Source organism: Entelurus aequoreus, linkage group LG14, assembly GCF_033978785.1.
Source record: "Entelurus aequoreus isolate RoL-2023_Sb linkage group LG14, RoL_Eaeq_v1.1, whole genome shotgun sequence".
Taxonomy (NCBI): Eukaryota; Metazoa; Chordata; class Actinopteri; order Syngnathiformes; family Syngnathidae; genus Entelurus; species Entelurus aequoreus.
The window spans coordinates 8,032,427-8,104,515 of record NC_084744.1 but is presented as its reverse complement, the minus strand read 5'-3'; the positions used below and the strand labels follow the sequence as shown (position 1 = coordinate 8,104,515).

The 72,089-nt window shown below is 37.3% G+C and overlaps 2 protein-coding genes across 2 annotated transcripts in view; one reads left to right on the top strand and one right to left on the bottom strand.

Annotated features, from left to right (window-relative positions):
• sowahca (sosondowah ankyrin repeat domain family Ca) overlaps positions 1 to 7,790 on the bottom strand; it is a 10,113-nt gene extending 2,323 nt beyond the window's left edge. Inside the window, exons 1-2 of the mRNA XM_062070498.1 lie at positions 7,348 to 7,790; positions 464 to 825 (exon numbers count right to left, since the gene is read on the bottom strand). Coding sequence (XP_061926482.1) covers positions 464 to 825; positions 7,348 to 7,660 — 675 coding nt within the window. The 5' untranslated portion in view covers positions 7,661 to 7,790. The remainder of the gene's footprint in view (positions 1 to 463; positions 826 to 7,347) is intronic.
• Positions 7,791 to 13,932: 6,142 nt separating this feature from the next.
• septin10 (septin 10) lies at positions 13,933 to 54,609 on the top strand. Its single transcript, XM_062068848.1, has 10 exons — positions 13,933 to 14,096; positions 18,985 to 19,099; positions 24,395 to 24,590; positions 24,667 to 24,853; positions 33,997 to 34,158; positions 34,225 to 34,321; positions 40,127 to 40,295; positions 44,022 to 44,154; positions 44,231 to 44,409; positions 54,053 to 54,609. The coding sequence occupies exons 1-10, from the start codon at positions 14,067 to 14,069 to the stop codon at positions 54,066 to 54,068; spliced, it is 1,284 nt and encodes a 427-aa protein (XP_061924832.1). The 5' UTR covers positions 13,933 to 14,066; the 3' UTR covers positions 54,069 to 54,609.
• Positions 54,610 to 72,089: the final 17,480 nt, after the last annotated feature.

Genomic DNA, 72,089 nt, shown 5'->3' with positions numbered 1-72,089 from the left:
GCTCTGACACCAATCATACAGACTCCGAGGTACTTGAACTCCTCCACCTGGGGCACCTTTTCCGGGCGAGAACCATGGACTCGGAGTTGGAGGTGCTGATTCCCATCCCAGTCGCTTCACACTCGGCTGCGAACCGGTCCAGTGAGAGCTGAAGATCCTGGACAGATGAAGCCATCAGGACCACATCATCTGCAAAAAGGTCTTCAAGCTGCTTTTGTCTGATCCCTCACCCTGGACCTGTTTGTCTTGGGAGACCCTACCAGGGGGCATAGAAGCCCCCGGACAACATTGCTCCTTGGACCATTGGGACGCGCAAACTCCTCTACCACGGTAAGGTGGCAGCTCAGAAAGGAGTAATAATATAATAAGTAATAGTAACAATGGTGTCTTATATTCACGGTGTCTTATATACATGGTGTCTTATATTGTCTGTGTCTTACATGTGTTACAAACAACATCTGACCTGAGGAGAACTATTCATCATCAGCTCGATGAAGTTCCTGCGACTCCCCTTGGGGGTGTTGACGTCCAGTCGGAGGTCCAGACCCTCCATGGAGCTGTCCTCAGACAGGCAGCTGGTCAGCATGGCTCGCTGGGACCCTCTGGACACGCGGCGGGCTCCTCGGACTTGTTGTCCGTGGGAGCCTGTAGCGTGGTGGTCCGGGTCCGAGACCCCGATAACCGGGGCGGACTCTCGCCTCCTCCTCTCTCTCAGCTTCACCTCACCTGCTCCCAGGGAAGTCGTGATGGTCTTGGTCAGGTGGGCGGGGTCTGCAGGTGGCCTGATGACATCATCCACGTTGGAGGCAGGCGGACTGGAAGCTTCTGTAAAAAACATATACATTCTAAAAATACTTTTACAAAAACATACTTTTACTAAAAGAGCAAACATGTGAAAAGTAACGGGGGGAAAGTTGCAATGTTGACTCTAATAACACAAAACTGCCATATTTTTTTTCTTTTAACCAAAAAGAGCATAAAACATTAAAAAATATACTTTATATCGACAAATAAATCTGAAGTTTATCAAAAGATTTAAGTATTTAAAAAAATACTTATTTTTACCACTTTTATGAGTGGGACCCTTTTGGGTCTCAAATGATTTTAGTGGGTATTTTTTAAACTGTCATTGCTCCAAAAATAATAATGACGTAAAATCAATGTTATGAATTATTGACATATTCAAGGATCCCATTACTTCACATCAAATATTCCACTTTGAAATATTTTTGGTGGAAAATATTGCATATTTTGTGTTTTTGCCAAAAAACAGGGTTGATGTTTTTTAACCAAAAAGAGCATAAAACATAAACAAATATACTTTTTTTATTGACAGATAGATCTGATATTGATCAACAGATTCAAGCATTAAAAATATAATATACTTATTTTTACCACTTTTATGAGATGGACCCTTTTGGGTCCCGAAGAATTTTAGTGGCTATTTTTTAAACTGTCATTGCTCAGAACATAATAATGAATCAAAATCAATATTACAAATGATTGACATATTCAAGACTCCCATTACTTCACATCAAATATTCCACTTTGAAATATTTTTGGTGGAAAATATTGCATATTTTGTGTTTCTTCCCCCCCCCCCCCCCCCAAAAAGAGGGTTTGTTTTTTAACCAAAAAGAACATAAAACATTAAAAAAATATACTTTATATTGACAAATAAATCTGAAGTTGACCCTTTTGGGTCCCGAAGAATGTTAGTGGGATTTTTTTTTCTTTACACTGTCATTGCTCAAAAAAATAATAATGAATCAAAATCAATGTTATGAATTATTGACATATTCAAGGCTCCCATTACTTCACATCAAATATTCCACTTTGAAATATTTTTGGTGGAAAATATTGCATATTTTTTTGTTTTTGTCAAAAAACAGGGTTGTTGTTTTTTTAACCAAAAAGGGCATAAAACATAAAAAATATATACTTTTTTATCGACAGATAGATCTGAAGTTGATGAAGAGATTTAAGTATTTTTAAAAATACTTATTTTTACCACTTTTACGAGTGGACCCTTTTGGGTCCCGAAGAATTTTAGTGGGATTTTTTTTCTTTAACCTGTCATTGCTCAAAAAATAATAATGAATCAAAATCAAGGTTATGAATTATTGACATATTCAAGGCTCACATTACTTCACATCAAATATTCCACTTGGTGGAAAATATTGCTAATTTGGTGTTTTTGCCCCAAAAAACAGGGTTTCTTTTTTCACCCAAAAAGGGCACAAAACATTAAAAATATATACTTTATATCGACCGATAGATCTGAAGTTGATCAAGAGATTTAAGTATTAAAAATAAAAAAAATTATTACCACTGTTATGAGTGGGACCCTTTTGGGTCCCCGAATAATTTTAGTGGGTATTTTTTAAACTGTCATTGCTCAGAAAATAATAATGAATCAAAATCAATGTTATGAATTATTGTCATATTCAAGGCTCCCATTACTTCACATCAAATATTCCACTTAAAAATATTTTGGGTGGAAAATATTGCATATTTTGTGTTCCCCCCCCCAAAAAAAATAAATATGTGCATATATTGTCTATATTGTACAAATTTGCATATATTGTACGTATTTGCATATATTGTACATATTTGTACATAAGTATATATATATATCTTTATATTGTACATATTTGCTGCATATATTGTCTGTATTGGCATATATTTGTACATACAGTATGTGCATAAATGGTTTATATTGTACATATTTGTGTATATTGTCGACATTAGCGTATATTTGTATGTATTGTGCATATGTGCATATATTGTCTATATTGTACATATTTGCATATATTGTCTATATTGTACATATTTGCATATATTGTACATATTTGCATATATTGTCTATATTGTACTTATTTGCATATATGTTTACATATTTGCATATATTGTCTCTATTGTATATATGTGCATACATTTTAACATATTTGCATATATTGTCTATATCATACATACTTGCATACATAGTATGTATTGTACATGTTTGCATATATTGTTTATATTGTACATATTTGCATATAATGTCTATAGTGTCCATATTTGCATATATTGTCTTTATTGCACACATTTGTATATATTGTAAATATTTGCATATATTGTCGATATTGTACATATTTGCATACAGTATATTGTCAATATTGTACATATTTGCAAATAATGTCTGTATTGTACATATTTGCATATATTGTCTATATTGTACTTATTAGCATATATTGTACATATGTGCATATATTGTCTACATTGTACATATTTCCACATATAGTCTATATTGTAAATAGTGCACATATTTGCATATATTGTCTACTATGTACATATATTTTATTTATTTGCATATGTAGCCTATATTGTACAAATTTGCATGTATTGTTTATATTGTACATATTTGCATATAATTTTTGTATTGTACATATTTGCATATATTGTCTATATTGTACATATGTGCATATATTGTACACATTTGCATATCATGTCTATATTAGCATACATTTATACATATGTTTGCATATATTGGCTATATGGTACATATGTGCTGCATATATTGTACATATAATGTCTATATTGTACATATTTTCATATATTGTCTATATTGTACATATTTGCATATAATGTCTATATTGTGCATATTTGCATATATTGTCTACATTGTACATATTAACATATAATGTACATATTTACATATAGTGTCTATAATGTACATATTTGCATATATTGTCTATATTGTACATATTAGCATATCATGTACATATTTACATATATTGTCTAAAATGTACATATTTGCATATATTGTTTATATTGTATATAAGAGCATATATTGTACATATTTGCATATAATGTCTATATTGTACATATTTTCATATAGTGTCTATATTGTACATATTAGCATATATTGTACATATTTGCATATAATGTCTATATTGTGCATATTTGCATATATTGTCTACATTGTACATATTAGCATATAATGTACATATTTACATGTATTGTCTATAATGTACATATTTGCATATATTGTCTACATTGTACATATTAGCATATCATGTACATATTTATGTATATTGTCTATAATGTACATATTTGCATATATTGTACATATTAGCATATATTGTACATATTTGCATATGTCTATATTGTACATATTTGCATATATTGTACATAATAGCATATACTGTACATATTTACATATATTGTCTATAATGTACATAGTTGCATGTATTGTCTATATTGTACATATTAGCATATATTGTTCATATTTGCATATAATGTCTATATTGTACATATTTGCATATATTGTCTGTATTGTACATGTTAGCATATATTGTACATATTTGCATATATTGTCTATATTGTACATATTAGCATATATTGTCTATATTGTACATATTAGCAGATATTTTACACATTTGCATATATTGTCTATATTGTACATATTAGCATATATTGTACACATTTGCATATATTGTCTATATTGTACATCCATCCATCCATTTTGTACAGCTTATTCCCTTCGGGGTCGTATATTGTCTATATTGTACATATTAGCATATATTGTCTATATTGTACATATTAGCATACATTGTACACATTTGCATATATTGTCCATATTGTACATATTTGCATATATTGTCTATATTGTACATATTTGCATATATTGTACACATTTGCATATATGGTCTATATTGTACATATTAGCATATATTGTACATATTTGCATATATTGTCTATATTGTACATATTAGCATATATTGTCTATATTGTACATCCATCCATCCATTTTGTACCGCTTATTCCCTTCGGGGTCGTATATTGTCTATATTGTACATTTTAGCATATATTGTCTATATTGTACATATTAGCATACATTGTACACATTTGCATATATTGTCTATATTGTACATATTAGCATACATGGTACACATTTGCATATATTGTCTATATTGTACATATTTGCATATATTGTACACATTTGCATATATTGTCTATATTGTACATATTAGCATATAATGTACACATTTGCATATATTGTCTATATTTTACATATTAGCATATATTGAACATATTTGCATATATTGTCTATATTGTACATATTAGCATATATATTTTTATATTGCACATATTAGCATACATTTGGCATATGTGCATATATTGTACATATTAGCATATATTTGCACATATTTGCATATATGGTCTTTATTGTACATATTAGCATATATTGTACATATTAGCATATATTGTCTATATTGTACATATTAGCATATATTGTCTATATTGTACATCCATCCATCCATTTTGTACCGCTTATTCCCTTCGGGGTCGTATATTGTCTATATTGTACATATTAGCATATATTGTCTATATTGTACATTTTAGCATAAATTGTACACATTTGCATATATTGTCTATATTGTACATATTAGCATATGTTGTCTATATTGTACATATTAGCATACATTGTACACATTTGCATATATTGTTTATATTGAAACATATTTGCATATATTGTACACATTTGCATATATTGTCTATATTGTACATATTTGCATATATTGTCTATATTGTACATATTAGCATATAATGTACACATTTGCATATATTGTCTATATTTCACATATTAGCATATATTGTACATATTTGCATATATTGTCTATATTGTACATATTAGCATATATTTTTTATATTGCACATATTAGCATACATTTGGCATATGTGCATATATTGTACATATTAGCATATATTTGTACATATTTGCATATATTGTCTTTATTGTACATATTAGCATATATTGTACATATTAGCATATATTGTCTATATTGTACATATTAGCATATATTGTCTATATTGTACATCCATCCATCCATTTTGTACCGCTTATTCCCTTCGGGGTCGTATATTGTCTATATTGTACATATTAGCATATATTGTCAAAATTGTACATTTTAGCATACATTGTACAAATTTGCATATATTGTCTATATTGTACATATTAGCATATGTTGTCTATATTGTACATATTTGCATATATTGTACACATTTGCATATATTGTCTATATTGTACATATTAGCATATATTGTACACATTTGCATATATTGTCTATATTGTACATATTAGCATATATTGTACACATTTGCATATATTGTCTATATTGAACATATAAGCATATGTTGTCCATACTGTACATATTAGCATACATTGTACACATTTGCATATATTGTCTTTATTGTACACATTTGCATATATTGTCTATATTGTACATATTAGCATATATTGTACACATTTGCATATATTGTCTATATTGTACATATTAGCATATGTTGTGTATATTGTACATATTAGTATACATTGTACACATTTGCATATATTGTCTATATTGTACATATTTGCATATATTGTCTATATTGTACACATTTGCATATATTGTCTATATTGTACATATTTGCATATATTTTCTATATTGTACATATTTGCATATATTGTACACATTTGCATATATAATCTATACTGTACATATTAGCATATATTATACACATTTGCATATATTGTCTATATTGTACATATCAGCATATATTGTACATATTTGCATATATTGTCTATATTGTACAAATTAGCATATATTTTTTATATTGCACATATTAGCATACATTTGGCATATGTGCATATATTGTACATATTAGCATATATTGTCTATATTGTACATATTAGCATATATTGTACACATTTGCATATATTGTCTATATTGTACATATTAGCATATATTGTACATATTAGCATATAGTATATATTGTACATATTAGCATATATTTTACATATTTGCATATATTGTCTATATTAGCATATAGTATATATTGTACATATTAGCATATATTTTACATATTTGCATATATTGTCTATATTGTACATTTTAGCATATATTGTATACATTTGCATATATTGTACATATTAGCATATATTTTTTATATTGCACATATTAGCATACATTTGGCATATGTGCATATATTGTACATATGAGCATATATTTGTACATATTTGCATAAATTGTCTTTATTGTACATATTAGCATATATTTTTTATATTGCACATATTAGCATACATTTGGCATATGTGCATATATTGTACATATGAGCATATATTTGTACATATTTGCATAAATTGTCTTTATTGTACATATTAGCATACATTGTACATATTGGCATATGTTGTACATGTTAGCATATACTGTACATATTAGCATATATTTGTACATATTAGCACATAGATTGTAAATGAGATATTGCCTGACACCTGTGCAACGTGACGTACGCGCAAACATCAATAAAAAAAAAAACACGCACCTGTTTGCGGTCCGTCGTCACGGTTGACTCGGGTGTCGTTGTCCGGTGTCTGGTGCGCGTGCCCGTTGCACGCGGCGTGACCGTGGCCCTCGGCGTGCACGCGCACGGGCGTCGGCGACGTTTGGCTGCGATCCACGTTGAGACTGACAAATTCCACGCCGCCTTCCGCTCCCACGACGCCGAGCGCGTCCACGATGCGCCTCAGGTCCGCCGCCGTGGCCGCGAAGTGATCGGTGAGCTCGGACTGGCGGACCCTCCCTCCCCGCTCCGTGAGGAACTCCCGCACGGCCTCAAGCGTGCACCGGGACGCCATCAATATCTCTTCTGACCACCGAATAAATGAATCACATGACGCCGGAACGTTTACAAATCATTTGCTTGTCATTTTGCTGTCACAAGCCCGTGACAGCATCTTCATCCTCAGCTGCTGTCCTCCGTGGGCGTAATCAGCATGGATGGGTCGTTCGCGAGTGAAGCGGCTCTTACAACCGGATCTTTGAAATCTCCATTGAGAAGGGAACCTTTTTCCAACGTGTGATTATTAAAAACACGTGTTCGTCTTTTTATACATTGAAAATAGAAGGAAGAGAGTGTTTTACACAAACTAACAGTCCTGAGAGTGTGGTAGCCAAGAGAGCCGACTCTCTTCAACAAACCGAGTTAAAAAGGACAACTCTCAAAAGGAGCTGAACTTCCCATCACTGGTAATCAGTGTATAGCGATGGCCAGCAACCAATCGCGCGTCATCGTGCTGCACTCATGAACTTCACGTAAATTCAGCTTTTCACGACTACGTCATCCATTTGAACTCTTTGTATAACGCTAACGGCAATTACGTCACACGTGTATATCATCTTATATGTTTGTGTAATCATTAGAAGCAGGGAAATCAACTTATACATTTCTTGTTTGGATGTAGGTGGTAGAATGTGTTGTTTTTACCGGCACTTGTGAGAGATCGTTAGCGAAAGAATGAAAAAGCCGATCATCCCCAACATAATGTTAGTGAAATACGTGTAACAATGTCAAAAGGGACAAGCGGTAGAAAATGGATGGATGGATGAATGTCACGTCTTCTCACGGGGTCCAATTCTGTACGTCGACCTGTGTGCTCTACAAAAGTCCCACTCACTTTGAGTACCCTGAATGCGACAGTGGACTGTACCAACTTCTAACGACGAGGAACGCTTTAAAAAATAACAAAAAAAAAACGCTTATTTTTAACCAAAAAGGGCATAAAACATAAAAAAATATACTTTATATCGACAGATAGATCTGAAGTTGATGAAGAGATTCAAGCATTTAAAAAAAGACTTATTTGTAATACTTTTATGAGTGGGAACCTTTTGATTTTTTGTGGATTTTTTTTCTTTAAACTGTCATTGCTCAAAAAATAATAATGAATCAAAATCACTGTTAGGAATTATGGACATATTAAAGGCTCCCATTACTTCCAATTTTGTATTTCATACATACAAATGAATAGAACTGTGAAAATAAGGAGTGAAAGAAGACTTTTCAACATATTCTTGTCTCAATGTGCCACACATTAGAACAATATGCAATCATTTACTTTAAAACATATTTATGGAGACAGACTAAGAGCTTTTGTCGACATTATGCTTTTAAACTGCAGAAATAACTATACTGTGTTTATAATGTATTTATAATATGTAATAATACAAGTAATGTTTTTTAAAAACATGTATATTCATGTATTTAAGCCCGAAACCACAAAAAAAATGAACAACTTTCCCCAAGTGGAATATTTTATGTGAACTAATTGGAGCCTTAAATATGTTAATAATTCATAACAACATTGATTTATTTCATTATTATTTTTGGAGCAATGACAGTTAAAAAAATAAATAAAAATCAGACTCAAATTATTGGGCATCCAAAAGGGTCTCACTCATAAAAGTGTTAAAAATAAGTCACACTTTTTTTTTTTTACTTTCAACACTTAAGATCAACTTAATGCAAATCCATCCGTCTATGATACATTTTTTAAATCATTTTTTTTGTTTTTTAATTTGTGTTATGTTTTTTTTATAGTCCAAAAAACTATTTTATATGGCAAAGACACAAAATATGCAATATTTTGCTCCAAAAATATTTCATATTGGAATGTTTGATTTAATTGAAGCCTTAAATAGGTCAATCAATGTTATGAATTATTGACATATTCAAGGCTCCCATTACTTCACATCAAATATTCCACTTTGAAATATTTTTGGTGGAAAATATTGCATATTTTGTGTTTTTGCCAAAAAAAAAACGTTTATTTTTTTAACCAAAAAGAGCATAAAACATAAAAAAAATAGACTTTGTATCGACAGATAGATCTGAAGTTGATCAAGAGATTTAAGTATTTAAAAAAATATGTCATCAATTTTCGACTTATTTAAGGCTGCCATTACTTCCAATTTTGTATTTTATACATAAAAATTAATAGAACTGCAAAAACAAGGAGTGACTGAAGACAAGTTACTTTTAGACTGTCAATCAACATATTCTTATCTTAATGTGCCACACATTAGAACAATATGCAATCATTTACTTTAAAACATATTTATGGGGACAGACTAAGAGCTTTTGTCAACATTATGCTTTTAAACTGCAGAAATAACCCAGAAAAACTATACCGTGTTTGTAATGTATTTATAATAAGTAATAATACAAGTAATATTTAAAAAAACAAACAAACATGTATCTTAATGTATTTAAGCCCAAAATCACAAAAAAATAAACAACTTTCCCCAAGTGGAATATTTTATGTGAACTAATTGGAGCCTTAAATATGCTAATAATTCATAACAACATTGATTTTATTTCATTATTATTTTTGGAGCAATGACAGTTAAAAAAATAAATAAAAATCAGACTCAAATTATTGGGCATCCAAAAGGGTCTCACTCATAAAAGTGTTAAAAATAAGTCACACTTTTTTTTAATTTACTTTCAACACTTAAGATCAACTTAATGCAAATCCATCCGTCTATGATACATTTTTTAAATCATTTTTTTTTTGTTTTTTAATTTGTGTTATGTTTTTTTTTGGTCCAAAAAACAATTTTATATGGCAAAGACACAAAATATGAAATATTTTGCTCCAAAAATATTTCATATTGGAATGTTTGATTTGAATAGAGCCTTAAATAGGTCAATAATTGTTATGAATTATTGACATATTCAGCGCTCCAATTACTTCACATCACATATTCCACTTTGAAATATTCTTGGTGGAAAATATTGCATATTTTGTGTTTTTGCCAAAAAAAAAACAGAGTTTCTTTTTTTAACCAAAAAGAGCATGAAACATAAAAAAAATAGACTTTGTATCGACAGATAGATCTGAAGTTGATCAAGAGATTTAAGTATTTAAAAAAATATGTCATCAATTATCGACTTATTTAAGGCTGCCATTACTTCCAATTTTGTATTTTATACATAAAAATGAATAGAACTGCAAAAACAAGGAGTGACTGAAGACAAGTTACTTTTAGACTGTCAATCAACATATTCTTATCTTAATGTGCCACACATTAGAACAATATGCAATCATTTACTTTAAAACATATTTATGGGGACAGACTAAGAGCTTTTGTCAACATTATGCTTTTAAACTGCAGAAATAACCCATTAAAACTATACCGTGTTTGTAATGTATTTATAATAAGTAATAATACAAGTAATATTTAAAAAAAAACATGTATCTTAATGTATTTAAGCCCAAAATCACAAAAAAATAAACAACTTTCCCCAAGTGGAATATTTTATGTGAACTAATTGGAGCCTTAAATATGCTAATAATTCATAACAACATTGATTTTATTTCATTATTTTTGGAGCAATGACAGTTAAAAAAAAAATAAAAATCAGACTCAAATTATTGGGCATCCAAAAGGGTCTCACTCATAAAAGTGTTAAAAATAAGTCACACTTTTTTTCTTTTTCTTTAAGCTTTCAACACTTAAGATCAACTTAATACAAATCTATCCGTCAATTATACATTTTTATATTTTTTTTGTTTTTTAATTTGTGTTATGTTTTTTTTATAGTCCAAAAAACTATTTTATATGGCAAAGACACAAAATATGCAATATTTTGCTCCAAAAATATTTCATATTGGAATGTTTGATTTAATTGAAGCCTTAAATAGGTCAATCAATGTTATGAATTATTGACATATTCACGGCTCCCATTACTTCACATCAAATATTGCACTTTGAAATATTTTTGGTGGAAAATATTGCATATTTTGTGTTTTTGCCAAAAAAAAACAGAGTTTCTTTTTTTTTAACCAAAAAGAGCATGAAACATAAAAAAAATAGACTTTGTATCGACAGATAGATCTGAAGTTGATCAAGAGATTTAAGTATTTAAAAAAATATGTAATCAATTATCGACTTATTTAAGGCTGCCATTACTTCCAATTTTGTATTTTATACATAAAAATTAATAGAACTGCAAAAACAAGGAGTGACTGAAGACAAATTACTTTTAGACTGTCAATCAACATATTCTTATGTTAATGTGCCACACATTAGAACAATATGCAATCATTTACTTTAAAACATATTTATGGGGACAGACTAAGAGCTTTTGTCAACATTATGCTTTTAAACTGCAGAAATAACCCATAAAAACTATACCGTGTTTGTAATGTATTTATAATAAGTAATAATACAGGTAATATTTTAAAAGCAAACAAACATGTATCTTAATGTATTTAAGCCCAAAATCACAAAAAAATAAACAACTTTCCCCAAGTGGAATATATAATGTGAACTAATTGGAGCCTTAAATATGCTAATAATTCATAACAACATTGATTTTATTTCATTATTATTTTTGGAGCAATGACAGTTAAAAAAATAAATACAAATTTAGACTCAAATTATTGGGCATCCAAAAGGGTCTCACTCATAAAAGTGTTAAAAATAAGTCACACTTTTTTTTTATTTTTACTTTCAACACTTAAGATGAACTTAATATAATAGCAAATCCATCCGTCTATGATACATTTTTTAAATAATTTTTTTTGTTTTTTAATTTGTGTTATGTTTTTTTTGGGTCCAAAAAACAATTTTATATGGCAAAGACACAAAATATGAAATATTTTGCTCCAAAAATATTTCATATTGGAATGTTTGATTTGAATAGAGCCTTAAATAGGTCAATAATTGTTATGAATTATTGACATATTCAGCGCTCCAATTACTTCACATCAAATATTCCACTTTGAAATATTTTTGGTGGAAAATATTGCATATTTTGTGTTTTTGCCAAAAAAAAAAAGAGTTTATTTTTTTAACCAAAAAGAGCATGAAACATAAAAAAATGTACTTTGTATCGACAGATAGATCTGAAGTTGATCAAGACATTTAAAAAAATATGTTATCAGTTATCGACTTATTTAAGGCTGCCATTACTTCCAATTTTGTATTTTATACATAAAAATGAATAGAACTGCGAAAACAAGGAGTGACTGAAGACAAGTTACTTTTAGACTGTCAATCAACATATTCTTGTCTCAACACATTAGAAGAATATGCAATAATTTACTTTAAAACATATTTATGGAGACAGACTCAGAGCTTTTGTCAACATTATGCTTTAAAACTGCAGAAATAACCCATAAAAACTATACTGTGTTTATAATGTATTTATAATATGTAATAATACAAGTAAGATTTTTTCAAAACCTGTATCTTAATGTATTTAAGCCTGAAACCACAAAAAATTAACAACTTTCCCCAAGTGGAATATTTTATGTGACGTCATTGGAACCTTAAATATGCCAATAATTCATAACAACATTAATTTTATTTCATTATTGTTTTAGTTTAAAAAAAAATTATACTAAAATTATTGGGCATCCAAAAGAGTCCCACTCATAAAAGTGTTAAAAATAACTCACACTTTTTCATGCAAATCTACCCGTCAATTATACATTTTTTGTTTTGTTTTTTTGTCAACAAAAACTATTTTATATGGCAAAGACACAAAATATGCAATATTTTGCTCCAAAAATATTTCATATCGGAATTTTTGATTTAATTGGAGCCTTAAATAGGTCAATAATTCCTAACACCATTGATTTTGATTCATTATTATTTTTTGAGCAATGCCAAAAACAAGCCTGTTGTGTTTTTAGAGTTATCTTTGCAACTTTTTCTCGTTACATTTCACCTGGTTGCTCTTTAATGCCACTTTTTTTTTTTTAATTACTGCTGTAAAAATGGTAAAAAAAAGCCGATCACCCCCAACATAATGTTAATGAAATACGTGCAACAATGTCACGTCTTCTCACGGCGTCCAATTCTGTACGTCGACCTGTCTGTTCTACAAAGTCCCACTCACTTTGAGTACCCTGAATGCGACAGTAGACTGTACCAACTTCTAACGACGAGGGACGCTTTAAAAAACAAAAACGCTAGTAACTATTTATATATTTAGCATATCGGAATCTTAGTTGTTGTTTTAGGAATAGAAAATATTTGCTAATGGTCAAATTAAAGTGAAAATATTATTATGTTTAATCTGAACAAGATTCATAAGGAAAATACTAAAGCCAAATCCCTTCTCCTTAAGTGGTGTAGTCCGTCCACGACGAGGCGGTCTCACTCGGGAATCTTCGGGAAGAAATTTTTCACTTTAACTGTTGCTTTAATTAGTCTTTACTCTACCGGGAATTGTACATTTCGTCGAAAAGCATGTCTTCACCCGATGTTGCTCGGCAACCGGTTTGTATTTTCTGTGTTTGTGGTGAACTTTTATGACATTTGTGTTCGGGCAAGGGAGTGTCTGAGGCGACAATGAAGTTTGCTACTAAGCTAGCATAACTTCTCCCTTAAAACTCAACACACTCGTTTAAATTCACTTCCTACAATCTTAACGAGTTTGCCAAGTATAATAATGTTAACATAACGATGCTCATTTGCGTCTAAATGTGTTTTTAAATGTGTTTCCGTTCAATTAAACGTGTATAGTCAGAGGGGCGTTAGCTGTCTGACGCATGACGTCATCAAACTGGCTTGGAAGTCAGCAAAAAAACACAAACAATGTGCTAAAAATCCATCCGTCCATTTCTACCGCTTGTCCTTGTGCTATAAATACCATTTGAAAATATTTTGACTTCTACAGCTCAGTAGTTGCCATTGTGTTTTGCACAATTGTAGAAGTAGGTCACCTAAAATGGGTTAATTAAATTTGTATGAATTGTTTTTCATCCAGGATAACAAAGTATGCTATTGTTGCAAGTACTAGTAGTAGATTATTCCCACAGTAAATCTGTTCTATTTTGAGAAGAAACCTAACTGCGATTTTACTCTGCAAAGATGCAATCGCACTTCCCAATTTTGTATTTCATATATAAAAATGAATAGAACTGCGAAAACAAGGAGTGACTGAAGACAAGTTAATTTTAGACTGTCAATCAACATATCCCTGTCTCAACACATTAGAACAATAGGCAATAATTTACTTTAATAACACATTCATGCAGACAGACTAAGAGCTTTTGTCAACATTATGCTTTTAAACCGCAGAAATAACCCATCAAAACTATACCGTGTTTATAATGTAATGTAATTATAATATGTAATAATATAAGTAAGATTTAAAAAAAAAACCTGAATCTTAATGTATTTAAGCCCGAAACCACAAATTTTTTTTACAATTTTCCCCAAGTGCATTAAAAACATTAAAAAATATTATTTGTATCGACAGAGATCTGAATAATAATAATAATAGCAATAACAATAATATGTAGTAATACAAGTAAGATTTTTAAATACCTAAATCTTAATGTATTTAAGCCTGAAACCACAACATTTTTTTACAATTTTCCCCAAATGGAATATTTTATGTGAATTGGAACCTTAAATATGCCAATAATTCATAATATTGATTTTATTTCATAATTATTTTTGGAGCAATGACAGTTAAAAAAAAAAAAATCCAACTAAAATTATTGGGCATCATAAAAGTGTTAAAAATAAGTCATACTTTTTTTTTTGGTGGAAAATATTGCATATTTTGTATTTTTTGCCAAAAAACAAGGTTTCTTTTTTTAACCAAAAAGGCATAAAACATTAAAAAATATTACTTATATATCGACAGATAGATCTGAATAATAATAATAACAATAACAATAATATGTAATAATACAAGTAAGATTTTTAAAAACCTCAATCTTAATGTATTTAAGCCTGAAACCACAAAAATGTTTACAATTTTCCCCAAGTGGAATATTTTATGTGAATTGGAACCTTAAATATGCCAATAATTCATAACATTGATTTTATTTCATTATTATTTTTGGAGCAATGACAGTTAAAAAAAAAAAAAAAAATCTGACTAAAAATATTGGGCATCATAAAAGTGTTAAAAATAAGTCATACTTTATTTTTTTCGTGGAAAATATATCATATTTTGTATTTTTTGCCAAAAAACAAGGTTTATTTTTTAACCAAAAAAGGCATAAAACATAAAAAAAATACTTTATATCGACAGAGATCTGAATAGTAATAATAATAACAATCATATGTAATAATACAAGTAAGATTTTTAAAAACCTCAATCTTAATGTATTTAAGCCTGAAACCACAAAAAAATGTACAATTTTCCCCAAGTGGAATATTTTACGTGAATTGGGACCTTAAATATGCCAATAATTCATAACATTGATTTTATTTCATTATTATTTTTGGAGCAATGACAGTAAAAAAAAAAAAAAAATCCAACTAAAATTATTGGGCATCATAAAAGTGTTAAAAATAAGTCTTACTTTTTTTTTGGTGGAAAATATTGTATATTTTGTATTTGTCAAAAAACAAGGTTACTTTTTTAACCAAAAAGGGCATAAAACATTAAAAAATATACTTTATATCGACAGATAGATCTGAAGTTGATCAAGAGATTTAAGTATTTACATTTTTTTTAATCAATTATCGACGTATTTAAGGCTGCCTTTACTTCCAGTTTTGTATTTTATACATAAAAATGAATAGAACTGCGAAAACAAGGAGTGACTGAAGACAAGTTACTTTTAGACTGCCAATCAACATATTCTTGTCTCAAGGTGCCACACATTAGAACAATGTGCAATAATTTACTTTAAAACACATTTATGGAGACAGACTAAGAGCTTTTGTCAACATTATGCTTTAAAACTGCAGAAATAACCCATAAAAACTATACCGTGTTTATAATGTAATGTAATTATAATATGTAATAATACATGTAAGATTTTAAAAAGCCCGAAACCACAACATTTTTTACAATGTTCCCCAAGTGGAATATTTTATGTGAATTGGAACCTTAAATATGCCAATAATTCATAACATTGATTTTATTTCATCATTATTTTTTGGAGCAATGACAGTTAAAAAAAATAATACTCCAACCAAAATTATTGGGCATCCAAAAGGGTCCCACTCATAAAAGTGTTAAAAATAAGTCATCCTTTTTTTTTTTTTGGGCGGAAAATATCGCATATTTTGTATTTTTTGCCAAAAAATAAGGTTTCTTTTTTAACCGAAAAATGCATAAAACATTAAAAAATATTTTTTATATCGACAGATAGATCTGAAGTTGATCAAGAGATTTAAGCATTAAAAAAAGTACTTATTTTTACCACTTTGACGAGTGTCCCTAAGATTTTTAGTGGGATTTTTTTTCTAAACGGTCATTGCCCAAAAATAATAATGAATTAAAATCAATGTTATGAATTATTGACATATTCAAGGCTCACATTACTTCACATCAAATATTCCACTTTGAAATATTTTTAGTGGAAAATATTGCATATTTTGTGTTTTTGCCAAAAAGCAGGGTTTTTTTTTTTTTAACCAAAAAGAGCATAAAACATAAAAAAATATACTTACCACAATTACCACAGTTTTAGATTGAGATTCACTTCAATTTGTTTGTTCTAATGGCACACACCCAACCAGGGGTGTCCAAAGTGCGGCCCCTAGCTAATGTTTAATAGCCCGCAGCACAACAATTAGCATTCTAATATTAGCATGTTGGCTTTTTTGCTAACTGGGCATGTACTCTGCGTCATTATTTGTTACTTGGAGAATGATACCTGTTAGCATGCTAATTTTAGTATGCAAGCTCATTGTGTAGGTTAGCGTTTTTCAACCACTGTGCCGTGGCACACTAGTGTGGCGTGAGATACAGTCTGGTGTGCCGTGGGAGATTGTCTAATTTCACATATTTGGGTGAAAAATATTTTTTGCAAACCAGTAATTGTAGTCTGCAAATGATGTGTTGTTGTTGAGTGTCGGTGTTGTCCAGAGCTCGGCAGAGTAACCGTGTAATACTCTTCCATATCAGTAGGTGGCAGCAGGTAGCTAATTGCTTTGTAGACGTCGGAAACAGCGGTAGGCATGGTGCAGGTAAAATTGTGTCTAATGCTTAAACCAAAAATAAACAAAAGGTGAGTGCCCTTAAGAAAAGGCATTGAAGCTTAGGGAAGGCTATGCGGAACGAAACTAAAACTGAATTGGCTACAAAGTAAACAAAAACAGAATGCTGGACGACAGCAAAGACTTACTGCGGAGCAAAGACGGCGTCCACAGTGTACAACCGAACATGACGTGACAATCAACAATGTCCCCACAGAGAAGGATAAAAACAACTGAAATATTCTTGATTGCTAAAACAAAGTAGATGCGGGAAATATCGCTCAAAGGAAGACATGAAACTGCTACAGGAAAATACCAAAAAAGAGAAAAAGCCACCAAAATAGGAGCGCAAGACAAGAACTAAAACACTACACACAGGAAAACAGCAAAAAAGTCCAAATAAGTCAGGGTGTGATGTGACAGTTGGTGACAGTACACCTACTTTGAGACAAGAGCTACAGTATATTGATGCATGCTTTGTTATGGTTTAAAGTCATATCCAACAATTGCGACAACAACTTTTTACTGTCAACTGAGTTTCGTTTTTAATGATTTCTGCTGGTGGTGTGCCTCCGCATTTTTTCCAACGCAAAAAATGTGCCTCAGCTCAAAAAAGGTTGAAAAACAGTGGTGTAGGTATACAACTGAGTCGTTGATGCATGCCGACGTTAGCGTGCTAGCATTTCAACACATTTTTCAGGTACACACGTCAATGTAGTATATTTTAGTACTTGACGCATAACTTTGTTTGCAATATTTGCAGGTATACACTTCAGCGTCATATAGTTTGGTATTTCCCTAATTTTAACTGTAAGCACGCTATATATTAGCCTAGTACTGTTAGCACGCTAGCCTTTTTAGCTAATTTTACAGATTTTTTCTGTTATTTGATGCTATCTGGCCAGCATGCTAACTGTTAGCCTTTCAGTTTGGCTCCGGCTCTTGAGCACTCGCCAAATTTCCACCGACATTACATTTTTTAGTTCTTTAAAAAACAAACTATTTCTTTTACTGGCCCCCGCATCTATGGATTTGTCAGGCTGTGTCCCTCCGTGGGAAAAGTTTGGGCACCCCTGCAGTTAACAAAAGGATTTATTATGCACTTTTTTGTTTAAATTTCACAAGTGTGCTGTTGTTTGATTGATAACTTGAAAAGAAGTGCTACTGTGTTATGAAGTGGGTGTGATGTCTTTTGTGTGTGTGTTGTGTTCTTTAGGACACGGGAGTCCGGCCTCTCTCCCTGGCAGGCCACGTGGGCTTCGACAGCCTCCCAGACCAGCTAGTCAACAAGTCCACCAGTCAGGGGTTCTGCTTCAACATCCTCTGCATTGGTATGGCGTCATACATACAAACATATATATATATATATATATATATATATATATATATATATATATATATATATATATATATATATATATACGTTAAATACTATAAATATTTGTTATATATTTGTTATTTATTGAGCAGCACCTCTTTGTACGTGTTTGTGTGTGTATTGTGTATATATATATATATATATATATATATATATATATATATATATATATATATATATATATATATATATATATATATATATATATATATATATATATAATATTACAGCACAGAGACAAGCCTCAAAACTTCTGGAACAAAGTAAGTTGGAGTGATGGCTTTCTTATGGCGACTCGACCATGCAGCCCATTTTTCTTCAAGTGCCTCCTTATTGTGCATCTTGAAACAGCCACACCACAATTTTCCAGAGAGTCCTGTATTTCAGCTGAAGTTATTTGTGGACTTTTCTTTGCATCTCAAACAATTTTCCTGGCAGTTGTGGCAGAAATCTTTGCTGGTCGACCTGAATCCCTCATTTCCCACTTCTTAATCAGCGTTTGAACACTGCTGATTGGCATTCTCAATTCCTTGGATATCTTTTTATACCCCTTTCCTGTTTTATGCAGTTCAATTACCCTTTCTCGCAGATCCTTTGACAATTATTTTGCCTCCCCCATGACTCAGAATCCAGAAACATGTGTGCAGCACTGGATGAAAGATGCAATGGTCTGTCAGAAGCCCAGAAACTCACTGACCTTTTAGACACACACATTAATTACAAACAAACATGTCACAGGTGAGGATTGGAACCTTGATTAGCCATTCAATCAATCAATCAATGTTTATTTATATAGCCCTAAATCACAAGTGTCTCAAAGGGCTGTACAAGCCACAACGACATCCTCGGTGTCGAGTGGGTCTGACATAATATTGTGAAAGTCCAACACATCAGTGAAAGTCCAGTCCATGGTGGGGCCAGCGGGAACCATCCCGAGCAGAGACGGGTCAGCAGCGTAGAGATGTCCCCATCTGATGGACAGGCTAGCGGTCCACCCCGGAGCAGAGTAGAAAAGAAAAGAAAAGAAACGGCAGATCAACTGGTCTAAAAAGGGAGTCTATTTAAAGGCTAGAGTATACAAATGAGTTTTAAGATGAGACTTAAATGCTTCTACTGAGGTAGCATCTCTAACTTTTACCGGGAGGGCATTCCATAGTATTGGAGCCCGAATAGAAAACGCTCTATAGCCCGCAGACTTTTTTTGGGCTCTGGGAATCACTAATAAGCCGGAGTTCTTTGAACGCATATTTCTTGCCGGGACATATGGTACAATACAATCGGCAAGATAGGCAGGAGCTTGACCGTGTAGTATTTTATACGTAAGTAGTAAAACCTTAAAGTCGCATCTTAGGTGCACAGGAAGCCAGTGCAAGTGAGCCAGTATAGGCGTAATATGATCAAACTTTCTTGTTTTTGTCAAAAGTCTAGCAGCCGCATTTTGTACCATCTGTAATCTTTTAATGCTAGACATAGGGAGGCCCGAAAATAAAACGTTACAGTAATCGAGACGAGACGTAACGAACGCATGAATAATGATCTCAGCATCGCTTGTGGACAAAATGGAACGAATTTTAGCGATATTACGGAGATGAAAGAAGGCCGTTTTAGTAACACTCTTAATGTGTGACTCAAACGAGAGAGTTGGGTCGAAGATAATACCCAGATTCTTTACAGAGTCTCCTTGTTTAATTGTTTGGTTGTCAAATGTTAAGGTGGTATTATTAAATAGATGTCGGTGTTGAGCAGGACCGATAATCAGCATTTCCGTTTTCTTAGCGTTGAGTTGCAAAAAGTTAGCGGACATCCATTGTTTAATTTCATTAAGACACGCCTCCAGCTGACTACAATCCGGCGTGTTGGTCAGCTTTAGGGGCATGTAGAGTTGAGTGTCATCAGCATAACAGTGAAAGCTAACACCGTATTTGCGTATAATGTCACCTAGCGGCAGCATGTAAATGCTAAAGAGTGCAGGGCCAAGAACCGAACCCTGGGGAACTCCGCACGTTACCTTAACATAGTCCGAGGTCACATTGTTATGGGAGACACACTGCATCCTGTCAGTAAGATAAGAGTTAAACCAAGACAAGGCTAAGTCTGACATACCAATACGTGTTTTGATACGCTCTAATAAAATATTATGATCAACAGTATCGAAAGCGGCGCCAAGATCAAGAAGCAGCAACATAGATGACGCATCAGAATCCATCGTTAGCAATAGATCATTAGTCATTTTTGCGAGGGCTGTCTCCGTAGAGTGATTTGCCCTGAAACCGGATTGAAAAGGTTCACAGAGATTGTTAGACGCTAAGTGTTCATTTAGCTGCTGTGCGACAATTTTTTCGAGAATTTTCGAGATAAACGGTAGGTGGGACACCGGCCGGTAGTTCACCATGAGGTCAGGATCGAGGTTAGGTCTTTTGAGTAGAGGATGAATAACCGCTTTTTTGAATGCTAGAGGAACAGTACCAGAGGAAAGTGATAAGTTTATAATATTTAACACTGATGGACCTAATAAAACAAAAAGCTCCTTGATAAGTTTCCCAGGAATTGGGTCAAGTAGACATGTTGTTTGTTTTGTCCCATTTACACATTTTAACAATTCCTCCAATGTTATTTCATCAAAGAGAGAGAAACTATTTTGGAGGGCAATGTCCGTCGTATATACCGTCGTATTTGTGTTAATAGAACCCAGTTGTAGCTGAGATGCATTGTCTTTAATCTCTTTTCTAATGACTTCAATTTTCTTATTAAAGAAATTCATAAAGTCATCTGCTGAGTGGGTGGAGCTACTGGGAGGAGTCCCTTGTTGGGTTAGCGATGCTACTGTACTAAACAAAAATTTAGGATCATTTTTGTTGAGGTGGATGAGATTTGAGTAATATTTAGCTTTAGCTGAGGTAAGCATGCGTTTATAAGTTATTAAACTATCACTCCATGCTTGATGGAAAACCTCAAGTTTAGTCGCACGCCATTTGCGTTCCAGCTTTCTACATGATAATTTCTGGGCTTTAGTTTCTTCTGTAAACCATGGGGTACGCCTTTTAGGGGCCCTTTTTAGCTTTAGCGGTGCTACACTATCAATGGTGTCGCGCAGGGCATCATCAAAGTTGTTAGTGAGGTTATCAATAGAGCCCACATAATTTGGGAAAGGTGCCATTACTGAAGGCAGTAGGTCAGTAAGAGTCGTCGTTGTGGCAGTATTAATGTTGCGGCTGCTATAGTAGTTATTATTATTATTATTAGTTTGTTGACAATGAGTCAGAACTTCGAATTTTATAAGGTAATGATCGGACATTACTTTAGTGTACGGGAGTATCGTAACTTTAGAGGTGGTGACACCCCTGACAAGCACTAGATCTATCGTATTACCGTTGCGATGCGTGGGTTCATTTATTATTTGTGTAAGACCACAGCTATCAATTATAGTCTGGAGCGCCACGCATGGAGGGTCCGATGGGGTATTCATATGGATGTTAAAGTCTCCCATTATGATTATATTGTCGGCGTGCGTCACTAGATCAGCAACGAACTCTGAAAATTCATTGATAAAGTCCGAATAGGGCCCTGGGGGGCGGTAGATGACAGCCAGGTGCAGAGGCAGCGGTGTGACAAACCTCACAGTAAGCACCTCAAACGAGTTATATTTATTATTTAGGTCCGAGGTAAGGCTAAAGTTTTTGTTGTATATTAGTGCAACACCCCCACCCCTTTTAATGGGGCGGGCAATATGCGTTCCCGTATAGCCAGGAGGAGACGCCTCACCCAGCGCAAAAAAATCGTCTGGTTTGAGCCAGGTCTCGGCTAGACCAACGACATCAAGATTGTTGTCTCTGATGACTTCATTAACTAATAACGTTTTGGAAGACAATGACCTTATGTTTAAAAAGCCCATATTATAGGTAGTGGGCTGTTTTGAGGAGTTTTTGTTGAAAGTATCCGTAGTAGCAATATTAATAATGTTACGTTTATTATGCATAGTGCACTTTAAATAATTTCGACCATATCTAGGAATTGATATGACAGGAATTTTTAGATTGTTTGCCACCTCAGTAAAATGCATGTCCACCTCTGACGCAGAAAAAACATTATGTGAGTTGTATATTATTCTAGAAGAATTGCTATGTGTGCAGGGATTATCCAGCCTGGCGCTGGCTAGTTCTAGCTTAACAGACTCCTTATTAGCGCTTCTTTGTGGATTAGCATTTAGCTTTTTCGTTAGCCCCGCTAACAACAACGCATTTAGCTTTGTTGTTAGCCCCGCCCGACACCCCCGCTTCTGCTTCCGAGCGCATCGCTTACGTCTCTTTCGCTGACGGTCTCCGCTGGTAGTGGACGCCGCTGCTTCAAAGGCCACTGCTGGATGTAGCTCGCGAAGAATTCCCAAGCTAGCGAGCAGGTCCACCGTACACGCATCTTTCAGCCCAAAATGGCCCGATCTCTCCACATCCAGAATCGTAAGTCGGTCGTAAGTGATCACGGAGTGAACACGCTGTGAGCCAGCCATGAAATTGACTGAATTGAGGGGTATTTTTGCCAAATCGGTCTACACTTCCAGGAGCGCTCGCACGAAGCCGCTGCTCTGAAGCGCAGCCATCTTGACATCTTCATTCAAACCTGTTTGTGTCAACTTTTGTGCATGTTATCAGATCAAAGTCACTGGGGTATGTCAACTTTTGATCCGGGTCATTTGGGTACTTTCTTTTGTCGTTTTGATTTAAAAAGAGTGAACACAATTGTTTGCCAATAAATAGCTTCACACAACCATTAAGCATGAGTGGAAGAAAGGTTTTTGTGTTATCATTCATATTCTCTGAAGAATGTCCAACAAATCATAAATTCTCCCAGGGTATGTAAACTTTTGAGCACAACTATATATATGTGTATATATAATTATATATATATATATATATATATATATATATATATATATATATATATATATATATATTTCAAATTTCATGAGTATTTGATAATGCAAGATGAAACATGAATAATATAAATTAAAAAGTTAAACTATGTAATTGTGATGATTTGAGATAAATCCACAGCAACACTGTCATTAATCTGATGACATTTAAATGCTCGTTTGGCAGCAAGAAAGGTCTTCTCTAACAGGCGTCTGCTAGTCCTGGCATTGACTGATAAAATGCGTGACTACGTATATGAAGAAATGTGTACTTGCCTCCCCACAGTAAAAAACACCAAATGCTCACTCTGCCATAACCTTGATCTTATTTTCCCGCTTCAGGTGAGACGGGGATTGGCAAGTCCACTCTGATGGACACTCTGTTTAACACCAACTTTGAAAGCTTTGAGTCGTCGCATTTTGAGCCTCAAGTCAAGCTGCGCGCTCAAACCTACGACCTGCAGGAAAGTAACGTGAGTCTACGCCTCACCGTGGTCAACACGGTGGGATTTGGCGACCAGATGAACAAACAGGAAAGGTGAGCACTTGACGGTGGTAGATTGATGTGGGATGAGGGATGTGGTCGCCCACCAGCCTGTTGCTTTGTCTTGCAGCTACCAGCCGGTGGTGGACTACATCGACAGGCAGTTTGAGAGTTACCTGCAGGAGGAGCTCAAAATCAAGCGCTCCCTTTTCAACTACCACGACTCGCGAGTCCACGCCTGTTTGTACTTCATCTCTCCCTCGGGCCACTCGCTCAAGTCCCTGGACCTGGTCACCATGAAGAAACTAGACAGCAAGGTAGGAGCACTTCTTTACTTTAAACCTTGTTTTCATTTGGAATTTCACAGCCACCAAGGAAGAGACAACCAACTAAAACAACTACACGCTCTGGCTTTTCGGGAATAATCGATTATTTCCACTACTTATATTTACTGGGTTTTTCGCTCCTCTCTTCCTCTTGTGTTGGTCTCACTCGGACCAAGTTGATTTTATTTCATTATTATTTTTGGAGCAATGACAGTTAAAAAAAAAAAAAAAAAAAAAAAAAAATCTGACTAAAAATATTGGGCATCATAAAAGTGTTAAAAATAAGTCATACTTTATTTTTTTGGTGGAAAATATATCATATTTTGTATTTTTTGCCAAAAAACAAGGTTTATTTTTTAACCAAAAAAGGCATAAAACATAAAAAAAATACTTTATATCGACAGAGATCTGAATAGTAATAATAATAACAATCATATGTAATAATACAAGTAAGATTTTTAAAAACCTCAATCTTAATGTATTTAAGCCTGAAACCAATGTACAATTTTCCCCAAGTGGAATATTTTATGTGAATTGGGACCTTAAATATGCCAATAATTCATAACATTGATTTTATTTCATTATTATTTTTGGAGCAATGACAGTAAAAAAAAAAAAAATCCAACTAAAATTATTGGGCATCATAAAAGTGTTAAAAATAAGTCTTACTTTTTTTTTGGTGGAAAATATTGTATATTTTGTTTTTGTCAAAAAACAAGGTTACTTTTTTAACCAAAAAGGGCATACAACATTCCTCTTGTGTTGGTCTCACTCGGACCAAGTTGGGCTTCACTTGGTCACCGCTGCACCAGGAATCTGTCCAGAGTGCCTTGTTTTTGGCGGCGCTTTAAAATGTGTCTGTAGTTGTCGCTATGGGGTACTCCTCACAAATAAATGAAGTGTTTTGCACACAGAGGCATATTTGGCCCAATGTAAACATTTGTCAACCGAAAAGGTTGCAAAAGGAGGTGTTTGAAATCGAGGTTGCACTGTATATAGTAATAGCTTAAAACAGGGGTGTCCAAACATTTTCCAGTGAGGGCCGCACACGGAAAAATTAAAGAATGTGGGGGTCATTTTGATATTTTTCATTTTCAAACCATAACAAAATATATGCATTTTTTAAAATTTATTTTACCTTTAGGGGTCCCGGGGACCATAAAGGGTATCAGTCATTAAAATGTTAAAAATAAGTCAGATTATTATTTTTTAAAAATTATTTAACGCTTACAGTAAATCTCTATATCAACTTTAAGTTGATATAAAGTAATACAAATTAAAAAAAATGTTTTATGGCTTTTCTGTCAAAAACAACTTAGTATTTATTTATTTATAGTAAAACTGAAATATGCAGTATTTAGTAATTACAGCCCTAAAAGATCAATAATGCAGGACACCATTGATTTTAATTATTTCATATTTTTGAGTAATCACAGTGAAAAGATAAATAAAAAAAATCACTAAATATATTTGGGATCCAAAAGGTGCCCCACTCATAAAGTGATACATTTTTATTAGGTTTTTCTTTTACTTTCAACACTTAAGTTACGAGATCAACTTCAGATATATCTGTCCATTTTATGCTGGAACTATTATTTTGTTTGTTTTATGCGCTTTTGTCAAAGAAAACTTTGATGTTTTTATATGGCTACTACACAATATATGCAATATTTACCACATAAAACATTTTAAAGTGAAATATTTGAAGTAATTGGAGCCCTGAAAATAATTCATTATAACATGGATTTTTTGTCATTATTTTTTTTTTTGAGCAATGGCAAAAAAAGAAAAATGAAAAAAGACAAAAGAAAAAAAAAAACAGCCTGCATGGCAGCTTTTGTGTCAACATTGCAACTTTTTCTCATTGGATTTCACCTCATTCCACTTTTTTTAATGTTCTTTTTTATTTTTACAATAGTATTTCCATAATGTGTGGCGGGCCGGTAAACAATTAGCTGCGGGCCGCAAATGGCCCCTTGGCCGCACTTTGGACACCCCTGGCCTAAAAGAACCCCAACATACACTATAATGCCAAAAGTATTTGGCCACCCATGCAAATGATGAGAATCAGGTGTCTTAATCACTTGGCCCGGCCACAGGTGTATAAAATCAAGCACTTAGGCATGGAGACTGTTTCTACAAACATTTGTGAAAGAATGGGCCGCTCTCAGTGATTTCCAGCGTGGAACTGTCATAGGATACCACCTGTGCAACAAATCCAGTCGTGAAATTTCCTCGCTCCTAAATATTCCAAAGTCAACTGTTTGCTTTATTATAAGAAAAGTGAAGAGTTTGGGAACAACAGCAACTCAGCCACCAAGTGGTAGGCCAGGTAAACTGACAGAGAGGGGTCAGCGCATGATGAAGTGCATAGTGCAAAGACTTTCTGCACAGTCAGTTGCTTCAGAGCTCCAGACTTCATGTGACCTTCCAATTAGCCCACGTACAGTACGCAGAGAGCTTCATGGAATGGGTTTCCATGGCCGAGCAGCTGCATCTAAGGCATACAACACCAAGTCCAATGCAAAGCGTGGGATGCAGTGGTGTAAAGCACGTCACCACTGGACTCTAGAGCAGTGGAGACGCCTTCTCTGGACTGATGAATCACGCTTTTTCATCTGGCAATCTGATGGATGAGTCTGGGTTTGGAGGTTGCCAGGAGAACGGTACATTTCGGACTGCATTGTGCAGAGTGTGAAATTTGGCGGAGGAGGAATTATGGTGTGGGGTTGTTTTTCCAGGAGTTGGGCTCGGCCCCTTAGTTCCAGTGAAAGGAACTTTGAATGCTCCGGGATACCAAAACATTTTGTACAATTCCATGCTACCAACCTTGTGGGAACAGTTTGGAGCGGGCCCCTTCCTCTTCCTACATGACTGTGCACCAGTGCACAAAGCAAGGTCCATAAAGAGATGGATGACAGAGTCTGGTGTGGATGAACTTGACTGGCCTGCACAGAGTCCTGACCTGAACCCGATAGAACACCTTTGGGATTAATTAGAACGGAGACTGAGAGCCAGGCCTTCTCCACCAACACTAGTGTGTGACCTCACCAATGCGCTTTTGGAAGAATGGTGGAAATTTCCTATGAACACACTCCGCAACGTTGTGGACAGCCTTCCCAGAAGAGTTGAAGCTGTAATAGCTGCAAAAGGTGGACCCACATCATATTGAACCCTATGGGTTAGGAATGGGATGGCACTTCAATTTCATATGTGAGTCAAGGCAAGTGGCCAAATACTTTTGGCAAGATAGTGTATCCCTTCCAAACTTTCGGGACGGCGTGGCTCAGATGGTAGCGCCAACAGAATATCTTTCTGAGTGATACATTGACCTACAAATTATTGTAATTTTTTTTTTTTGAGAGCAAATTAACTATTGATGTAATGATAATACATACTAATAATGCATGTATATCCTTTCAAATGCTTTGTTCTATATTTCAACATTGTCATTGGAATGTAGACCTTTAAATCTCCAAGTTCAATAAAACAAACAAATAATAACAATAAACTATACTTTGTTAGGAAGATTTTGCACTTGAATAGAAATCACAACCAAAAGCAATAAAATATGTTAAGGAGGCGGTGGGGAGCCCTCAAATATACACAACCAAAACAATAAATAAAATGGCTAATTAATGTATTGACAAAGTTGCACTTCAATTGCGAACATGTAGACAGTTACAGTTGTACTTTTACTTAACTGACAATAATTGTCAGGTTCAAACACTGATGACATCTATTCAACAGACAAGAAGCAAGGAATTAAACAGAGACAATTCAATGTAGCTCAATGAGGAGAGACACCTGGGCTGTACTTCCAGTCTTCCACCACGCTCTGACGAAAGGTTGCACGCATCCTCTTTTATTTGGACTTTCCCTGATTACATGGCAACAGCTGTCTCTAAGGGGAGAGGGGGGTCGTAAACAGCCGTTGCCCTCGGTCACAAAACAGTTCAAAGAAAAGATGCCTGGAGCTTGCGTCAGGTCCTGCTTCCTCTCCGCTTTGTAGATCTTGGGTCAAGACAAGATCTTCCTGTGGATCACAGTAGATCAAAGAAACCGACACCTTCATGTCGCTTCCCATCGTACACATTGGAGTTTTACAAGCCTTTTGATTGGTAAGATCAAAGACAGCTTTTGTCCTCTCGCCGGGAACTCATGGACACACCAAGTTTTGTGATAACTTGGATACAATTATTCTGACAATAATGTCAGGACCTTTCTTAAACAAAAGTATAAGCGGATGTATTAACAGATCACATGCAACAAAAACTTAAGTCGGGCAGATTCCGAGTGAGAAACACCGACATGACACGTCAACATGACAAATGTCTGTCAAACGTTTGCGACATTTTTGGAAATGCTAGTTTTCAACAGTATTAAATGTCAGCATGTCTTTGGCGATGTATCGCACCGCACTTTGTGTGAGCGCGCACCATTTTGCGCTGTTTCGTTTGCACTGAGCTTGTTCACCAAATGCGAAGTGAGCCAGCCTGCCAGGTGGATTCGAGCACTTAGGCTCATCTTGTTCCAAAGTTTTCAACCGAAATACTCCCACACTGGCAAGCAAATGGCGATTGACGATCCACGCGTTTGTTATTGTTTTGCTTTCCAGGCAGTCGTTCGCTATGTTGTGACTGTCCATGTAACTATAACATGACAAAGCAGCCTGTGTCCCGAAGACAGTCGGCTGCTCTGTCAGCCTCGATCAGATTAAACACGCTCAGGAAGGTGATTGCAGTGCAACTGGTTCAGTAGCTCCTACCATCAGTCTGGAGGTGGCCAGAGCTTTCCCAGGCTCTGTGTGTCACGGCCGGCAAGTGCCAGTAACCCAGGATTTGCCTGTGAAAAAGAGTCACACACAAAAAGCGCCGGAATGTCGTATTCGCCTCGCCCACGCACACACCAGAGTTGTCCTTTTGTGTCACTGTACAGACGGAAAGATGGAGAGGCAGACAGGCGCAAAAAGAGACATTTGTTGGTAAGGGCTCTCTGCCAGCCTTTGGAACAAATCTCATTGTGTTGTTTTGTAAGCTGCCTTCACTCTGCGTTTTTTTTTCTACGTGTGGTCTGACCCAGAAGCCCCAGCAGAAAAAACATTCTTCAGCGCCACCAAATGACTCAGACACACACACACACACACAACAAAACAGGAATTTGGGGTGGCTGTGACACTGCGGGGCCACAATAAGATGACAAGCGATGGTTTAGGTTCATGTGTTTAAGTATTCTTAAAGACACTTAGCTGTGCCTCCTTGATGGAATGTTGAGCAGCAACAAACTTAAATGTTGCTCTAAGTTAGCTTCACTGGCTGAAGATTGCATACTTCTGGGAATGACGCAGGAAGGAAAATGGCACAAACCCAAGCTTTCAACACAGCTTAAATTAGGGCTTTTTATATTTTATACATACAATTGCATTAAAGTGCAAGAATGTGATTTTTCCTTCTATAGTCGGAAATCCGTCTTTTTTTTAAATCTCTGTAAATATATAAAAAGTAATTTTTTGTTTTGCTTCGTTTTTCCGACCTACAATGTGTGTTAAAATCTTTGCCATACCTGCCAACAACTACGGTTTTCCCGTAATGAGTATGGTTTTTGATAATAGATAATGGATCTACTCTCTATTTTATACTGACCTTTTTTTTTTTTTGCTGCAGCTGTTACATGTACTGTAATATTGTACATGGTAATTGGGATTTGTTATATATTGTATATATTATATAAAAATATAATATATAAGTATGTATGTGGGGGGGCGTGGCCTGCGGACCTGCAGCGAAGCAGGGTGTGCCAGGACCGGCTTCGAGATCAGCGACAGGTGCGTAGATGGCCCACCTGGGCGTGCTTATGTAATCACCTGTCGCTCTGTTAAAGGCAGCAGCCGGGTAGGAGAGGGGGAGTTGGAGCGCGAGCGAGAGCGAGACTGACACAAGAGACGATGGCTGAAAAGCACCAAAAGAAAATCCTATTGAAAAATAAATCATTGTTCAGAACCATGCACACGGCTGTCATGTCAGTGATTGGTGGTCCGAGGAACCCGGAGGAGAGAGTCCTCCACAATTTGGCGCCCATTGTGGCTTTTCAGTCATCGTCTCTTGTGTCAGTCTCGCTCTCGCTCCAACTCCCACTCTCCTTCCCGGCTGCTGCCTTTAACAGAGCGACAGGTGATTAGATAAGCACGCCCAGGTGGGCCATCTGCACGCCCAGGTGGGCCATCTACACACCTGTCGCTGATCTCGAAGCCGGTCCTGGCACACTCCGCTTCGCTGCAGGTCCGCAGGCCCCCCCCCACCCCCACAATATATTATATACTGTATATATAATATGTAAACATTACATATTTTATATTTTATATTGCTACTTTGATTCATTTTTAGTCTACTTTTATACCTTTTGTTTTCGCCCTCTTTTTGTGCACTTGTGTGCATTATCCTTTCCATCCTTATCCTTTCCATCCTTTGTAACTGAGCTACTATGTGGAACAATTTCCCTTGTGGATCAATAAAGTTTGTCCAAGTCTAATCCAGTGGTAAAAACTATGGTTTTCCATTAAAAATGATTAACTTAAAAATCGAAGCTACGTAGCAAAGCAACTCCACAAAATATACGGGAAACATCAATGATGATTGGTTGGTTTACGTATAAGAACATCCATGATTAGCAAAGCGACGTCCATGCTTCCTGTGTGTGTAAGCCAGCACGAGTCCTGCTCTCCGCCCAAGATTGTGGATGAGTGAAAAGAGGGCTCACTGTGTTCAGTTAATTCGATTAAATTTGCTCAGGTGCTGAAAGCGATGCACATAGTGAGACCTCTTTCTTCCTGTTTTAAACGAGACATGAAGAAAACACGTACATAGAAATTTATTTCGACTTCATTTGTACTAAACCCAAAAGCAGTGAAGTTGGCGCGTTGTGTAAATGGTAAATAAAAACAGAATACAATGATTTGCAAATCCTTTTCAACTTATATTCTATTGACTAGACTGCAAAGACAATATATTTAGTGTTCCAACTGGAAAACTTTATTTTTTGCAAATATTAGCTCATTTGGAATTAGATGCCTGCAACATGTTTAAAAAAGGCTGGCACAAGTGGCAAAAAAGACTGAGAAAGTTGAGGAATGCTTATCAAACACTTATTTGGAACATCCCACAGGTGAACAGGCTTATTGGGAACAGGTGGGTGCCATGATTGGGTATAAAAGCAGCTTCCATGAAATGCTCAGTCATTCACAAACAAGGATGGGGCAAGGGTCACCACTTTGTGTACAAATTGTTACGAACAACATTTCTCAACGAGCTATTGCAAGGAATTTAGGGATTTCACCATTTACGGTCTGTAATATCATCAAAAGGTTCAGAGAATCTGGAGAAATCACTGCATGTAGGCGATCATATTACGGACCTTGGTTTCCTCAGGCGGTACTGCATCAAAAAGCGACATCAGTGTGTAAAGGACATCACCACATGGGCTCAGGAACACTTCAGAAAACCACTGTCACTAACTACAGTTTGTCGCTACATCTGTAAGTGCAAGTTAAAACTCTACTATGCAAATCAAAAGCCATTTATCAACAACACCCAGAAACGCTGCTGGCTTCGCTGTGCCCGAGCTAATCTAAGATGGACTGATGAAAAGTGGAAAAGTGTTCTGTGGTCTTACGAGTCCACATTTCAAATTGTTTTTGGAAACTGTGGACGTTGTGGAAAAGAACTATCCGGATTGTTGTAGGCACGAAGGCCAGCATCTGTGATGGTATGGGGGTGTATTACTGCCCAAGGCATGGGTAACTTACACATCTGTGAAGGCACCATTAATGCTGAAAGGTACATACAGACTCTGGAGCAACATATGTTGCCATCTAAGCAACGTTATCATGGACGCCCCTGCTTATTTCAGCAAGCCAATGCCAAGCCCTGTGTTACAACAGTGTGGCTTAATAGTAAAAGACTGCGGGTACTAGACTGGCCTGCCTGTAGTCCAGACCTGTCTCCCAATGAAAATGTGTGGCGCAATATGGAGCCTAAAATAGCACAAGGGAGACCCCCGGACTGTTGAACAACTTAAGCTGTACATCAAGCAAGAATGGGAAAGAATTACACCTGAAAAGCTCCTCAGTTCCCAAACGTTTACTGAGTGTTGTTAAAAGGAAAGGCCATGTAACACAGTGGTAAAAATGCCCCTGTGACAACTTTTTTGCAATGTGTTGCTGCCATTAAATTCTAAGTTAATGATTATTTGCAAAAAAAAAACAAAAAAACGTTTCTCAGTTCGAACATTAAATATCTTGTATTTGCATATCATTGTATTCTGTTTTTATTTACGAATTACACAACATGCCAACTTCACTGGTTTTGGGTTTTGAATTAATCGTTCGATTAATTGTGTTATTGACTCTTACGGCCCAAGTCTAGTCACCATCAAAACTTTTTGCAGGATGCAAGTAGACCCGTCTCCGCTCGGGATGGTCTCCTGCTGGCCCCACTATGGACTGGACTCTCACTATTATGTTAGATCCACTATGGACTGGACTCTCACTATTATGTTAGATCCACTATGGACTGGACTTTCACAATATTATGCTAGACCCACTCGACGTCCATTGCATCCGGTCTCCCCTAGGGGGGGGGATCACCCACATCGGCGGTCCGCTCCAAGGTTTCTCAGTCATTCATATTGGGTAGTGAGTTTTTCCTTGCCCTTATGTGGGCTCTAAACCGAGGATGTCGTTGTGGCTTGTGCAGCCCTTTGAGACACTTGTGATTTAGGGCTATATAAATAAACATTGATTGATTTATTGATAGTGTTTGTTATTAGCGTACGGACTGCCTCCGCTGCAGCACATCCAAACTCGCTGTTTCCTTAAACATTTTTGATTCTGATTGGTCAACATGTCTTGTCACTCAAATGCTGGTGACGGTGAACAAAAAAAAAACAAAAAAAAAAACTCTGTCTTTTGCTGTTTGGTTCTCACACTAATTAAAACCTGGTTGTTGATTAATTGTGCAGCCCTAGCTCAAATGTTAGTCTAATTTAAAAAAATGATCTCTATTGACATATTTTGTTTTGTGGTTGTCAAAATGTCAAAGCCAGTATTTTATGAATTGTGGTGTTTCCTTCTGGCGTAGGTGAACATCATCCCTGTCATCGCCAAAGCAGACACTATCAGCAAGAGCGAGCTGCACAAGTTCAAGATCAAAATCATGAGCGAGCTGGTGAGCAACGGCGTCCAGATCTACCAGTTCCCCCTGGACGACGAGACCGTGGCCAAAGTCAACACGGCCATGAACGTGAGTGAGCGCACATCGTCTGCACATTTTGTCATTCTACTATACACTTCTTGTTGTGTCGTGTAGGGCCACCTGCCCTTTGCTGTTGTGGGCTGCACAGAAGAAGTCTGCGTCGGCAACAAGATGGTGAAGGCTCGCCAGTACCCCTGGGGGGTGGTCCAAGGTGAGTTTTTTGGCATCCGTAAGTTAGCAACACAACCAACTTTTCTTGTACTGCATGGTGGATCTCACACCAGAGGTGACGCTCTGCCTTTTATTTTGAAGGCGGCTTCCTGAGTAACCTGTGTGAAGTTGGCTCTGTTATCATTGCAAAAAAAAGAACACAGTCATTTAGGGCTGCGCAATATGGCCTTTTATTAATATCTCGATATTTTTAGGCCATGTTACGATACACGATATATATCTCGATATTTTGCCTTAGCCTTGAATGAACACTTGATGCATATAATCACAGCAGTATGATGATTCTGTGTGTCTACATTAAAACATTCTTCTTCATACTGCATTAATGTATGCTCATTTTAAACTTTCATGCAGAGAGGGAAATCACAACTAAGTCAATTTAGCAAAACTGTATTTATTAAACAGTTATTAAGCAGTGGCACAAACATTCATGTCATTTCAAAACAGAAAGTGCAAGATTGTCAGACACATTTTACAACAGGGGTGGGCAATTAATTTTTACCGGGGGCTGCATGAGCAACCCGAGCACTGCTGGAAGGCCACATCGACAATATTTCAATTAAATTTAGCTCAATATTATTTTTGATATATACCGTAAGATAAATAATAATAATAATAATAATTAATAATAATAATAATAATACTTTCATTTAACCTAACTTAACTTTATACCAAAAGCACTGCTTTGGAAATCAATTGTACCCTTTTCAGAGATCACATTTAGTTCCCCTTAAACATCCTCATGTTGCACAATGAAATGTAAGCATAGAATGAAGTGTGCATTCCTGTAACTTTCTCTAGTAACAGCATTCCATGATTAATATAAATAAATTAACATTAATAATAAATGACAGTAAAATAAGCACACGTATGACTAAGGAGTCATAGTGTAAATTTGTGTGGTGTTTGAGTTGTCCGACTTTTTGTGTGGCCATACGTGACCAGTGGTTTAGTGATGTGTTGTGAGTGTTGTGTTGGTGACAGATGACAAGTTGGTTTTGGCCTGGTTTGTACGGCAGAAAATGACTAGTTTTTCGAGAGAGAAGTGTTTTACTCATGTTTTTGGTGTGGTTATGGCCGAATATAAACAGTTTTGCTCAATAAAGTGATCGATATAATTCCTGTCCTCGAAGCATCTCGATAGACGTTACAATAATTGAAAGGTGTTCAATTGAACGGTGTTGACGAACACCGTTAGGGCCGCTTGTTGTCACTGTCACTCAAAGTTGCATTGCAAAATTACACAGAATAAATGTGTTTATTTTGTTTAGAATTCAGATGGGATTTGATTTGGTGCGCGGCATATATTTGCTGTGCGCAGAGGACGCTTGAGCAGTGCGCAATTGCGCAGGCGCGCACCTTAGAGGGAACGTTGCTTGGCAGTCCATGTCTTGTTGGAAACACGCCATTCGTCATCAACTTTTCTCTTTTTAGCGTCTCGGGTGTAAACCGTGCATCACTTGTCGCTGTGCACCAATTCACTCATAGGTTTCAAACGGACATACGCCCATAAATAACACTTTTCAAAATAAAAGCAGCACAGTTGTATTGCGCGCACGACATAGATGTTTTTTCAACTTTATTTTGTAATATGTGATTGCAGCTGTTCACATTCACTCACAATCACGCGCATACGTCCACACGGAAGTAATACAAATAACGCTTTTCAAAACAAAAGCAGCACCGTTGTATTGCACACTCGACATAGATACTTTTTAAAATTGATTTTGTAATTTATGATTGGCCTCACGCGGGACGCTCTAAGGGCCGGATGCGGCCCGCGGGCCGCAGAATGCCCAGGTCTGTTTTAAAACAAGCTATTAGTGCACTTTTGTGCATGATGTCACTAAGATGACATATCAAAACAACACTAAATTAAAGTGCACTTTTTGTACAGAACGCCACTACAATAGTTTAAAACAAAAAAGGTGCACTTTTGTGCATGATGTTACACAATATATTTCAATAACTGTCAAATAAAAATTAGCTGCATAATAGGAAATCAAATACCGGTAGTGTATGTCCTTCGCTATGTGGTAGGTTCCTGCGGACGTTATCTCCTTCTGTTGTTGACTATTTGTTTCATACGGTGTTGATGTGGAAACGGTTGCTTAGGCATTTTGTTGGTGTGGCACCGGTCGGAGATGTTGACATGCGGAGTTTCAAGCACTCCTCATTCTCTAGCGGGTGACTTTTCAAATGATGCTACATATTAGCAGTAACGCTACTTTTTGTAGCAACGCTTTTGCCGCATATTTGACATATTACTGATGTCTGTTCAACATCTTCCCGCTTGAAGCCAAACCACCGCCAGACGATGGTGTGTTTCTTGGGAATTAATTCTTCCTTCATTTGTTACCAGATTCGCACCTTCTTTCTCTCGTATTACCACTCGCACCGCTAGCATCACAGCTAACGTTACCCATGCCGCTACCTCTCTGCTCTGCGAGGGCGTATGACGTTGCACACGTGACGTGTGTAACATGGTGCCCTTGTTTTATCTCTGTGTGAGAAGGAGAGACAAGAAAGAGTGAGAAAAGCCTGTAGTGTAATGCCCGCAGCTAAAAAGCAACTGCGTGAGAACGTATACTCGAATATCACGATATGGTTTCTGTATCGCACAGAGACAAACCCGCGATATATCGAGTATATTCAATATATCGCCCAGCCCTACGGTCATTCCTTTGTGCTTCATTTGTGCTGTAAAAATGTGTGTTTGTGCTGTTAAGGTTTTTAAGTTATTTTAAAATACATTTTCTGACTGGTCATATCATCCAGACTCCAAACCTTGTCAAAATCACCCCAAACTTGTCCCAAATGTTTTTGTCTTAACTATTATACTTTTTATGTTACTAGTGTGACAATATTTAGAACCAGCACCATAACATCAACAACTATAATAGTTGGACAACAATGTTTGCAGCACAAACGATTGGGACGAGTTTGGGGAGATTGTGACACAGTTGGGGGGGGGGGGGCTGTTCATGAATAATAACACTTTAACATAAAAATGATAAAATGTTGACATACAAACTATGATAGTTAGACAAAACAATTGCAGCACAAACATTTGAGACACGTTTGGGGAAGTTTTAACAAGGTGGGGGGGCTGGTTTTGAATTATAAAAGGGGTAGCTTCAAACATTTTTGGTTTTACTATTATAGTTTCTATGTTATGGGGTTGGTTATGAAAAATAACATAAAAACTATAATTGACCAAAATATTATGGAGCATATGTGTAGCACAAACGATTGGGACAAGTTTGGGGAGATTTTGACAAGGTGCAGCTCCAACCCACACCTTTTTATAGATAAAACGATAATAAAACGTTAATATAAGGTATAATAGTTGGACAAAACATTTTTGTAGCACAAATGATAAGGGGGGCCAACTTCACACAGGTTCCTCAATAAGACATCACTGTAAATAATGTCAATAACTAGATGAACCATGTGTGGCTGTGAAGTGAACACTAGTAAGGTTGTAAATACTTTATAGAGTAGGCTAACCCATGTGGTGCCTGTGGATGTGAACACAAGTTGTAATTACTGTAGTGACTAAACAACATAGTGACTCAAACAGGCATAGTGATTCATTTGGATGAATGGGGTATGTATTTATGTCAACTCTGTTAAATATTTTTCAATTCTTTAAGCACTAAAACAAACATTAAATGGTGCTTTTTTCCCCCAATTTTTGCATGTTCAATTACTGAAAAACCAGGAGCTGTCCACTGACCACTCTAAAGCAGGGATTCTCAATCTGTAATACCGGCTCATCTAGTCGTACGCCAAATAATTACTTCATTACATTTTCAAACCGTGTTACTGTTCAAACTGTGTGTCATGTTAAAGTGGCCAAAATATTAAATAGTTAAATAAAACCTCTGCCTTGTTTTTAATGACTGCTTAGGTCTACTATGCTATTGTATTTTAATGTTGGTCAATATGGTGGTACTTGGAGAGCCGAGTGTTTTCTGAGGTGCTACTTGGCAAAAAGTATGAGAACCTCGGCTATATAGTATACCGTATTTTTCGGAGTATAAGTCGCACCGGAGTATAAGCCGCACCTGCTGAAAAAGCAGAATAAAGAAGGAAAAAAACATATATAAGTCGCACTGGAGTATAAGTCGCGACTTATATATGTTTTTTTGATAAATATAAATATAAATATATATATTTATTTGATAAAAGCCAACACCAAGAATAGAGATTTGAAAGGCAATTTAAAATAAATAAAGAATAGTGAACAACAGGCTGAATAAGTGTACGTTATACGAGGCATAAATAACCAACTGAGAACGTGCCTGGTATGTTAACGTAACATATTATGGTAAGAGTCATTCAAATAACTATAACATATAGAACATGCTATACGTTTACCAAACAATCTGTCACTCCTAATCGCTAAATCCCATGAAATCTTATATGTCTAGTCTCTTACGTGAATGAGATGAATAATATTATTTGATATTTTACGGTAATGTGTTAATAATTTCACACATAAGTCACTCCTGAGTATGAGTCGCACCCCCGGCCAAACTATGACAGAAACTGCGACTTATAGTCCGAAAAATACGGTATCTAAGTGTCATTTTTATATTGTCTCTTGAGAAGATATACTGAACTGTAAGGAGTTTTTGTGACTTTAGAGAGCACAGCCTCACACTCTCTGTGCTCACCATCCCATAATACAGACCTGGGCAAAAGATTTTCAATCCGGCCCGCCAGACGTTCTACATCATTTTTTTAGACCTTTAACATCAAAACTGTGGCCGCCATTATGATGTGCAGTGTTGTTTTTAAATGACCGTAAGTCTTGAACTATAGAAATCATTTCAATGGTTGAAATCTACACTTTTGGGTGTTATACAAGTTTGTAAACGGGTCTCTGCTGCGAGGGTTCTCCTGAGTCCGATAGATCTTCGTGAGCCCGGTAAACAGTTTGAATACTGTCTTTTTATTTTCATTCAACAGTCTGGATTGCTTTTCAGCTGTCTTTTCCAGGCGTGTTGATGCGTGCGCTCTCTGTGCGTGTGACTCTCTCTCTCTCTAACTCCCAACTCCAACCCCGTGTCTCGTTCCGGCTGCTGCTAATAAAGGCGACAGGTGATTAGATAACAAGGCCCACCTGGGCCATCTACTCAACCTGTCGCTGTCTTCGAGGCCGGTCCTTGCACACCTCGTTCCGCGGCAGGCCCGCAGGCCACGCCCCCCTCCACAAAGTTATTACGGTAATCTACGTCACAGCAGCTCAGACCAGGAACAAAGCAGAGTGGCCGGGGTTTCTTTTCTGAGCAGCCAACTTGAAACGCATGTGTCAGGAACAGATGCAGAAGCAAATTTTTACAAGAAATTTCTGCATAAAAGTGATAATATATCATATTGTTGGTGTTTATTACACGTTGCATTCCTATTTTGCTGTTTTTTACATTTTTGTTGTGTAAAATAGGAGCGATATAGAAGTAAAAGAGGAGCAATGTTTATATGTTGTTAATAATCAGTGTTTTATTGTTCATAGTTAATATTGTAAATCCCACTTTCTTTATCTTAATGTACATTTTGAGTGTCCCATTCAGTAAAATTCCATTCCGTTTTTTGGCGGTGGTCTGTCATAATGTTTTTAGAACTCTATCAGATATTGTGACTTTTGGTATTAGTGTGCCAGAAAAAAAGGGACCTATACACCTTGGCCCACCCAGACACATTTCTTCTCTCAATGTGGCCCCGGAGTCGAAATATTTGCCCAGACTCTGCCATGATACTATTTCCCTTTGACTCCTAGTGGAGAACGAGAGCCACTGCGACTTTGTGAAGCTGAGGGAGATGCTGATCTGCGTCAACATGGAGGACCTGAGGGAGCAGACGCACACCCGCCACTACGAGCTCTACAGACGCTGCAAGCTGGAGGAGATGGGCTTCAAAGACACCGGCCCCGAGTGCAAGCCCGTCAGGTGACCTCTTTACCCCCGAGCAGCCACGTCACAGCTGAATCTGAGATCCCAGTAACTGATCCTGTATGTCTGTATTAGACCTCGACCGATACTGATTATTAGTCATCAAGGCGGCTGTGTTGTCCTGAAGTCAATTGTTAATATTCTTTACATAATTACTTGATAATACTTTTGTATTAGTGACTGCAATGCTTTAATTCGGAGCTAAAGTTGTTTTTATTTCTTGTATGCTATAATCGGTAAACAGCAGTTAGATGATGTCACTTCCGCTACATTACTTCCTGTTGGTTGACTTCCGGTATTCGTTCGAAAGCAAGTCGTACATGTTGCGGTCTTCTGTAGTATCAATCATCAATCAATCAATGTTTAATTATATAGCCCTGAATCACAAGTGTCTCAAAGGGCTGCACAAGCCACAACGACATCCTCGGTTCAGAGCCCACATAAGGGCAAGGAAAAACTCACAACCCAGTGGGATGTCAATGTGAATGACTATGAGAAACCTTGGAGAGGACCGCAGATGTGGGTGACCCCCACCCTAGGGGAGACCGGATGCAATGGACGTCGAGTGGGTCTAGCATAATATTGTGAAAGTCCAGTCTATAGTGGATCTAACATAATAGTGAGAGTCCAGTCCATAGTGGATCTAACATAATAGTGTGAGAGTCCAGTCCATAGTGGATCTAACATAATAGTGGTAGAGTCCAGTCCATAGTGGATCTAACATATTATTGTGAAAGTCCAGTCCATAGTGGATCTAACATAATAGTGAGAGTCCAGTCCATAGTGGATCTAACATAATAGTGTGAGAGTCCAGGCCATAGTGGATCTAACATGATGGTGAGAGTCCAGTCCATAGTAGATCTAACATAATAGTGTGAGAGTCCAGGCCATAGTGGATCTAACATAATATTGTGAAAGTCCAGTCCATAGTGGATCTAACATAATAGTGAGAGTCCAGTCCATAGTGGATCTAACATAATAGTGAGAGTCCAGTCCATAGTAGATCTAACATAATAGTGTGAGAGTCCAGGCCATAGTGGATCTAACATAATATTGTGAAAGTCCAGTCCATAGTGGATCTAACATAATAGTGAGAGTCCAGTCCATAGTGGATCTAACATAATAGTGAGAGTCCAGGCCATAGTGGATCTAACATAATATTGTGAAAGTCCAGTCCATAGTGGATCTAACATAATAGTGAGAGTCCAGTCCATAGTGGATCTAACATAATAGTGAGAGTCCAGTCCATAGTGGATCTAACATAATAGTGAGAGTCCAGTCCATAGTGGATCTAACATAATAGTGAGGTTCCAGTTCATAGTGGATCTAACATAATAGTGTAAAAGTCCAGTCCATAGTGGATCTAACATAATAGTGAGAGTCCAGTCCATAGTGGATATAACATAATAGTGAGAGTCCAGTCCATAGTGGATCTAACATAATATTGTGAAAGTCCAGTCCATAGTGGATCTAACATAATAGTGAGGTTCCAGTTCATAGTGGATCTAACATAATAGTGTAAAAGTCCAGTCCATAGTGGATCTAACATAATAGTGAGAGTCCAGTCCATAGTGGATATAACATAATAGTGAGAGTCCAGTCCATAGTGGATCTAACATAATAGTGAGAGTCCAGTCCATAGTGGATCTAGCATAATAGTGTGAAAGTCCAGTCCATAGTGGATCTAACATAATAGTGAGAGTCCAGTCCATAGTGGATCTAACATAATATTGTGAAAGTCCAGTCCATAGTAGATCTAACATAATAGTGAGAGTCTAGTCCATAGTGGGGCCAGCAGGAGACCATCCCGAGCGGAGACGGGTCAGCAGCGCAGAGACGTCCCCAACTGATGCACAGGCGAGCGGTCCACCCTGGGTCCCGTCTCTGGACAGCCAGCACTTCATCCATGGCCACTGGACCTGTGCCCCCCCCCTTCCACAAGGGCATACTTGCCAACCCTCCCGATTTTTCCGGGAGACTCCCGAATTTCAGTGCCCCTCCCGAAAATCTCCCGGGGCAACCATTCTCCCGAATTTCTCTCGATTTTCACCCGGACAACAATATTAAGGGCGTGTCGTGATGGCACTGCCTTTAGCGTCCTCTACAACCTGTCGACGCGTCCGCTTTTTCACCATACACACGAAAGTGACTGCAAGACTTACTTGATCAACAGCCATACAGGTCACACTGAGGGTGGCCGTATAAACAACTTTAACACTGTTACAAATATGCGCCTCACTGTGAACCCACACCAAACAAGAATGACAAACACATTTCGGGAGAACATCCGCACCGTAACACAACATAAACACAACAGAACAATTACCCAGAATCCCTTGCATCCCTAACTCCTCTGGGATACAATATACACCCCCGCTACCACCAAACTAAATGGTCAAGCTTACCACGACGTTCTCTTCGTTGACTCCGGTTTGGCTTGGTGTTGAGTCGACGTTTCTACACGTCTCACGAGAACACTTAAGGCGGCCGATAAATGATATTTACAGCGGCTAATCATTTGCAGTAAAGGTTATTTAAACATGAATATTATATGTCAGTAAACATCTGGACAAGACTTTTAAGTTGTTTTTTAAACATATTTTAGGAAAGGTGGGACCAGTCGTGACATAATGTTTTATGTGGCACTAATGTTTAATTTAGCAGCAAAAAACATCAAACACCTTGATTACAATACATTTGCATGTCAAAATATGGACAATCTCCTGGGAAAATTGGTCAAAACCTCACAATAACTCACCATCTACTAAATTGTATACAATTTTATAACACTTTATGGCTTAATACATTGTTAGGTTGCCTTGTGAGGAACCCTGAAATATTGCCAACATTTAAATAAAAACAATTCTGGGCTCCTTCACGTAGATTATAGTTGAGGCATTTTTCAAGATGGCTGACATTTCTTCTTGGATGTTACAGAAAGTATGAGAATGTGTGAGCTGCTGCCTGCTCCGCTTTACTTTATATAATCATCTCATATTTGTCAAGATATTTGCACACAGTTTGGATGTTTGGCAGAGATATCTTTTGTGTCCGTCCATATCTATCGCATTTATTTGATTGAATGACAGAACATGAAACTCGTGGCGCTGTTTTTAATGAGCCCACGCTGCGAGTGTGTCGGATGGAGGCTCGTCGAGCGAATTGATAGCCGCAGTAGTGAAAACGAACAAAAAGGAGCCAGGAAAGGAGGACAAAAACTGGATTCCTCAACAAAAATGTAAAGTTTCGACGGGGAAGCAGGTAAACAAACGGTCGGCGACAAGCGCTGCGAGGAGGAGAGAAAGTGGGCGTGGCCGCATGAGCACAGCAGTAAAAGCAGCCGAGCGGACAAAATATTTTGAACAATGTCAGATATCAAAATACATTTGGGGAGAATTATTGACAAAGAGATGTATTTTTTATTTCTAAATGAATTAAATAAATAAAAAAATATTTTTTGTCATGCAAGGCAAAAAGGGCTGTGCATATTGTTTATCTACTTGATTATTATTTAATTAAATACCAAATACTGGTATCGTGTATATATTGTATCTGCGAATGTAGTTCTGTTCTGGTTGTAAAAAAAAAAAAAAAAGATGATACTGATTAAAAAAAAGACGTCAAAATGTCAAATATGTGCGCAGATAATCGGCGTAGCTGACAATTGGTGGATGGCGCCTCGTCTATCTGCGTGTTTATGCTTGTGTTCCTACATGTGCGCAGTCTGCAGCAAACCTATGAAGCCAAGCGTCACGAGTTCCTGGTGGAGCTCCAGAGGAGAGAGGACGAGATGAGGCAGATGTTTGTGCAGAGGGTCAAGGAGAAGGAGGCGGAGCTTAAGGATGCGGAGAGAGAGGTCGGCAGCCTCACGTCGGGTGAACAAAGCCGCTCTGAACGTCCTCCCTCAAGTCCGTCTGGTTGTTGTCCCGCAGCTGCAGAGTCGCTTTGAGCAGCTGAAGCGTATGCACGCGGAAGAGAAGTCCGCTCTGGAGGAGAAGAGGCGACTCCTGGAGGAGGACCAGAGCTCCTTCGGCAAGAGACGCGCCGCTGCTCAACTCATGCAGGCCCAAAGCTATACCGCCAACGGCAAGAAGGACAAGGACCGCAAGAAGTAAGAAATATTTATATATACACAAATATGTGGTCTGTATGCATTTTTATACCATAGATCAGTGGTCCCCAACCTTCTTTGCACCACGGACCGGTTTAATGTAGGCATTGTTTTCAGGGACCGGCTTTGCCAGATAAATACAGCAAAAATAAGTGCATGAAAAATACAACTCACTATAACGCTGGATTAGTGGGAGCCCTGGGCTTGTTTCTTTGCAATGAAATGCAGATGCCTGTGTTTCCCACACATTCATTTATTTGTGGCGGCCCGCCACGAAAGAATTACGTTCGCCACAAATAAAAAATATATATATATATACATATATATATATATATATATTTTTTTTGTTGTTGTTGTTGTCCTGTCCATCTTCTCAGGCAAATCATATAGTTGATGTAGATGCCCATATAGGCTGTTCATATTTACTTTACAAAAGAGAAGTGTAGGATACTTCTCTTGTTGCCTTATTTGTATTTGACCACTACTGTTTTCTGTTTATTTGTTACTGACTGTGGCAGGACACCTCTGCCTCTGTTTCACTTTATGTTGCTGGTAAATAATATGGTTGTAGTAGTAGGCTAAAGTTAAATGATTTAGTATGCACTAATTAAAGGGGCAGAGCTTTAAGAGACATTTTAGCTTTTATATTTTATAAGATATATTTTTTGTAAGAACCACAATTAATAAATATATTTCAGTGAATAACTTATTGTTCAAATCTGTATATAAATATGTACATAAAGTGTTGTAATTATATTGTAAAATGGATGGATGGATGCATGGATGGACGTTTAAAACAAAACTGTTATTATTAATTAGTAAGTATACATTTTTTGAGCCTTTTTAGAGAAAATCATATCATTGTAGTCAATTATGCAAATGACTCAATGATGTCATGGTGACCACGCCCATAGCCACGCCCCCACCGCCACAGGTATCTTGGCAGTTTATGGGAAACACTGCAGATGCAAATCAGCCTTTGGCTACAATCTGTCAATTTTATATTGTATATGTTCATTAATGTGCATTTTATCATGTCACAAAGTTATAACAAATATAACAAATGTCAACTTCCTATGAGGAGTTTTATTGCACATCGATAAACGAGCTTATTGGTGTGTCTGGTGGAACAGGCGAAAGTTAAGTAGGAGAAAATGCAGTCGTTTATAATTTATGTAATGTTTCTCTGCGGCCCGGTGGCAAATGCGTCACGGACCGGTGGTTGGGGACCACTGCCATAGATGTTGTACATTCATGCATGTGTGGTCTCCCAGAGATCATAAACCAACATTCAGCTGCCATACTTATCTCTGCTCGCACTTTAAAGTGTTGCATCATCATCCATTTAAATGCTGACTGAGCACAACTCCACACCGCTATTACAACATTGCTGGTACACTGCAAAAACTGAAATCTAAGTAAGATGAAATCCAAAAAGGGTGATATTTGCTTATTTTCTGTCTGATAAGATAATTCTTCTCTCTAAGCAGATTTTATGTTAGTGTTTTACTTGTTTTAAGGGTTTTGGTCCTAAATGATCTCAGTAAGATATGACAGCTTGTTGCTGAGATTTGATGACCTATATTGAGTAAAAAATGCTTGAAACTAGAATACCAACTGTTGCAAAGCTGTGTCATTAACACTCACAAGTATAAAACTACTTTTTTAAAGTAATAATTTCTTACTTCAAGCATGAAAAAAAAAAATCATGATGGTGAGCGCATATCATTATGTCAAGATAATGGCACTAGCATTTACTTAATTTAAGAATATTTTTCAACATATTGAGCAAAAAGGTCTCAATTTTTTTTTCTACCAAGAAAAGTGCACTTGTTATTAGTGAGAATATACTTATTTTAAGGTATTTTTGGGTTCATTGAGGTTAGCTAATTTGACTTCTTTTGGAAAGTCTTGACAAGCCAAATTGTCTTGTTCTATTGGCAGATAATTTTGCTTAGTTCAAATAAAATACCCCTAATTTTTGTAATTTTTTTCTTGTTTTTGATCACTGACTTTTTGCAGTGTATTTCTGTTAATTTGTGCAATATCCCGGTAATACATTTAAGTTAAAGTACCACTGATAGTCACACACACACACACACACTAGGTGTGGTGAAATTATCCTCTGCGTTTCACCCATCCCCTTGTTCCACCTCCTGGGAGGTGAGGGGAGCAGTGAGCAGCAGCGGTGGCCGCGCTCGGGAATCATTCTTGGTGATTTATCCCCCAATTCCAACCCTTGAAACTTTCCCTTGATGCCGAGTGCCAAGCAGGGTCCCATTTTTATAGTCTTTGGTATGACCCGGTCGAGGTTTGAAATCACGACCTACCGATCTCAGGGCGGACACTCTAACCACCCTGAGATCGGGAGGTCGTGATGACCATGTGCTCTTTCTTTTATCACTTTTCTCCAAAACATTCAAGTTCAAACATGAAGTGGTTTCTATCATGACATTCGAACAATCTTAAGCTGTCCTTAAAGTGGAACTGCACTTTTTTTGGGGAATTTTGCCTATCATTCACAATCCTTATGTAAAACAACAACACATGTTTTTCTTTTTTTAATGCATTCTACATCGTAAATAAATGCTAGCAAAAGTAAGTTAACAATGGAGCTACTGTGAATCACTCTATTCTGCCTATAAAGCCCTATAAGAACATCCAAAAACCTCAAAGGTTTTATATACACACTGTAAGTATATATGTAGTATCTAGTAGCATTCATAATAACATGTACTATGTACATATTTTGATCATTTTAAGCATACGGCGGCGTATTAATTTCACAGATGCATCACAACGTTCACTTTCCCTTCAATAAAAACACGACTACTAATCATGGCAGACTTGATGAGAGACAACAAAGACTACTTTGGGACAAATGACGGTCCAGAAACTTCTATTTTTGATCCTGAATATAAGGAGGATGATCTACAAGTTTTAGAAGCTGTGTGCTAAACAGATGCAGCTTTAGTCCAACACTAAGCATCATGTAGCAGTATTGCTAAGTGCTAAACAAGATATAAAAACATTAAAAAAAAAAAATCACTTACTGTACAATGTCTGCTCTCACTGGGATAAAGACTGATGGGATGTTTATATCTTCCCAAAATTCATCATAATCCTTACAAAGGGTTAAAAAATTAGTTTTTTCGTGTCTTTCACGCCATCTCCGGGTCTAAGTTGGAGGTCAAAGTTGACCAACTTGTGGGTTTATGTCCACAACCTTCTACTGTTTATGTCCACAACCTTCTACTATCCAGGTGAGAGGCATGATTCAAAAAATCTAGAATGAACTTTCACCAACTCAGAGGCGATGCAGCAGCTCAATATATCAATATAGCTAGAGCTCTGTGATCACGACTCCACTAAAAGTAGTTCCTCTGCCTTAGTGCTTATAATAACAATATTGCTTACACTTTTTAATATTCAAGTCACGACATGTAAATAGAGTATTGTTGGCGCTTTTTGGATGTTTTTAGAGTACTTTATAGGCGGGAAAGTGTACTCCCGTTAGCTTCATTGTCAGTTGAGTTTTACAAGTGTGAAAAAGGTGTTCTTGTCTTCCGTTTTGATGTGCTGTTTGATTCAAGATGGCTAAAGTAATATTAATAGTCTTTCTTATTAATAAAAATCCATTCACATCCGAACTGCGATTCTTATTCATCATTCTAAATCGATTGATCATTTTTATTTTAGATAATCAATTTTTAAAAAGAGGTTTTAGGACATCTCTCTGCAACCCAAAATGAGCTTTTCTAACCTGTAACTTGTTTTGAAAAAGTTAATTATAATTATTGTAGCAAATATTGTATTTTTCAGACTATAGAGCACACCGGAATATAAGCCACACCCACTTAATTTCGGAAGCAAAAATAATTTTCCATATATTAGCCGCAGATATATACGTTGTGAAATGAGTTATTTACACATAAATATTCTGTAAATGTTTATTTACCTACCTTAATTGTTTCCAAACGGTGTCTGTAACAAGGCAGTGAAACGGCTGATCAAACAAAACAGTTAGTGACATAAATAATAATACAGAAATGACAATGAGCATTATAACACTACAAATGGAGCAATACAAATACCAATAGAAATAGCGCTATTGATAATGAACAATACCAATAATTTACCTCTATTATCAATAATGCAGTTGTTCAAATGCAACAATACATATAGAACATATACAAGCCACACCCACTTAATTTCAGAAGAAAAAAATAATTTTCCGTGTATTAGCCGCAAATATATACGTTGTGAAATGAGTTATTTACGCAGAAATATTCTGTAAATGTTTATTTACATACCTTAATTGTCTGTAACAAGGCAGTAAAACGGCTGATCAAACAAAACAGAAGTCATGGTCATGGACCCTCTAGCTGTGCAAGCTAACTCTCCAATCAGCTAAACAGACTCAATAACTCCACGGTGACATTTTGGTAAATTTACTGAGGAATTTGTGAAACTGAAACAATACAAAAATAATGTTATTGTACAAACCCTGTTTCCATATGAGTTGGGAAATTGTGTTAGATGTAAATATAAACGGAATACAATGATTTGCAAATCATTTTCAACCCATATTCAGTTGAATATGCTACAAAGACAACATATTTGATGTTCAAACTGATAAACTTTTTTTTTTTTGCAAAAAATCATTAACTTTAGGATTTGATGCCAGCAACACGTGACAAAGAAGTTGGGAAAGGTGGCAATAAATACTGATAAAGTTGAGGAATGCTCATCAAACACTTATTTGGAACATCCCACAGGTGAACAGGCAAATTGGGAACAGGTGGGTGCCATAATTGGGTATAAAAGTAGATTCCATGAAATGCTCAGTCATTCACAAACAAGGATGGGGCGAGGGTCATCACTTTGTCAACAAATGCGTGAGCAAATTGTTGAACAGTTTAAGAAAAACCTTTCTCAACCAGCTATTGCAAGGAATTTAGGGATTTCACCATCTACGCTCCGTAATATCATCAAAGGGTTCAGAGAATCTGGAGAAATCACTGCACGTAAGCAGCTAAGCCCGTGACCTTCCATCCCTCGGGCTGTACTGCATCAACAAGCGACATCAGTGTGTAAAGGATATCACCACATGGGCTCAGGAACACTTCAGAAACCCACTGTCAGTAACTACAGTTGGTCGCTACATCTGTAAGTGCAAGTTAAAACTCTCCTATGCAAGGCGAAAACCGTTTATCAACAACACCCAGAAACGCCGTCGGCTTCGCTGGGCCTGAGCTCATCTAAGATGGACTGATGCAAAGTGGAAAAGTGTTCTGTGGTCTGACGAGTCCCCATTTCAAATTGTTTTTGGAAACTGTGGACGTCGTGTCCTCTGGACCAAAGAGGAAAAGAACCGTCCGGATTGTTATAGGGTCAAAGTGTAAAAGCCAGCATGTGTGATGGTATGGGGGTGTATTAGTGCCCAAGACATGGGTAACTTACACATCTGTGAAGGCACCATTAATGCTGAAAGGTACATACAGGTTTTGGAGCAACATATGTTGTCATCTAAGCAACGTTACCATGGACGCCCCTGCTTATTTCAGCAAGACAATGCCAAGCCACGTGTTACATCAACGTGGCTTCATAGTAACAGAGTGCGGGTACTAGACTGGCCTGCCTGTAGTCCAGACCTGTCTCCCATTGAAAATGTGTGGCGCATTATGATGCCTAAAATAGCACAAGGGAGACCCCCGGACTGTTGAACAACTTAAGCTGTACATCAAGCAAGAATGGGAAAGAATTCCACCTGAGAAGCTTCAAAAATGTGTCTCCTCAGTTCCCAAACTTTACTGAGTGTTGTTAAAAGGAAAGGCCATGTAACACAGTGGTGAACATGCCCTTTCCCAACTACTTTGGCACGTGTTGCAGCCATGAAATTCTAAGTTAATTATTATTTGCAAAAAAAAAAAAAGTTTATGAGTTTGAACATCAATTATCTTGTTTTGTAGTGCATTCAATTGAATATGGGTTGAAAAGGGTTTGCAAATCATTGTATTTTGTTTTTATTTACATCTAACACAATTTCCCAACTCATATGGAAACGGGGTTTGTAAGTTAATAATACTAACACAGACACTCGTAAACATTTTAGCATTACAGCTAATGCTAACGACGCTAGCTTCATTACATTACGATAAATATACATGAAAACTCTCCTACAGACATCACACATGGGACGCTTTAGTAAGTAAGAATTGTTTTAGTTATATTGTAAAACTTACAAATGTTGCTTGGGGTGATGAATGAAAACATCCGTACAAGTAGGAACGCTATGGACGGTTTTACTTCCAGTTCAAGGCATTAAAACAGGAAGTGCATTGCAAGTCCACCTGCAGTGAGCGAACTCGTCCAAAAGATGGCGCCATATTACAAACAATAACACACCTTTTCAGTGTTTCTGCTCGAGTTAAATGAAACTATTGAACACAAAACATTTTGGTTAGAGATGTGTGATAATGGCTTTTTTGCCGATATTCCGATATTGTCCAATTCTTAATTACCGATTCCGATATATACAGTCGTGGAAATAACACATTATTATGCCTAATTTTGTTGTGATGCCCCGCTGGATGCATTAAACAATGTAACAAGGTTTTCCAAAATAAATCAACTCAAGTTATGGGAAAAAAAATGCCAACATGGCACTGCCATATTTATTATTGAAGTCACAAAGTGCATTATTTTTTTTTAACATGCCTCAAAACAGCAGCTTGGAATTTGGGACATGCTCTCCCTGAGAGAGCATGAGGAGGTTGAGGTGGGCGGGTTTGGTAGTAGCGGGGGGTGTATATTGTAGCGCCCCGGAAGAGTTAGTGCTGCAAGGGGTTCTGGGTATTAGTTCTGTTGTGTTTATGTTGTGTTACGGTGCGGATGTTCTCCCGAAATGTGTTTGTCATTCTTGTTTGGTGTGGGTTCACAGTGTGACGCATATTTGTAACAGTGTTAAAGTTGTTTATACGGCTACCCTCACTGTGACCTGTATGGCTGTTGACCAAGTATGCATTGCATTCACTTATGTGTGTGTAAAAGCCGCATATATCATGTGACTGGGCCGGCACGCTGTTTGTATGGAGGAAAAGCGGACGTGACGACAGGTTATAGAGGACGCTAAATTCGGGAGAATGGTTGCCCCGGGAGATTTTCGGGAGGGGCACTGAAATTAGGGAGTCTCCCGGGAAAATCGGGAGGGTTGGCAAGTATGTTCTACGTCTGTGTTTTACCGGATATGTACCGCTCCATACAGCGGCGTTTTAAAAAGTCATTCATTTTACTTTTTGAAACCGATACCGATAATTTCCGATATTACATTTTAAAACATTTATCGGCCGATAATATCGGCAGGCCAATATTATTGGACATCTCTAATTGCAAGTGCACCTGCAGTGAGCGAACTCCATCCAGCGGGGCATCACAACAAAATTAGGCATAATAATGTGTTAATTCCACGACTGTACATATCGATATCGGTTTATATCGGAATCGGTAATTAAGAGTTGGACAATATCGGATATCGGCAAAAAAGCCATTATCGGACATCTCTAATTGCAAATGCACCTGCAGTGAGTGAACTCGTCCAAAAGATGGCGCCATATTACAAACAACAACACACCTTTTCAGTGTTTCTGCTCAAGTTAAAGGCCTACTGAAAGCCACTACTAGCGACCACGCAGTCTGATAGTTTATATATCAATGATGAAATCTTCACATTGCAACACATGCCAATACGGCCGGGTTAACTTATAAAGTCCAATTTAAAATTTCCCGCCACACTTCCGTTTGAAAACGTCTAGATATGATGACGTATGCGCGTGACGTCACGGGTTGAAGCAGACATTTTGGAATAGCACGGTGACCAGCTTAAGTCGTCTGTTTTCACCACATAATTCCACAGTATTCTGGACATCTGTGTTGGTGAATCTTTTGCAATTTGTTCAATTAACAATGAAGACTGCAAAGAAGAAAGCTGTAGGTGGGATCGGTGTATTAGCGGCCGGCTACAGCAACACAACCAGGAGGACTTTGAGTTGGATAGCAGACACGCTACCGTGAGTACAGCTTTGGCTTCCAAACATTTGATCGCTTGCCCGTACGTGCGTGCCGCTATGTGCATGTCACGTACGTAACTTTGGGGAAATATATGTTTCTTGCCGACTCTGATGGCGGCCGAGGTGTCGTCGAAAGCTACAACGCCGTCCGCCGCCGCGCCGCTGTCCTCACCTGTCTGGATTGACTTCCTCCGTCTCCGGGCCGCCGACCGCACCGATCATCGTGGTGAAGTCCTTCGTCGCACCGTCGATCGCTGGAACGCAGGTGAGCACGGGTGTTGATGAGCAGATGAGGGCTGGCGTAAGTGGAGAGCTAATGTTTTTAGCAAAGCTCTGTCGAGGTCCCGTAGCTAAGTTAGCTTCAATGGCGTCGTTAGCAACAGCATTGCTAGGCTTCGCCAGGCGGCACAGCATTAACCGTGTGGGTACAGGTCCAGTGTTTGGTAGTATTGTTGATCTCCTGTCTATCCTTCCAGTCAGGGGCTCATTTCTTCTGTTTCTATATGCAGTTAAGCACGATGCTATCACGTTAGCTCCGTAGCTAAAGTGCTTCGCCGATGTATTGTCGTGGAGATAAAAGTCCCTGTGAATGTCCATTTCGCGTTCTCAACTCTCATTTTTAAGAGGATATAGTATCCGAGGTGGTTTAAAATACAAATCCGTGATCCACAATAGAAAAAGGAGAGAGTGTGGAATCCAATGAGCCAGCTTGTACCTAAGTTACGGTCAGAGCGAAAAAAGATATGTCTTGCACTGCATTCTAGTCCTTCACTCTAACGTTCCTCATCCACAAATCTTTCATCCTCGCTCAAATTAATGGGGTAATCGTCGCTTTCTCGGTCCGAATCTCTCTCGCTGCTGGTGTAAACAATAGGAAAATATGAGCAGTCCTTCCTCCGGTGTCGTCACGCTACTTCCGGTACAGGCAAGGCTTTTTTTTATCAGCGACCAAAAGTTGCGACCTTTATCGTCGATGTTCTCTACTAAATCCTTTCAGCAAAAATATGGCAATATCGCGAAATGATCAAGTATGACACATAAAATGGATCTGCTATACCCGTTTAAATAAGAAAATTTCATTTCAGTAGACCTTTAAATGAAAACTATTGAACACAAACCATTTTGGTTGTTAAAAATAAAAATCTATTGAGTTAGCCGCACCACTTTATTAGCCGCAGGGTTTAAAGTGTGGGAAAAACAGAAGCAGTTTATAGTCCGTAATTTGCGGTATATAGATAATAAATAAATTATCAATCTCAACTGTCAATCCGTGCACACACACAAAAGCCCCTTTGGTGCGCTCAAAAACGTTAAAAACCATGTTGCTCCAATCATTAAAAAAAAGTCCAATTTGCAGTAATGTTGCAGTGATTTGATGAAACTGCAAAAAGGCAAGAAAAAGTACGCTTTTGCTGAATTTGCACATTTATTCTCGCAGGGACTGAATAATCTGTTCCAGGGTCAACACTGCCACTCTGACAATAATAGCTTTGTCAGCTGGAATTATTGTGAAAGTTGTGGAGACTTTTTCTGCTCCCTTTTTTTAATTTTAGATCTTCTTTCTTCTCCATCAGTTCTGGCTTCATGTGAAGAACCTCCAGCCTGACCAGGGACACCATTCAGGTCTTGGTGGTCAGTGGACACACACATCGTCAGCTTTGATCTTCTCGCAACACTACGTCTTCCTACTTTAATGGACCTCCTTTCATCTTGTACATCCGCACAAAGAAAGTCATTATATTCAATAATACATCATGTTGTTTAAACACTTTTAAAACAAACTCTACAATTCCAATTTTTTTAACCATGTTGTGTCGTGTCCACTACAGTATATTTTTATACGTCGTGTTAAATTGCCTTCCTGTGCTGACTCATCATTTTAGTCGCACTTTGTAGCGTTTCAACACACAAACTCAGCGGTGCTGCTTACTACACTTTACACGTGTGTGTGTGTGTGTGTGTGTGTGTTACATGTGCCTTGTGTGTGTTACATGTGCCTTGTGTGTGTGTGTGTGCAGCTCCCTGTAACAAAACAGGTGTACATGCGCTGACACACACCGATGCGTGATGGAGGGAACCTTTTTATATTTGTACCACACGTGTATTTATGGAATAAACAGTGTTACTCACAGAGGAATGTCCGTCTTTTCATGACAACATCGCTTCACAGTCAATGTCTATTTATTACAATTTTACTTTTTCAGAATGGATTATTGATGGAGAATCGGTATTGGATTAAAAATAGTAAACTATAAATCATATTTTTAATTATTATTGATACTCTTGTTTTTATTATTTTGTTAAGTTAATTGTATCTGCTAGCACAGTGATTTTCAACCACTGTTCTCTTTCTTTTCCACTTTTCTCCAAAACATTCAAGTTCAAACATGAAGTGGTTTCTATCATGACATTCAAACAATCTTAAGCTGTCCTTAAACTGCACTTTTTTTTGGAATTTTGCCTATCATTCACATAAAACAACACGTTTTTCTTTTTTTAATGCATTCTACGTTGTAAATAAATGCTAGCAAAAGGAGCTACTGTGAATTGCTCTATTCTGCCTATAAAGAAAGCCCTATAAGAACATCCAAAAACCTCCAAGGTTTTGTAAGTATATATGTAGTATCTAGTAGCATTCACAATAACATGTAATATTTACATATTTTGATCATTTTAAGCATACGGCGGCGTATTAATTTCACAGACGCTTCACAACGTTCACTTTTCATTCAATAAAAACACGACTAATCATGGCAGACTTGATGAGAGACAACAGAGAATACTTCAAGTGTGGCGTGAGATACAGTCTGGTGTGCCGTGCGAGATTGTCTAATTTCACCTATTTGGGTGAACTTTTTTTTTTTGCAAACCAGGAATTGCAGTCCGTAAATGATGTGTTGTTGTTGAGTGTCGGTGTTGTCTAGAGCTCATCAGAGTAACCATGTAATACTCTTCCATATCAGTAGGTGGCAGCCGGTAGCTAATTGCTTTGTAGACGTCGGAAACAGCGGTAGGCAGGGTGCAGGTAAAGTTGTGTCTAATGCTTAAACCAAAAATAAACAAAAGTTGAGTGTCCCTAAGAAAAGGCATTGAAGCTTAGGGAAGGCTATGCAGAATGAAACTAAAACTCAACTGGCTATTAAGTAAACAAAAAAAAGAATGCTGGACGACAGCAAAGACTTACTGTGGAGCAAAGACGGGCGTCCACAATGTACATCCGAATATGACGTGACAATCAACAGTGTGCCCACAAAGAAGGACAACAACAACTGAAATATTCTCGATTGCTAAAACAAAGTAGATGCGGGAAATATCGCTCAAAGGAAGACATGAAACTGCTACAGGAAAATACCAAAAAAAACACTACACACAGGAAAACAGCAAAAAAGTCCAAATAAGTCAGGGTGTGATGTGACAGGTGGTGACAGTACACCTACTTTGAGACAAGAGCTATAGTGATGCATGCTTGGTTAGGGTTTAAAGTCATATCCAACAATTGCGACAATGACTTTTTACTGTCAAGTGAGTTTCGTTTTTTAATGATTTCTGCTGGTGGTGTGCCTCCGGGTTTTTTTCAACGCAAAAAATGTGCCTTGGCTCAAAAAAGGTAGAAAAACGCTGTGCGAGCTGTTAGCATGCGTAACATTAGCATGCTAACATTTTTATCCAACTTTGTAGCTGCACACCTCAATGGTATCTAACATTGTACTTGACACGTGTTAAAGTTAAGATGTTAGCATGCAATTATTAGCATGCTAAAATTGTTATCCAACTTTGTAGCCGTACACATCAGGCTCATCTAACTTTGTACTTGACAAATGTTAACGTTAAAATGTTAGCATGCTAATGTTACCATGTTAGCATATTTAACATAGTCCTCTAACTTTGTACTTGACAAATGTTAACGTTAAGATGTTAGCATGCTAACATTTTTATCCAACTTTGTAGCCGTACACCTCCAGTCATCTACCTTTTGTACTTGATACGTGTTAACTTTTTGCAAACTTTGAGATGTTAGCATGCTAACATTAGCATGCTATTTGTTTAGCCAGACACCTCAGAGTCATATAATTTGGCACTTGACACATGCCAATTGTTAGCATGCTAGCATTCCTGAGATGTTTGGTGTGGGTCAGGTCATCGGGAAGGACATGACCACTTGTGCAATGAACAGTATGTGCTCTGACAATAAAGGGGCATTAGATAGCATTTTATATCCAGCATTTTTTTTTTTCATAGGAGAGAAGGTTTAAATTATTAAATATAAAAAAAGTTGCCCATATTCCACATCATTTGCACTCAAATTCTACATAGTCAATAACAAAAACAGCTGCCAATAAATAAAGACACACCATCTAAAACTGTTGTTTAACCATAGGGCCGGCAACAATGATGTTTTTCAGCTGTAGTCCCGTATTACAACTCAGTTGTAATACATATTGCCACCACTTGTGGCAGTAACGACAATATCAAACAAACAGAATAAGTTTGGAGCTAAAGTCATAAACTGTCCCAATTCATTCCAATTTGAAGGCTCCTCCAAATGCAGCTGACGAATGCGCCCTCCTGGACAAAGTGCTTAAGTGGCGCTGGTGCAGTGGTATTTAGGATTCGATGGGCCATTCGTGTTGATGCTAATCTTTGAATGTTAGCTAAATAGGGTGGTATAGCTCGGTTGGCAGAGTGGCCGTGCCAGCAACTTGAGGGTTCCTAGGTTCGATTCCCGCTTTCGCCATCCCAGTCACTGCCGTTGTGTCCTTGGGCAAGACACTTCACCCACCTTCTCCCAGTGCCACCCACACTGGTTTAAATGTAACTTAGATATTGGGTTTCACTATGTAAAAGCGCTTTGAGTCACTAGAGAAAAGCGCTATATAAATATGTGGAAGTTGCTTCCTCGCAGTCCCACTGTCAGGACACGGCACAGGAGCCCAGCGTGCAGGTTTTAATAATAATATGTTTTAGAAAAGTTCTCTCTCCAGCAGGGGCGTGACTTTTCAGCCACGTCCGTATCCTCTCTCCCCTCCGGCTACCGGTCGCTTACTGTTAAAGACAACAGATGATTAGTTTAACACGTACCACCTGTGAAATCTAATCACCTGCCAGCTGTGTCTCGCCGTCAGCGCTGCCACGCCCCCCGTCTGATGGTGCTCTGTCCTCAGCACCATGGACAGAGGCGGTGACCTTTGCTGCTGCAGGCAGCGCTGGCCACATACTCCCTCCACAAAATATAATTCACTAATTCACTAATTTGTGAATTAGTGTTGTGGTTTTCGGTCAAGTATTTTGAGCGATTTCTTTGTGCAAGGTTTCAATGGCGTCAGTGTCATTTTGCTTGCCTGGGACCAACATGTTGTACAAAAATGTTAATGAATTACTGATACATTTGAACGTTTTTTATGTTGTATTTAAGACTCTGGCACATCTGTTTGATATGTTTTTTAAAGCCAAGTGCCATCCATCAGACCATCTTCTTCCGCTTATCCGAGGTCGGGTCGCGGGGGGCAGCAGCCTAAGCAGGGAAGCCCAGACTTCCCTCTCCCCAGCCATTTCATCCAGCTCCTCCCCGGGGAATCCCGAGGCGTTCCCAGGCCAGCCGGGAGACATAGTCTTCCCAACGTGTCCTGGGTCTTCCCCGTGGCCTCCTACTGGTCGGACGTGCCTGAAACACCTCCCTAGGGAGGCGTTCGGCTGGCATCCTGACCAGATGCCCGAACCACCTCATCTGGCTCCTCTCCGTGTGGAGGAGCAGCAGCTTTACTTTGAGCTCCCCTGGATGACAGAGCTTCTCACCCTATCTCTAAGGGAGAGCCCCACCACCCGGCGGAGGAAACTCCTTTCGGCCGCTTGTACCCGTGATCTAATCTTTTCGGTCATGACCCAAAGTTAATGACCATAGGTGAGGATGGGAACGTAGATCGACGGTAAATTGAGAGCTTTGCCTTCCGGCTCAGCTCCTTCTTCACCACAACGGATCGATACAGCCTCCGCATTACTGAAGACGCCGCACCGATCCGTCTGTCGATCTCACGATCCACTCTTCCCTCACTCGTGAACAAGACTCCGAGGTACTTGAACTCCTCCACTTGGGGCAAGATCTCCTCCCCAACCCGAAGACGGCACTCCACCTTTTTTCGGGCGAGAACCATGGACTCTGATTCCCATCCCAGTCGCTTTACACTCGACTGCGAACCGATCCAGTGAGAGCTGAAGATTCTGGCCAGATGAAGCCATCAGGACCACAGACCTAATCCTGCAGCCACCAAACCGGATCCCCTCAAAGCCCTGACTGCGCCTAGAAATTCTGTCCATAAAAGTTATGAACAGAATGGGTGACAAAGGGCAGCCACGTGTTGGCTCTAAAATGACACCCAGGTAGCAATATTCGCTAACATATTGTATTATTTCCTTATTACCGTTATATTTGGAAAGGATGACATTTTATATTTGTTTCCCTGGATCTGGGTAAAGTCAGACACTCACCACCACTGTCCTTGGCAAAGAGAAGGCCAGGGTCCAATGGCATGGAGACCAAGATAATTGGGGGGTGGGGGGGGGGGGGGAGGGGGGGGGGGGGGGGGGGGGGGGGGGGGTCATCTTTGCTGCAGCCTTCTTCCCGCCTTTGTGACCGTTGTGGAGCTGCCATGCAACCATCATCCGCCCCACTCCGCCGTTGAGGTCTTTTTTTTGTTGCTCCAACTACACCTCCATGTCAAGGTTTTGTTTTATTGTTTCTAGTAGAAGGCAACATGCAGTTTCGGTTCCAGTTTTGAGGCTGCGTAGGCCGGGTCCTCCGAAAGATGCAGACCCCTGAATTGGGACACAGAGTGCGGAAATATGACCATTATCACACCAATTCTCAAATCCCTTCACTGGCTTCCTGTTCCACTCAGGATTAAATACAGAGTCTCCCTACTAACCCACCAGTGTCTCCATGGTAATGCCCCCCTCTACCTCAAAGAACTACTCACCCCCAAATCCTCCACACGGACACCTCCGCTCCGGACAGGCTAACCTCCGAGGACAAAGCTACAAACATTGGGAGACCGGCTTTCTGCTCTGTCGCCCCCAGTCGGTGGAAAGCTCTCCCTGACCACCTGAGGGCACCACAAACTGTGGATGCTTTAAAAAAAAAAGCTTAAAAACCCTTCTTTTAAACAAGCCTTTTTTTTTTTTTTTTATAGATATATGCATACTAGTTTTAGCTATATGGCTGTTCTAGTTTTTATTTTTATTTATTTTTATTTTTGTTTTTTTTAATACACTGTAACACTTTGAGGTTGTTTACTCAATGTAAAGTGCTTTTTACAAATAAAATCTGTTATTATTATTAGCTATAGAGAAGTTTCCTTAAGCGCAAAAATGACGACTAAAGTGGTGAAACTGTATTTCATTAGCACTTTAATTTTATCGACAGTTTTATTCAAGAAACATTATTTTTATTACTAATTTAGTTTGAATGTTTTTATTCTATCATTATGTAATTGTGTATAAAGGTTGTTGTAGAAGTTGCCCTCTAGTTGGTTCTTCAGACCACCACACACTGCCAGGAATTCAGGGTATAAGACTGTTTCTTTTTGTTCTCACAAGGTGCGAGCCTTTTGCTTTCAAGCAACAAGTCTTTTCTGCGTCTGCTCAGCAGCACCTCCAACTCCAACCACTCGTCTCATCACGGCTGCTGCTAATAAAGGCAACAGGTGATTAGATAACAAGGCCCGCCTGGGCCATCTACGCACCTGTCGCTGTCTTCGAGGCCGGTCCTGACACACCCCGTTCAGCGGCAGACCCACAGGCCACGCCCCCCCTCCACAGTTGTATATACGTTTTTTTCCAGAGTCCCCACTGATTATTATCAATGCTTAAGTCAGGCTGATTACAATATGAATACTTATCTAATATTCAAGGGATCCTTACAGTGAAGAGCAACCTGAGAGGAGGAAAGGTTGAAAGTGCCCAAAGCTAGGTGTGCCAAGGCTGTGGTATCGTATTCAAAAAGACGTGTTAAGCAAATAATTATGTACATGTAATTTCTCACTTTCTAAAAATAAATTAGCAAAAATATCACGTTGTCATTATGGGGTATTGCGTGTAGAATTTTGAGGACAACAAATGATTCATTTTAACATCAACAATGTGGCAAAAGTGGATGATTGAACAACTCATTGCATTATTTAATCCTGAGCTTGGTTGGAATCGAACCGCTTCCTGCGAGAGGCGCACACTTCCTCCCCCCGCGGCGTTCCCAGCATGCACTGTGGCACACATGCGGCGTAAAGACTGTGAGGAGGAGGATGGATTCTCTGCAGGAGGTAACGACACCTCCTCCATGGGCCCCGGAGGAAAACCCATCTCTGCTCTGCGGGGGGTCAAGCAGCGAGGTGACACACACACACACACACACACGCTTTTAATGATGGCACATTTGTGCAGAAAAACACTGAATTATCCTCTGAGCTTTTCTAAATAAAAGGGACAATTGTAATGCTATATATAGGACATAAAAATGTGCAAAACCCAAAAGCAGTGAAGTTGTCATGTTGTGTAAATTGTAAATAAAAACAGAATACAAGGATTTGCGAATTGAATAGACTGCAAAGACAAGATATTTAACGTTCAAACTGGTAAACGTATTTTTTTTTTTGCTTAGAATTTAATCAAGAATTTAAAGCAGTTGTCACAGGGACATGTTCACCACTGTGTTACATGGCCTTTCCTTTTAACAACACTCAGTAAACGTTTGGGAACTGAGGAGACACATTTTTGAAGTGGAATTCTTTGCCATTCTTGCTTGATGTACAGCTTAAGTTGTTCAACAGTCCGGGGGTCTCCCTTGTGGTATTTTAGGCTTCATAATGCGCCACACATTTTCAATGGGAGACAGGTCTGGACTACAGGCAGGCCAGTCTAGTACCCGCACTCTTTTACTATGAAGCCACGTTGATGTAACACGTGGCTTGGCATTGTCTTGCTGAAATAAGCAGGGGCGTCCATGGTAACGTTGCTTGGATGGCAACATATGTTGCTCCAAAAGCTGTATGTACCTTTTAGCATTAATGGTGCCTTCACAGATGTGTAAGTTACCCATGTCTTGGGCACTAATACACCCCCATACCATCACACATGCTGCCTTTTACACTTTGCGCCTAGAACAATCCGGATGGTTCTTTTCCTCTTTGGTCCGCAGGACACGACGTCCACAGTTTCCAAAAATAATTTGAAATGTGGACTCGTCACACCACAGAACACTTTTCCACTTTGCATCAGTCCATCTTAGATGAGCTCGGGCCCAGTGAAGCTGGCGGCGTTTCTGGGTGTTGTCGATAAATGGCTTTCACTTTGCATAGTAGAGTTTTAACTTGCACTTACAGATGTAGCGACCAACTGTAGTTACTGACAGTGGTTTTCTGAAGTGTTCCTGAGCCCATGTGGTGATATCCTTTACACACTGATGTTCGCTTTTTGATGCAGTGCCTCCTGAGGCATCGACGGTCCGTAATATCATCGCTTGTGTGCAGTGATTTCTCCAGATTCTCTGAACCTTTTGATGATATTACGGAGCGTAGATGGTGAAATCCCTAAATTCCTTGCAATAGCTGGTTGAGGAAGGTCTTTCTTAAACTGTTCAACAATTTGCTCACACATTTGTTGACAAAGTGGTGACCCTCGCCCCATCCTTGTTTGTGAATGACTGAGCATTTCATGGAATTTTATTTTATACCCAACCATGGCACCCACCTGTTCCCAATTAGCCCGTTCACCTGTGGAATGTTCCAAATAAGCGTTTGATGAGCATTCCTCAGTCCTTTTTGCCACTTGTGCCAGCTTTTTTGAAACATGTTGCAGGCATCAAATTCCAAATGAGCGAATATTTGCAAAAAATAACAAAGTTTCCCAGTACATCTTGTCTTTGCAGTCTATTCAATCGAATATAAGTTAAAAATAATTTGCAAATCATTGTATTTTGTTTTTATTTACCATTTACACAACGTGACAACTTCACTGCTTTTGGGGGTTTTGTACTTTCCATATTCTCATGCCAGTAAACAAGAATCTTTATTTTTTTTCCCACTTTTTTATTTGAAATCAAAGGCATTTATTGCGAAAAATGCACTTGACATGAAAAAAACAAACAAGTGGATCACGGGTCATCGGAACAAGACGATGCAGCATGGTCACGTGGTAGAGCAGGACTTCCCGGCACAAAAATGCCGAAAAATAATTCTGCACATTATAAATGTATTCTTTTATTTTTTTCTTTGTACATCAAAGACCTGATGAGCGTCCATGTTTTTTGTCGTGTATAGAGCTACATACAAAGGCCCCTCCCCCCCAGCACACACACACACACACACACACACACTTTTATTTCCATCCTTTTTTCTCCTTTAAGGACTATCCGGCTTGAACTTTGACCTCGTTCTACTGTGCAGAGGTGCTCCAGATGATGCACCTGATTACCCAGCATGCATTGTGCTTCTCATGGTGTCCTCAAGTAAGTACACCTTTTGTTGTTTCTTCTCCAACACCAACAAACGATTATGGGATATCAATCCACCAAAACAACATTGTATTTTCTGCCATTTGCATCCTTTGGATTAGATTCTGTTGAATTTCATCACAAAAACGCGGCTCGAAACAAATTTTTTCTGTGCGAAGTTGCAAATATGAAATACGTGTCAGTAATCAAAGTACTTTAGTGCACTTTGCGGCTAATGCCACGTCAAAATAAAACTTTAAAACAAACAAATGTCGTACATTCAAGTGAGAAAATGTCCCAATATTACATTATTTGTTCAAATATTAAGTTCCTTTTTGAAGCGACGCATGCAAATAACTCACTGCGATTAATCAGAATTAAAAAAAGTTACATTAATCTGAATAAAATGTTTACTAGATTCTTGTTTTCATTCCTTTAAGTCCAGTTTCTGTGTGTAAAAATGTGGAGTCACCTTTCAAAGCGGGTACGATCACTTTGTGAAATATTCCAACACGGTGTTACTGTTCAAACTGTGTGTAAATGCGATTAATCAGAATTAAATAATTGTTGGATAAACTGATTAAGAAAATTTAACTGACTTTTTCTTTTTACGCAAAAATGTGGAGTCACATTTCAAAGCGGGTACGATCACTTTGTGAAATATTCCAACACGGTGTTACTGTTCAAACTGTGTGTAAATGCGATTAATCAGAATTAAATAATTGTTGGATAAACTGATTAAGAAAATTTAACTGACTTTTTATTTTTACGCAAAAATGTGGAGTCACATTTCAAAGCGGGTACGATCACTTTGTGAAATATTCCAACACGGTGTTACTGTTCAAACTGTGTGTAAATGCGATTAATCAGAATTAAATAATTGTTGGATAAACTGATTAAGAAAATTTAACTGACTTTTTATTTTTACGCAAAAATGTGGAGTCACATTTCAAAGCGGGTACGATCACTTTGTGAAATATTCCAACACGGTGTTACTGTTCAAACTGTGTGTAAATGTGATTAATCAGAATTAAATAATTGTTGGATTAATCTGATTAAAACATGTAAATTACTTTTTATTTTTATCGCTTTATGTCCAGTTTCTGTGTGGAAAAATGTGGAGTCACATTTCAAAGCGGGTACGAATCACTTCATGAAATATTCCAACACTGTGTTACTGTTCAAACTGTGTGTAAATGCGATTAATCAGAATTTAAAAACATTTTGGATTAACCAGATTAAAAACCTTTAACTTACTTTTTGTATTCATCCCTTTAAGTCCAGTTTCTGTGTGTAAAAATGTGGAGTCACCTTTCAAAGCAGGTACGATCACTTTGTGAAATATTCCAACACAGTGTTACTGTTCAAACTGTGTGTAAATGCGATTAATCAGAGTTAAAAAATTGTTAGATTAATCTGATTAAAAAATATAACTACACTTTTTCTTTTTATGCTTTTAAGTCCAGTTTCTTTGTGAAAAAGGTGGAGTCACATTTCAAAGCGGGTACGAATCACTTCATGAAATATTCCAACACTGTGTTACTGTTAAAACTGTGTGTAAATGCGATTAATCAGAATTTAAAAACATTTTGGATTAACCTGATTAAAAACCTTTAACTTACTTTTTGTATTCATCCCTTTAAGTCCAGTTTCTGTGTGTAAAAATGTGGAGTCACATTTCAAAGCAGGTACGATCACTTCATGAAATATTCCAACACAGTGTTACTGTTCAAACTGTGTGTAAATGCGATGAACCAGAATTACATTTTTTTTTGATTCATCTGATTAAAAACCTTTAGCTTACTTTTTGTTTTCATTCCTTTAAGTCCACTTTCTGTGTGGAAAAATGTGGAGTCACATTTCAAAGCGGGTACGATCAATTTGTGAAATATTCCAACACGGTGTTACTGTTCAAACTGTGTGTAAATGTGATTAATCAGAATACTTTTTTTTTTTTTTAGATTAATCTGATTAAAACATGTAAATTAGTTTTTATTTTTATCCCTTTTAAGTCCAGTTTCTGTGGGTAAAAATGTGGAATCACATTTCAAAGCGGGTACGATCACTTTGTGAAATATTCCAACACGGTGTTACTGTTCAAACTGTGTGTAACTGCGATTAATCAGAATTAAAAAATTGTTGGATTAATCTGATTAAAAAATGTAACTACACTTTTTCTTTTTATGCTTTTAAGTCCAGTTTCTGTGTGAAAACAGTGGAGTCACATTTCAAAGCGGGTACGAATCACTTCATGAAATATTCCAACACGGTGTTACTGTTCAAAAATAAAATGTTCGATTAATCTGATAAAAAAATGTAACTACACCTTTTCTTTTTGTGCTTTTAAATCCAGTTTCTTTGTGAAAAATGTGGAGCCACATTTCAAAGCGGGTACGATCACTGTGTGAAATATTTTAACACAGTGTTACTGTTCAAACTGTGTGTAAATACGATTAATCAGAATTTAAAAATTGTTGGATTAATCTGATTAAAAACCTTTAACTTACTTTTTGTTTTCATTCCTTTAAATCCACTTTCAACATTTTCAATTTATTTCATCCATTCATTCATTCATTCTTAAAGTAATCTTACTTATCTCATCATATGAAATATGACTTTCTTCACCAATTATTATTATTAAATTCTTACTATTATTTATTTATTTTTTTATTGTGATTACATATGGAGTTTATTGTGAAAAAATTGAGAACAGGAAGTGAATAAAAAAAGTTTCAGCAACTGTTATGTAAAGAAAAGGGGTAGGATTAAATAAGCTCTGCTTCTTCCTACTCCTTTTCGAACATGTTGAAAAGAGAAACTGGAAATTGTGATGTATCATGTTGTATGCTTGCATGTTCGAAATAAACTCAAACTCAAACTCAAACTTTCTGTGTGGAAAAATGTGGAGTCACATGATCTACAGCCGCACAACTCAAAACGGCTACAAATCGCCTCATGAAATATTCCAACACAGTGTTACTGTTCAAACTGTGTATAAATGCGATTAATCAGAATTTAAAAAATGTTGGATTAATCCGATTAAAAAATGTAACTGACTTCTTGTTTTTATGCAAAAATGTGGAGTCACATTTCAAAGCGGGTACGATCACTTTGTGAAATATTCCAACACAGTGTTACTGTTCAAACTGTGTGTAACAGCGATTAATCAGAATAAAACAATTGTTAGATTAATGTAATTAAAAAATTTAACTACACTTTTTCTTTTTATGCTTTTAAGTCCAGTTTCTGTGTGGAAAAATGTGGAGTCACATGATCGACAGCCGCACATCTGAAAACGGGTACGAATCACCTCATGAAATATTCCAACACAGTGTTACTGTTCAAACTGCGTAATGTTAAAGTGGGCGAAAACATGAATATGTATCTGACTTGTTTTTTAATGAACACTTAGGGCTACTACGCTACTGTGTTTTAATGTTGCCTGTCGTGGTGCTACTCGGGTCGACAGGAAGTTGCGTCATCCACTTCCTCTGCAGCTCACGGGAATAACTAGAACTCTCTAGATCACAGTTGTTTTCACTGAGGGCCACATCAGTTATGTTTGGTTCCAGAGGGCCGCTTTTAACAGTGAACACTATTATTACACCATTTTTTAATGCATGTTATTAGTAGATTTTTTTCTAACTATAATGTAAAAAAAAATATGGTAAATTGCAATAATTTCACCTTAAAAGTTAGTGTATATTACACATGAATCATACATGTGAGCTTGCATGTTGTTGTAAATAAAATTTAAAAAATGATTTTTTTTAACAGTAAAATTTGGGCCCCTGAGCTGCCTTTTTAAAAAATTTTTTTACCATAAATCAAAACGTCACCACAAATTATTACAGTTAAAAAAAATTCATTTAGAGAAAAATGCTGTAAAAACCATAGTAATTTCATAGTTTGACCATGAAATCTATTGCTACTTTTACATAGCACAATTTGATGGATAACTTGCTTTGAAATGATTATTAGTAGTATTTATTTCTATTTAAAAAATGCTTTAAATGTTTGATATATTTTTGCATAATTAGACAATATTTAAAATTAATTAAATTTGCGGTTACAAGGAGTACATTTTTTTTATCTGCCAAAATAAAAAGAAAGAAAACATTTAGTGAGAAAAGTTACAGTACTTTATTGATATATATTATTTCCAGGCTTTCGAGGGGCCAAATAAAATGAAGTGGCCTTGGGTTTGACACCTGTGGTCTAAATGTTTTTTTGTTGTTGTTGTCGTTTAAAAAAAAAAAAAAAAAAAGTTTGACATTTTACATTATGTTTACTGTTAGCATGCTGACGTTTACAATGCTAACATTTTTTTTTATCCAACTTAGTAGCCGTACACCTCAAGGTCATCTAACTTTGTACTTGACGCATGTTAACGTTAAGATGTTAGCATGCTAATGTTAGCATGCTAATGTTAGCATGTTAACATCTTTATCCAACTTAGTAGCCGTACACCTCAAGGTCATCTAACTTTGTACTTGACGCATGTTAACGTTAAGATGTTAGCATGCTAATGTTAGCATGTTAACATCTTTATCCAACTTAGTAGCCGTACACCTCAAGGTCATCTAACTTTGTACTTGACGCATGTTAACGTTAAGATGTTAGCCCGCTAACACTAGCATGCTAACATTTGTATCCAACTTTCTTTACAGTTGTAATAAATAATAACTGCATTTGAGTTGCAAATGGCCACAGTTCAGTTTAAAGATGGAATATGGGAGTTGTGACGTAATAAAGTCACACTTTGAAGACGTGGAGTTGAAAGTTGGACAAACAGATAAATAAATATGTGCTGATCATGTTGCAGTGACCGACCTTGTCCAGCAGATGGAGCTGTGGTCAGCGATTTACTCCAATTATTGGAGTTTTCCCTTTAAATTGGAGGTGGACAAAAATGAGGCCAGCCTGGAAAATATTTGGACGTTCAGAAGTTTGCGATTATGTCATGTGTGAGCTTCGATGTTGTTATGACGTCTGTGTCGAGTCATAAATGTCAGCTATGATGTTGTTATGACGTCTGCATTGAATCATAAATGTGAACTTTGATGTTGTAATGACTGCGTCGAGTCATAAATGTGAGCTTTGATGTTATGACGTCTGTGTCGAGTCATAAATGTGAGCTTGGATGTTGTTATGACGTCTGTGTCGAGTCATACATGTGAGCTTTGATGTTATGACGTCTGTGTCGAATCATGAATGTGAGTTTTGATGTTGTTATGACGTCTGTGTCGAATCATAAATGTGAGTTTTGATGTTGTTATGATGTCTGTGTCGAATCATGAATGTGAGTTTTGATGTTGTTATGACGTCTGTGTCGAGTCATAAATGTGAGCTTTGATGTTGTAATGACGTCTGCGTCGAGTCATAAATGTGAGCTTTGATGTTATGACGTCTGTGTCGAGTCATAAATGTGAGCTTTGATGTTGTAATGACGTCTGCGTCGAGTCATAAATGTGAGCTTTGATGTTATGACGTCTGTGTCGAGTCATAAATGTGAGCTTGGATGTTGTTATGACGTCTGTGTCGAATCATAAATGTGAGCTTTGATGTTATGACGTCTGTGTCGAGTCATAAATGTGAGCTTGGATGTTGTTATGACGTCTGCGTCGAGTCATAAATGTGAGCTTTGATGTTATGACGTCTGTGTCGAGTCATAAATGTGAGCTTGGATGTTGTTATGACGTCTGTGTCGAATCATAAATGTGAGCTTTGATGTTATGACGTCTGTGTCGAGTCATAAATGTGAGCTTGGATGTTGTTATGACGTCTGTGTCGAATCATAAATGTGAGCTTTGATGTTATGACGTCTGTGTCGAGTCATAAATGTGAGCTTTGATGTTGTAATGACGTCTGCGTCGAGTCATAAATGTGAGCTTTGATGTTATGACGTCTGTGTCGAGTCATAAATGTGAGCTTGGATGTTGTTATGACGTCTGTGTCGAATCATAAATGTGAGCTTTGATGTTATGACGTCTGTGTCGAGTCATAAATGTGAGCTTGGATGTTGTTATGACGTCTGTGTCGAATCATAAATGTGAGCTTTGATGTTATGACGTCTGTGTCGAGTCATAAATGTGAGCTTGGATGTTGTTATGACGTCTGCGTCGAGTCATAAATGTGAGCTTTGATGTTATGACGTCTGTGTCGAGTCATAAATGTGAGCTTGGATGTTGTTATGACGTCTGTGTCGAATCATAAATGTGAGCTTTGATGTTATGACGTCTGTGTCGAGTCATAAATGTGAGCTTGGATGTTGTTATGACGTCTGTGTCGAATCATAAAGGTGAGCTTTGATGTTGTTATGTCGTCTGTGTCGAGTCATAAATGTGAGCTTTGATGTTGTTATGACGTCTGTGTCGAGTCATAAATGTGAGCTTTGATGTTGTTATGTCTGTGTTGAGTCATAAATGTGAGCTTTGATGTTGTTATGACTTCTATGTCGAATCATAAGTGTGAGCTTTGATGTTGTTATGACGTCTGTGTCGAGTCATAAATGTGAGCTTTGATGTTGTTATGATGTCTGTGTTGAGTCATAAATGTGAGCTTTGATGTTGTTATGATGTCTGTGTTGAGTCATAAATGTGAGCTTTGATGTTGTTATGATGTCTGTGTTGAGTCATAAATGTGAGCTTTGATGTTGTTATGACTTCTATGTCAAATCATAAGTGTGAGCTTTGATGTTGTTATGACGTCTGTGTCGAGTCATAAATGTGAGCTTTGATGTTGTTATGATGTCTGTGTTGAGTCATAAATGTGAGCTTTGATGTTGTTACGACGTCTGTGTTGCCTGTTTCCTGTTTCTTTTTGCCTGTATCCTGGTTCCTGTTGCCAGGTTCCTGTTCTCCCTGCGCGTGCACTTACCAGCTGCACCATTTCCTTTTTGACATTAAAGTCATGTTTTCCTGCGCTACCTGCCATCTCTGCGTCCCGGGGTTCAACACCAGCAGATCCTGACCATTTATAGCTTTCTTTTCTTTGTAGCTGTATGTAGAAGTGGCGTCATCTCCTTAATGTCTTTTTGCGCTCGAATCCTTTCGTCTCGGTGCGATGAATACAGTCTTGTTTATTTATTTGGAATAAAGCGTGTTTGCCAAGAAAAGACAGCCACGTTATTTTTGTGTGTGCATAAAAAAAAATCCGGTATTTTACACTTTTTTATGTCCGCTGAAGTCAACCGTTTTTTCGATTTTCAACGATAAAACAAACAAAAAAAGTGCACGCTCAGCCAATCAAGGCAATTAAAAATCTCGTTCCTGTTCGCTATTTACTTTGTCACCAAGAGCAGAACCTTCAAAACCCCCCCCACACACACACACTTACACACATACTGGTTATCATTTGGAATGGGGACCAAGTTTTTGATCATGACTTGTGGGGACCAGCCTTTCTACAGGTTGTAAAAAGAGTTAATATGCTTCATGGGGACCACATTTTAATAATTGTGCATAATTCACACAAATTTGTACGTGACTACTGAGGACCATTTATAAAAAAATAAAAAAAATAAAAAGTTCAAATTAAATATGACATGATCGTCAGAATACAGCTGTCCTCTTATATCAGTGGTTCTTAACCTTGTTGGAGGTACCGAACCACACCATTCAAGACAAATGTATATGTTTTTGGTAACACTTTATTCTAAGTAACAAAGACTTAATTTAGAGTGTTTTGGACACTAGGGGAACATATTCTAAGTAACAAAGACTTAATTTAGAGTGTTTTGGACACTAGGGGAACATATTCTAAGTAACAAAGACTTAATTTAGAGTGTTTTGGACACTAGGGGAACATATTCTAAGTAACAAAGACTTAATTTAGAGTGTTTTGGACACTAGGGGAACATATTCTAAGTAACAAAGACTTAATTTAGAGTGTTTTGGACACTAGGGGAACATATTCTATGTAACAAAGACTTAATTTAGAGTTATTTGGACACTAGGGGAACATATTCTAAGTAACAAAGACTTAATTTAGAGTTTTTTGGACACTAGGGGAACATATTCTAAGTAACAAAGACTTAATTTAGAGTTATTTGGACACTAGGGGAACATATTCTAAGTAACAAAGACTTAATTTAGAGTTTTTTGGACACTAGGGGAACATATTCTAAGTAACAAAGACTTAATTTAGAGTTTTTTGGACACTAGGGGAACATATTCTAAGTAACAAAGACTTCATTTAGAGTTATTTGGACACTAGGGGAACATATTCTAAGTAACAAAGACTTAATTTAGAGTTATTTGGACACTAGGGGAACATATTCTAAGTAACAAAGACTTAATTTAGAGTTTTTTGGACACTAGGGGAACATATTCTAAGTAACAAAGACTTCATTTAGAGTTTTTTGGACACTAGGGGAACATATTCTAAGTAACAAAGACTTAATTTAGAGTTCTTTGGACACTAGGGGAACATATTCTAAGTAACAAAGACTTCATTTAGAGTTCTTTGGACACTAGGGGAACATATTCTAAGTAACAAAGACTTAATTTAGAGTTTTTTGGACACTAGGGGAACATATTCTAAGTAACAAAGACTTAATTTAGAGTTCTTTGGACACTAGAGGAACATATTCTAAGTAACAAAGACTTAATTTAGAGTTTTTTGGACACTAGGGGAACATATTCTAAGTAACAAAGACTTAAATTAGAGTTTTTTGGACACTAGGGGAACATATTCTAAGTAACAAAGACTTAATTTAGAGTTATTTGGACACTAGGGGAACATATTCTAAGTAACAAAGACTTAATTTAGAGTTCTTTGGACACTAGGGGAACATATTCTAAGTAACAAAGACTTAATTTAGAGTTCTTTGGACACTAGGGGAACATATTCTAAGTAACAAAGACTTCATTTAGAGTTATTTGGACACTAGGGGAACATATTCTAAGTAACAAAGACTTAATTTAGAGTTTTTTGGGCACTAGGGGAACATATTCTAAGTAACAAAGACTTCATTTAGAGTTATTTGGACACTAGGGGAACATATTCTAAGTAACAAAGACTTAATTTAGAGTGTTTTGGACACTAGGGGAACATATTCTAAGTAACAAAGACTTCATTTAGAGTTCTTTGGACACTAGGGGAACATATTCTATGTAACAAAGACTTCATTT

Coding starts and splice junctions, on each gene's coding strand:
- septin10 (XM_062068848.1), top strand. CDS start 14,067: ATGTCTTCACCCGATGTTGCTCGGCAACCG. Junction 14,097..18,984: donor CCGATGTTGCTCGGCAACCG/GTTTGTATTTTC, acceptor TGTGTTCTTTAG/GACACGGGAGTCCGGCCTCT. Junction 40,296..44,021: donor CCCGAGTGCAAGCCCGTCAG/GTGACCTCTTTA, acceptor ACATGTGCGCAG/TCTGCAGCAAACCTATGAAG.